Source organism: Ailuropoda melanoleuca, chromosome 13 (genome assembly GCF_002007445.2).
Source record: "Ailuropoda melanoleuca isolate Jingjing chromosome 13, ASM200744v2, whole genome shotgun sequence".
Taxonomy (NCBI): Eukaryota; Metazoa; Chordata; class Mammalia; order Carnivora; family Ursidae; genus Ailuropoda; species Ailuropoda melanoleuca.
The window spans coordinates 57,202,778-57,273,806 of NC_048230.1; the positions used below are offsets into that span (position 1 = coordinate 57,202,778).

General features: G+C 43.0%; 3 protein-coding genes across 14 annotated transcripts in view; 1 reads left to right on the forward strand and 2 right to left on the reverse strand.

The window, feature by feature from the left end:
- Positions 1-7,554, forward strand: part of STAU1 (staufen double-stranded RNA binding protein 1) — a 52,794-nt gene extending 45,240 nt beyond the window's left edge. For 6 of the 9 annotated variants that reach the window (XM_011225193.3, XM_034640910.1, XM_019799760.2 and 3 more), the window contains 6 exons: positions 1,990-2,136; positions 3,308-3,383; positions 3,579-3,898; positions 4,512-4,634; positions 5,380-5,465; positions 6,051-7,554. In XM_011225193.3, the coding sequence (XP_011223495.2) occupies positions 1,990-2,136; positions 3,308-3,383; positions 3,579-3,898; positions 4,512-4,634; positions 5,380-5,465; positions 6,051-6,066 (768 nt within the window). In that variant the 3' untranslated portion in view covers positions 6,067-7,554. Of the gene's footprint in view, positions 1-1,989; positions 2,137-3,307; positions 3,384-3,578; positions 3,899-4,511; positions 4,635-5,379; positions 5,472-6,050 lie in introns of those variants that run through there. The other 3 variants (XM_034640914.1, XM_034640915.1, XM_034640912.1) reach the window with 3 other exon arrangements.
- Positions 7,555-14,554: 7,000 nt separating this feature from the next.
- CSE1L (chromosome segregation 1 like) lies at positions 14,555-59,481 on the reverse strand. Of its 3 annotated transcripts, XM_034640909.1 has the most exons (27): positions 59,327-59,450; positions 57,309-57,372; positions 56,781-57,019; positions 47,475-47,570; positions 43,696-43,838; positions 41,235-41,336; positions 41,011-41,156; positions 39,819-39,909; positions 38,147-38,254; positions 36,635-36,727; positions 33,477-33,644; positions 33,223-33,352; positions 31,827-31,892; positions 31,214-31,416; positions 30,539-30,623; positions 29,009-29,070; positions 26,603-26,739; positions 25,384-25,487; positions 23,665-23,762; positions 22,220-22,370; positions 21,871-22,079; positions 21,253-21,350; positions 21,075-21,160; positions 20,454-20,535; positions 18,904-19,050; positions 17,936-18,167; positions 14,555-17,046 (listed from the first exon to the last, which is right to left on the reverse strand). In XM_034640909.1, exons 4-27 carry the CDS (start codon positions 47,563-47,565, stop codon positions 16,957-16,959), a joined length of 2,922 nt encoding a protein of 973 aa, XP_034496800.1. In that variant the 5' UTR covers positions 47,566-47,570; positions 56,781-57,019; positions 57,309-57,372; positions 59,327-59,450; the 3' UTR covers positions 14,555-16,956. The 3 variants fall into 3 exon arrangements, with proteins under 3 accessions (XP_034496800.1, XP_034496799.1, XP_002913035.1); XM_034640908.1 differs by lacking the exon at positions 57,309-57,372 and having other exon boundaries at positions 59,327-59,465; XM_002912989.4 differs by lacking the exons at positions 56,781-57,019; positions 57,309-57,372 and having other exon boundaries at positions 59,327-59,481.
- An 8,188-nt stretch (positions 59,482-67,669) lies between these two features.
- The window catches only part of ARFGEF2 (ADP ribosylation factor guanine nucleotide exchange factor 2), a 93,323-nt gene continuing 89,963 nt past the window's right edge, over positions 67,670-71,029 (reverse strand). For both annotated transcript variants that reach the window (XM_002912990.4, XM_019799774.2), the window contains exon 39: positions 67,670-70,997. In XM_002912990.4, the coding sequence (XP_002913036.1) occupies positions 70,821-70,997 (177 nt within the window). In that variant the 3' untranslated portion in view covers positions 67,670-70,820. The remainder of the gene's footprint in view (positions 70,998-71,029) is intronic.

The following is a 71,029-nucleotide window of genomic DNA, read 5'->3' on the forward strand; positions in this document are numbered from 1 at the left end:
CCGTGCGGTGGGCGGCCCTTCTGTGACCACGCCCCCTCGCGGCCAGACAGGGTCCGGGCGCTGCATGCTGTCCCCAGGAGGCCAGGTCCAGTGCCCTGGCCCGGTGGGCCCCGCTCCCTGCCGTCAGACATTAGCAGTATTAAGACCATATTGCTTGTAGTAATTTGATGCCTTAAAACGTGTACTTGTGTGCACATCCCCCGGGCTGCTGAATCCGCAGGTAGGAGCGCGGACACGTGCTCCAGGTCATGAGTGCTAGGGCAGTGGGGTTGCGGGTGAACATTTCTCTTCATTACATCTCCTTGAGGGTTTGTATTCTTTGCAGAAGGTAAATTTTATAAGTTCTATCAAAGGATCTGTTCCTGTTTCTCCTAATCCGTCTGTAGAATCTGGAGTCTAGGGTTGGTCCTCCGTAGATTGGGATTACACTTTGGATTAGTGCAGAATGGTTTCCCTGTATTTATGAAACAGTTACTCATATGGGCAGCCTACATTGTGATTTGAATTTGATGGTGTTTTCTGATGAAAAACCCAATACTTAACTCTCGTGTAGCAGTTTATGACTTTGGAAGCACCATTACTTAGCCCGGTGTGTTCCCCCTACCCAGTCAGAAGGCAAGAAGGGTCATGGTCCTTCCGGGCTACAAAGGAAGATGGCAGCGTGCTGAGAGTAATTTGGCCAGAATCAAAGCTGGTAGATGGCAAGGCCAGGACTCACCCGCAGAGCCCTCTTCACAGGCCGGGGAAGGGTTCCTTGAATCTCAGTTCTGTGACATGGGGCTTTTGGTCTGGTTGGAATAGGACTGTAAGCAGTGGTGTGTGCTGGAATATGTGTGACACTCAGCTCTCTGACGGGGGAGTGGCTGGTGGGAAGGGGGCGTGTGTGTGTGTGGACATGTTACGCACATAAACTACAGGTTGGGTACTGTACAACTGTCGCCGACAGGATGGGTAGCACGCAGTTGACAAATAATATATAAAATACGTAACGCTCTTTACTGTCGGCTTCCGTCTGTCACGTCAGTGTAGCTGTCGCTGACAGCGTGAGGGCCACGCGCACAAACGCCGACCGTGCAGTTCGGGCAGGGAGGCTGCGCGTGCTGTCGGGCAGAGGAGCGTGGTTTGGTCGGAGAGCCGCTTGGTGCTTTTTTTTTTTTTTTTTTTTTAAAGATTTTATTTATTTATACGACAGAGATAGAGACAGCCAGCGAGAGAGGGAACACAAGCAGGGGGAGCGGGAGAGGAAGAAGCAGGCTCATAGTGGAGGAGCATGATGTGGGGCTCGATCCCGTAACGCCAGGATTACGCCCTGAGCCGAAGGCAGACGCTTAACCGCTGTGCCACCCAGGCGCCCCCGCTTGGTGCTTTTGTTTACGTGAACGAGATGAAAGTAAAACACAAAGACACGTTAGAACGTCATTTGTGAACAGTGAGTGACTTTGTTGAATCGGATCGTCTTCAAAGATGGGACGAAGGCTCCCATTTCTGGCGCGGCTCCGGGGCCCTGCTGCGGACCTGGCGTGCTCACCGGCTTCGTTTGCAGCCACGCGTCCGCATCAGCCTTTCCTCCCTCTCATAGGTCTAGAGAGACAGCCAAAGCCCCGGAGGCGCGTGTGCCGCCGCCAGGTGCCCGCAGGTTTCCTGGGGTGACCGCTCCGCCTGTCCCGGCGGCCCCGCAGTCCCGGGATGGGCAGCGCGCGAGGAAGCTCGGTAGCACAGATGCGCGTCAGGTGGCATCCCCTTAGGAAGTGAGGAGCTTTTAGAACGCCTCACCGCGGTCTCGCGGTCTGTTGGAGTGCTTCTGAGCTTCTGTGATGTCGCGGCTGACCGCAGCACTCCAAGGTGCCGCGCATCTGTGCCAGCCCCCGCAGGCGCCCCTGGGAAGCTTCTGGCCACTGTTGGGTTCCTGTGCCCGCACGCTGCTGCCTGACTAGTCTTAATGCTAAAGGTGTGAGCGCTGCTCTGAGTCCTGACTTCGTCTTCATGCAGGTGAAGGTGGGAAACCATACCGCAGAAGGAACAGGAACCAATAAGAAGGTGGCCAAACGCAACGCCGCTGAGAACATGCTGGAGATCCTTGGTTTCAAAGTCCCACAGGCTCAGCCCACCAAACCAGCCCTCAAATCAGAGGAGAAGGTGACTGCTCGGGGCTCTGTGTCCTTGCTGTCTAATGGCAAGATGACGTCCTCGCCTCATCCTAGGGGACTCTGGCAACCTGCAGGGCCAAGCTTCAGGGCGAGGCTTCATCCTCCTGGCAGGAGAACAGCCCTGCTGAGCGGCGTCCTATCTGTTTGGAGCATTATAATGTGGTCAGAAGGGGAGTTGCATGTCCGTGGCTCCGAGCGTGGCTCTGGGTTAAGTCGTTCTTGTTTCCGTATCTTTGTGGTCGGGGACGCTTTACTGGAGGGCAGCTCGCTCCTTTCCCCTTGGAGGAGGATGGGCGACGGGGCTGCAGATGAACGTGTCTGGTACTGCCCTTGTGCTCTCACAGTGAGGCCCGCCAGCCTCAGGCGTCTGCCAGTTGGGGAGCAGGCTTTGGGTTTTCTGGGACACCGACAGAGTGTGATTTATGGAACAGAACTCGTAGTTTAGATTCAGGATTCTTTTTTTCTTTATGAATTGAACACTAGATAGAAATGTTCTGCCAAGATTGGTAAGAGTACCCTCAAGCAAGTTCTTGACTGAGCTTGTTGCCCCTGAGAGGTCCCGGGATGGAGCCCCTCCCTGTGCCAGCCGTGCCGGCCGCGGGCCGGGACAGCGGTCAGACGTCGGCACAGAGCCTGGACTTGGTTTTTAAAATCTGGTAGAGGATTCCTAACATTTACCTTCTCGGAAAGGAGACCCATGTTTGACAAAATTCTTCTCTCCTAACGTTTCCCCGTGTTTGTTATCTTTGAAAAAGTCACCTTTTCTTGAATTGGATATTAGTTCCAGAAAAGAGTCTTTTAGCTTCTAAAAGCTTCTTTCCCCACCTTGGGCTCTACCAGTCTAGCATCTCTGGCTGTCTGGTTAAGCGTTCCTGTCCTCCTGTGAGTGCTGAGCGGAGGTCAGCCCGAGGTGCAGGGGCACTGTTAGCTTCCCCTGGTCGAGGATAGGCCGTGTTGGCGGGAGTGGCTCTGGGGGAGGGCAGGGGGCTGCTGGGCGGTCCGGTGTGGGGCTAGGGCTTCTCTGCTGATGACCTCTTCATATTTCAAAAGGTTACAAAGCACAGATTAATGCTGGTTGGAGTTTGTATAGTTTCAGTAGGAACTAAATTTGCAACAGTTTGATTTACGCTCATGGCCCCTTTTTTTTTTTTTTCTTTAAGACTCCAATAAAAAAACCAGGGGATGGAAGAAAAGTAACCTTTTTTGAACCTGGCTCTGGGGATGAAAATGGGACTAGTAAGTGTGATGTTAATACTGTCTTGATCTGAATGTGATTCTGGGCTTTGCGTGGTTCCCGGAATGACGAGCAGTGCTGAGCTCTGTGTCCTCCCTGTGCCGTCGAGTGCCCAAGGGAGAGCCAGCGGGTTGGAAAATGTCTTTCCCAGCAGAACATGTGGCCTCGTGTTGATCTGTCTGCATGTCCCTCCCTAGGCAATAAAGAGGATGAGTTTAGGCTGCCTTATCTTAGTCATCAGCAGCTGCCTGCTGGGATTCTTCCCATGGTGCCCGAGGTCGCCCAGGCTGTAGGAGTCAGTCAAGGACACCACACCAAAGATTTCACCAGGGTAGCTCCGAATCCTGCCAAGGCCACGGTAACTGCCATGATAGCCCGTGAATTGTTGTATGGGGGCACCTCGCCCACAGCCGAGACCATTTTAAAGAATAACATCTCTTCAGGCCACGTACCCCATGGACCTCTTACAAGACCCTCTGAGCAGTTGGACTATCTTTCCAGAGTCCAGGGATTCCAGGTAACTATTAGTCCAGAGCTGCGCGGTCTGGACCTCAGTGCAGTCATCTTTTTTGGGTTTCTCTCAGAAAATGAGCCTTGCACCTTGTTTATTAAATCCAGGTCTTTATGTGGAGGAAGAGGGTGGAGGGCACGTGGTACCTGGTGGTCCTGAGGTGGGTGGAGGGAGTTCAGGAAGTATAGGACAAGCGTCGACAGTAACAGAATAACCTCGTCCTTCGCTAATAAACTTTTAAAAAACCCAAGCTAACCATAATAACAAAGCTTCTCATCTTAGTGATAGTTACAGTGAGAATAGATTCAGTGTTTCTGCCTAGTAGGAAAGGACACGGCTTCTTTCAGACCAGGTGCTTGGTACCCCCTCCCCCCAGACGAGGGTTTTTGGGTAGACATCTAGGTTCCTGGAAGATTTTGGAAGCTGGGGCCTGGGTCTGTTGCCTGCAGCTCTCGGCGCCCCTAGCAGCAGCCCCTCTGATGGTCTTGCTGACTGAGCAGGAGTCGGTGGGGCCGTGTCAGGCTGAGAGCAGGGAGAAAGAGAGGTCCTCTCCCTGTTTGCTGGGCCCCGTGCGTATTCGCCGCTTCCCTACCTGGCCTCAGTTTTCTTTTCCCTTCAGGTTGAATACAAAGATTTCCCCAAAAACAACAAGAACGAATTTGTATCTCTTATCAATTGCTCCTCTCAGCCACCTCTGATCAGCCACGGCATTGGAAAGGATGTGGAGTCCTGCCATGACATGGTACGTTCCCCAGTGCTCCTGGCTTCTGCCTGTTGCTGGCCTTCGGAACACAGGAAAAGGGTTCTCCCGTAGACTTTGGTTGTTTTAGAGATTTCTTATTTTTGAAGGTTTCTTCCCTAGTTTATTGGATTGGTTTTTCATTGTTTATCAGAATTCGTCAGCTTTAGACACTCCTTCCCGTCCCTGTACTGACCTGGGGGGAGGGCTTGGATCCGGGACCACCTCCACGAGCTGTGTCCACTCATGTCCTCCCAGAACAGACCATGGGCCCAAGTTCGGGCAGCTATAGAAAGCCCCTTACTTCGGTCTTTTGTTCAGGTGAAACTACCATTAACAAGAAGTACAAAAAAACTGAGAAAACTGAGAAGAGGAATTGATTAATCTAGGCGAACTGTGGGATACCCACCTGATGGGATATAATGCGTCTGCCAAATTAGCGTCTTTAAAGATAATGTATTCTAACAAGGGAGCACGACAGGTTTTTGTTTCCGTGCAGGATACAGAATGTGTAGTCTAGTACCATACAGTTAAAAATATTAGCAGAAAATAGAAAATTAACAGAAGTTGTGATTCAATGAGGTAAACATAGATAATTTATATTTCACACCGAAAGTTCAAATATTAAGGGAAAGTGTGGCTTAGTGGGACTACCTGTTTTTGTCCCTTGCCTCCTTGTTCAAACAGCGTCTTGTGCTGTGGCCCCAGGTGGCAGTCGTGCTCTGACTCTTCTTTTTTTCCCTGCCAGGCTGCACTGAACATCTTAAAGTTGCTGTCTGAGTTGGACCAGCCGAGTACAGAGATGCCAAGAACAGGAAATGGACCAATGTCTGTGTGAGTGAGCTGATTTACTGGGAAAGGCAGTTCTGTTCCTCATTTGCATTAAATTCAAACCCTCTGCTCAGCTCAGTAGAGAGATACTCCCCTCTATCACTTTTTGTCCCTTTCCCTGAAAGGTTTCCAAGTTGTGGGCGGAGCTCTACATTTTCAAAAAAAAAAAAAACTTGAATAGGTAATACATTCACAGTGTTCAAACCCCACAGTGATTTTTCAGAGATGCCCGGTGGTCAGTCTTACCCCCCACTGAGCCCTCACCCATCTCACTCTCCCTGCCCCCACCCAGAGATCACGTGTTTATTAGTTTCTTTTGTATCTTTCCTGTGTGTTTCTCTATGCAAATACAATCCCGTATTTCTTGCATTGTTCCTTTTCTCCCGGAGTTCACGTACTGCTCGCACATTCTCCTCATTGCTTTTTTCACTTGGCGGTCTGTCCGTAGAAAACCGGAACCCAGTGGTCATAAACTGGGGCCTGTGGTATTGGACTTTAGTGTCTGCTGATTTCTTCTGGTTTTTAACATGGGTTAAACTTTCTTACATTTCAAAACTGGCATCATTTTCATTTTTTTCTTCCTTGAAGGTGTGGGAGGTGCTGAACCTTTTCTGGCCATGAACCGTTGTAAAACCCCAACATATATACTGAAAAACTGCTTTGAGAATTTGGAATTTCTGATACCTCCAGTGGGCTGAGAGACGTGCTGGGTAAAGAACCAGAGGCGGCAGTGGTGACGAAGGCGGGGACACAAGGAGGCGGCAGTGGCTGCACTCGCGGGTGCTGTTTGTCCCCACACACAGGCAGCTGCTGGGGGGCACGGCGGGGCCTGCCAAGTGACCCCGGGCCCCTCGGTGCTCAGCTGTGGCCGCTGCTGTTTGGGCTGTGTGAAGGAAACTGGAAACAGAGCACGACCCTTTCTCAGAGTGGCTCACTCAAACCCTTGGGACACACCCTGGACACTCACGCCGGGGAGCAGGGGCCTTAGACCAGCCCCAGAGCAGAAAGCACCAGAGAAAATCAAATGCTTCCTACTCAGCGCCAACTAACCGTTCTAGCGTGCTATGCCCCCCCCCCGTGGCACCCACACCATCACCACTGCTTTCTCTCCCAAGAGATACATATTCTTAGTTTTATTATTTTCTTTTGATTGAAATGACACTATATAAATTTTCATCTAAGAGTTTCTCAATTGTATCTAGTTACATAGCACAGTTTAGAAACTTGTCTGAGACTGACTCTACCAGTAATCTAATCAGCAAAGATCATATCCATGTGTATGTGGTTATACGTTTGGACTTTATTGGACTAACCCAGGACCATCTTAGTGATGCAAATTGTGTGCCCTCTGGTTTAGCTGAAACAGTCCTGGACTTCTCAGAGTCCTTGATGAAGTCTCCCACGGTTGTATAAATTGGACAATTTAGGAATTTTAAACTTTAATGATCATTTGGTTCCTTTTCTATTTTATTTTTGTTAATGCAACAGGACTTAAACAAATGAACTTGGATCTTTGTTTTAAAGATTATTAAAAAAAAATTGTGTGTATATACATACAGCTCTTGAAGACACGTAGCTTTCACTACACTACAGGGTGTGTTCTCCATGTAGTACGTATAAACCCGCAGATGGATTTCCTTGAGTGCTTGGTACTGTTGATTACATCTCCATGTAGGGCTGAAAAGAATGACCCGTGTTTATCTCTGAAACCGTGTTGCTTTTGATGTTGTGTTACTGTGCACAGAAGCGTGTGCAGTTAAGGTCCTGCATATGGTGCAGATGAAAAGCAACGTAGCCTTGCGAGTTAAGTACTGCTTCGATTCATTGTTTACGCTGGAATTTTTTCTCCCCATGGAATGTAAGTAAAACTTAGTGTTTGTCACCAATAAATGGTAATACTAAATTTTTTTTTGTTAATTTATTCTCAAATGCCACTACTGCTAGGTTGATTCCCTCCCAACCTGCCTCCTACCCTTTTTTTAAGAAAGAAAGAAAAAACTTTGTAATGCTTGTGACTTCTGTTTGGGCAAAATTCTGAAGTCCTGAAATAACTTTATATCAAACCATTGATCAATAAACAGCTACTAATGAATTTTTGGTCCTTTCGAGCAGTAACTAAAGAAGTGAGGGAAGAGGTGAGTGAGGGTGTGGAAGTTCGGCGTGTGGGCGCCCAGGCGAGGGGAGGTGCCTCTCCTCCGGACCAGACACTGTCACCCAAAGAAATGAGCCCGAGGAGGAGAGATTCCCGACACTTCTGGCAGGTGCTCTTGCACTCCGAGGAGTCAAGGTGAGGCACTGCGGTCAGGCCTGGCTGAGGAGTGGGCTGGTGGCTTCTGGCGTGTATCTGTGGCAGGTGCTCATACAGATGGTTCACGCTTACAAACCGGCCTGTGGGCGGGGCCGCCAGAACGACAGCATTGTCAGGACGTTTGTCAACACTTCCCCAGTCCTGGAGTCAGCCATTTCTCCAAGGAGCTCTGGTCCCGTTTAGTGACGACAGCATCTAAACACCAAGGTGGGGGGGCTGGCTGGGCTCAGTCCATAGAGCATGTGACACTTGATCTGGGAGCTGAGAGTCTGAGCCCCACGCTGGGCATAAAAGATGACTTAAAAAAAAAGCCAAAGAAACCACCAAGGTCTGGGCACCCAGAGCACTCACTGCTACTTGGGTGTTTTCTAGGCCTTCTGAGCAGACGGCAAGCAGAGAGGTCTGTATCGGTGCGCACACGTGCGTGTCCATGTATACACATGTTCATCTGGTTAGCGTATGTGTATCTGGAAGCCCTGCGTTTACACTGATGCCAGCACCCTGGGGTTCTTCACAGCCCTCCTGGTTTTAGTACCTTCCCTCATTTTGAGATTGTAGCCAATCTCCCGGCCTCCGCAGCCACCTCCTCCGCACTTGCCCCCGCCACTCGTGCCCAGTGTCTCGCTGGCAACCTCCACGCTGCAGAAGGACGATGGAAGAGGATGGTGCAGTCTTTGAAGTAAATCATGACTTCTAGTTGGCTCTTTGGCCCTGACTGCCAAAACTCTAGCAAGGCGAAGTCTCCCCTTGATCTCAAGGATGGCCTAAGGATTTCTGGTTTCTTGGAAAGCCTGGTTTTCAAGGGTGATGCACCTTTGGCTGTTTTGGAAGGATGTCCTTGAACGTTCATAGATTGTAAACTCTCACGCCTGTCTGGCCTCTCGGAAGGCCACCCTCTTCTGCGAGGGTTCCCTGCAGCACACCGCCCCCCCGCCCCCCGCCGCCGCCCTGGTCTCAACAGGCTTGGACAGAGCTGCCCGGGAGGTCTGCGCTGTTTTATGCCGGTATGCTCTGAGTGACAGAACCTTAGAGCCATAACAAGGTGCTTCCACCCTGGGGACAATCCGTGTGGTCCTGGTTTCCACATTACAGACAGAAAAGGAGACAGGAAGGCGCCTGAGAGGCAGATCTGAAATAACCGAAGGTGCTGTGCGTCAGCCACGAGAAGACTGTGGGTCTTAGGATTTGTGGCGCTTCGATCCTCAGAGGGGAGAGGCTCTTGTGGTCCTTGGGACAGACAGGCTTGGGTCTCTCGGTCACCCACAGTGCGTGTGTGGGCATTAGGTTTTGACTTTGTATAGTGCCTCTTATCAAAGGGAGATTTCAATGAGTAAAGATGATTTCCCCAGAGCTGGCTGGTTGGTTGGTTTTGAAAGGCCTTCTTGAGCCACAGGAATGTGACCTACAGTTCTTAGAGAAAAGTGTCCCCTCTGACACTGGGTTTCCTTCCCCCACACACCGAGCTGGTGTGCATAGCTCTGCAGGGTGAATATCTAGTGACAGCCACCTTGGCCTGGATCCCAAGTCCGGTGAGAGGGAGCTGGCGACTGGTGCGGCCTGTGGGAAGGGCATCCGCAGTTCCCCAGAAGCAGCATGCTGCCGCCTGTCGCACCGGAGCTGCTGTGAGCTCAGAGCAGGACCCTGGGAAGCGAGCCCCAGGACAGGGGTGCACAGCTTGTTTGCTTGAAGGTAGTTTAACATTGGAAACTTCCATCACTACCATCTCTGGCTTAAGGGCTTAAATGTCTGTGTGCCCTTAAAAACAGACTTACTTGCCATAAATGGATTTTTTAAAGCACTTGAACATTTCCTGGATTGGCAGGGAGAAGTTAGCCAGTTTTCCTCAATAAGTTTTTAAAAGAAATGGTGGGTTCGGGGCGCCTGGGTGGCACAGCGGTTAAGCGTCTGCCTTCGGCTCAGGGCGTGATCCTGGCGTTATGGGATCGAGCCCCACATCAGGCTCCTCCGCTATGAGCCTGCTTCTTCCTCTCCCACTCCCCCTGCTTGTGTTCCCTCTCTCGCTGGCTGTCTCTATCTCTGTTGAATAAATAAATAAAATCTTTAAAAAAGAAAAAAAAGAAATGGTGGGTTCTTCTAAGAGGCAATGGCTAATTCAGAGATGGGGGCCAAGGGGGTTTCAATTCATGAAAGCAGCACAACGGTCGTCTTGGAGCTTCTTGTCCCTCTATATACTTGCAGTGCTGTGTTTATTGGATACAGAGGGGGTATATATAGAATATGTGAAACGGTAAATGTGTGAAAGCACCTTATTCTAATTAGACTTCTTTGTAATTTAAATGGCATCCATATTTTATTAGCAAAATTATATATATTTTAAGAAATTTGTAGTGCTTTGCTTAATGTGTACTTAATAGCCCAAGTTTAATTTTTTTAAAAAAGATTTATTTTAGAGTGAGTGAGCCCCATGCATGCATGCAGGGGCAGAGGGAGAATCTTCAAGCAGACTCCCTGCCGAGCGCAGAGCCTGACACGGAGCTCGATCTCATGACCCTGACATCATGACCTGAGCTGAAATCAAGAGTTGGCCACTTAACCAAATGGGCCATGCGGCCAAGTGCTGCCCCCACCCCCACGAGTTTAATTCTTAAACTATATTTCCTTTGGGGGCGCCTGGCTGGCTCAGTTGGTGGACCTTATGGCTCTTGATCTTGGGGTGGGAGTTCGAGTCCCCAGGTTGGGTGTAGAGAGCACTTAAAAATAAAATCTTTCTAGTAAAATATCTCCTTCCCAGTGTTCCCACAGATATTCATCAAAACCTACTTTGACGGACATACCCACTAGGCCTGCAATGACAATGCAGTCTTTAGTGGGTTTTTTTAATTGAAAAGTAAATTGAGGGGTGCCTGGGTACCTCAGTCATTTAAGTGTCTGCCTTTGGCTCAGGTCATGATCTCAGGGTCCTGGGATCGAGTCCCACATTGGGCTCCCTGCTCAGTAGAGGGATGAGGGTCTACTTCTCCCTCTCCTTCTGCCTTGTCCCTCTTGCTCATACTCTAATAAATAAAAATCTTTTGAAACCCTCTTATTTTTTTTCCATCCCCTTTCACACAGGGGTCCCCCCCCCAAGATTTTATTTGTCAGAGCACAAGCAGGGGGAGTGGTAGGCAGAGGGAGAAGCAGGCTCCCTACTGAGCAAGAAGCCTGATGTGGGACGTGATCCCAGGGGTCCTGGATCATGACCTGAGCCGAAGGCAGATGCTCAACCGACTGAGCCACCCATCACACCTGGTTCTTTTCCTGATCAGATGTGCAGTGCACGTGAAACGGTGCTGTTAGGAAGTTGAGCAGGGCCAGGAGGCAGGCAGGATCAGAGAGGCCAGCACCCGCCCCACAGAAGCCTTCGGGCTCTGGTCAGCGTCAGCTCATCACGGGTGTCCCCGCTTAGGCTGCAGCAGGAGCAGCAGTGAGTCTCCCTGTGACCTCGGACAATGCTGAGCGTGGATAGATTAGTGAGCAGTTGGTCCCATTCTGGAACGAGGACCTATCCAAATCCTGTCATTGTTCAGACTGTGTTCTTCTGTGGTATCTGCCTTTTTAATCATGTATTTCCTCTGGTTCCCCAAAAGGCCTCCCCAAGGAAGAGCCAGAGATTTTCTAGGGTTTGGAAGCCCCTTGGGCCTTTGTTATTCTCTGCAAATATCCACTGGAGTTCTGTGGCTGCTGTGTGTCTTGTATGCTGAACCTGTGCTGCCCGGTTTGGGAGGGCTTGCCTGAAACTTCTCTGGGCCCTAATGGGACACTCCTGTCTGGTTGGCTCCTTGGACTCAAGGACAAGAGCAATGTAAATGTGGTCGGAGGGTGAGCCAGAACCCACCTAAGGAAACCAGAACGGTACAGACCTCCCCTAGCCTAGGGCAGGACGACATGCTGGTTTTCAGCTGTGTTGAATGGCTGACTTTGGGGAGTTAGAGCCAAGAGGGTTTTGTGCCCTGAAAGCCCCAACTCTTTCTGAGATGGTGTGAAAAACTTAGTCATTGCTCACTTTGGCCAGGTAGCCAAGGGCCTGCCTGAGGGAGCAGCATGGTAGAGGGTCGACAACCATGTGGACCACGGCTTCTGGGCCATGAAGAGATCACCTCCTGAAGGTCCAGGGCGCAGTGACGTAGGTGTGCAGATATTTACATGTGGCGGAGTTGCTGGCTGGAGGCCTTCACCAGCGGGCAGGGCAGCATGCTGAACTAGACGGCTGTGCGAGCTAGTGACAAGGAGAGCTAGCGGCCAGGGTGTCAGTCCTGACCTGTCATCACCTCTCTGCTGAGACCTCAAGTGATTTCACCTCTGTGCCTCAGTTTCTTTATCTGTAAATTGGAAAATCACTTCTCTCACACCGTTAAGATAATGCATGTCAGTAGCTGCTCAGAGCACCTGGTGCCGGAAAGGCTTCGTACCCACCTCCAGTGGCTCTTACCGCCCGTCACGGAAGCCGGCCGCTCCTGGTCTGCCCTCTGGGCCCACCTACTCAAGGCAGCCGTCGGAGAGGACTTTGCCCGATTCCATGCTGGATTTGTGGAGTCCTAATCTTGCTTGTTCTGTCCTCTCCAGCTCTCACATCTTCCCCCGGGGATGTGGGCCCCAAGCCACTGCAAGTCTCTGAAGAAAAACTGTAGTGACAGATTCCATGAGAGCAATAATTTGTGTCTGTCTCTGCTGGAACTGTAGGGAGTGGATGCGTTTTGAAAGAGGTCCGTTGAGGCCCACAGCTCCTAGTGGGCCCTATCTTGCTGTCTCCCTTTGGGCAAAACCAGAGCTGTTAACTGCACGTGCGCCTTCTGAGGCCGTGAAGCTCTAGAGCGCTGCTCCCCAGCAGGGCGCACGGCTTTACCAGGTCCGTGTCTCTCTCCGATGGATTCACTTTTCCTTCGCTTTATCCTAATCACTGCCCATCAGCTTAAGCACTGAGCATCCTCTCACGTGGTGGAGGGCTGTTAAAAGGTTGCTAGGTCCCATTCCAGAGTTTCTGGTGTAGTAGGTCTGGGACTCAAAAACGCGTATTTCTAATTTCCTAGGTGACGTTGTGGTACTTTGAGAACCACCGTCCTAAGCAGTCACATCGCCAGTGGGTTTTTTCTAATCTAGAATACAGAACTACGAATGATAGCTGTTCCTTTCGAAAGCTTCACAAATGGCTTCAGATCATTTTGAGAAATGCTGCCTCGGAATTAAATGGAAGGCACCTGTGGTCCCGCTGTGGCGGACACTCTCTCCCCTCGCTCCAGAGACTGCTGTCCAAGCTCAGAGCCAGTCTGTCCCTGGGACCAAAGGGAGTTTCCTGTGCAGCCTGTTCAGGGCGCCGGGGAGGACTGTGCAGCGGAGGATCAGAGGAGTCCGGGGTGAGGGGTTCACGTGGCTGGGGGTTTGGAATGCACAGGCGGGGGCAGTCAGGTCAGGTCTGCCGCCCCCGCTGTGCTGCGGCCTCTTGACGGGCATGCTCAGCAGGCACCACCGCAGCGACTTCCTCCTCCTCCGAGCCTGAGATTGGGAGTCCTGCCAGAGGCAGCACTCTCCCTCCACTCGGGGCCTCCGCAGTGGGGCCGCCAGCCTCCTAGGACACAGCTTGCTCTGCGGAGGGGCAGGACCTGGTGGATGCTGGGCTCTGCCTCCCGTTGCCCCGTGGACTCACCTGGGACACATCAGGAGGTCTTCTCAGCTGACGTTTGCTGCAGAAACCCAGCTACCTGGGGGCAGTCATCACATCCCCTCTACACTCAGAAGGAGTGACCCTAACTTCTTGCAAGGAGATGGACCTTTTTCTGATGCAAGGTAAATATGCTGCTTTTTTCCTCAGGTCTCCCACGTCCCCATTAAATGGTCTCCTTTTTGCAGCACTGACCTACCTGTCGTGGCTCTTTCTTCACGCGGACAGTGCTTCCCTGTTGCCGCGTTTTTCTCTCACGTCGTCTAATTGAGAAGGGAGGAAACCCGGAAATAGGTAAATGACGTCATATTGTTTATGACTGCCTTCTCCAGCCACACGGGAGCATTTCAGAAACAGCCTTTACCACCTATCACGCAGCAAGCCCACAGAAGGGCAGGTGGGTGAGGGGCGCTGTCCACCCAGCGGCAGTGCGTACCTGTAGCTTTAACCAGGGCTTCTCAGCTCTTTTAGAGAATCCACTAGCAATGACCAACTTATTTTCAACGGGTCCATCCATGAAGCTCCTTTGCCCTACAAAAGAGCAGTCCCTTTGCATACCCCAGGGTGGTCCCAAAGACACATCTGGGCCAACCAGTACTCAAGTACTGTTTCTCACTTGTCCCCCTTTAAAAGAGACCTACAGATAAAGCCCAGGGGAGGAACGGAGCGCCCCCTCCTGTGATAGCATGTCAGTGAAGGGAAAGCAGGCACGTCAGAGTGACCTTATCATTGCTAGTGAGGACAAGAAACAGTGGCCAAAATTGAAGATAGAATCAAAAAATGTCATTACTGGGAGAAAACGAAACAAAAACCTAGGAGGATACAAGAAGCGTGACCTAGATTCTTACTTTTCACAGCAGAGAGGGTGATCTGCCAGTCAAACAGATGAGGAAGAAGTAAAGGCCCCGGGAGCTGAAAGCTGTTGACTCCGAGAGTAGAAGGTGGAAGGCTGCCATTCCGTTACCACAAATGCTAACAGTTGGACTAAACCCAAACTGGTTACGGCACGCGAAAGACAAAATGACCAGTGTGGGTAGGGCTGTGTTATAGAGATTGGCATGAAACTTTCCACAGCACGGCTGCTTAGTAATTCCACCATCAGGAAGCAGAGACAGACTGACGCATAAAGAATGTTCACCTCAAGATTTTATCATTTCCAACAGTAGTTGTAATTATTTAAATTTGGTGATATTTACCAAGTAAATATTGTTAAATGTTTGTTTTTCAAAAAGCATACAAAATTATAAATGATCTCAACGTTAAGGGGGGGAAACCAAAATATCTGAAGGTAGGAATATGAATTTTTAATTTTTTTCTGTATTTACCAAATTTCCAACAAAGAAAATACATTTATAATCAAATGTTATTTTTGAAAATCAAGCTGTTAAAAGGGGAGATGTGCTGGAACAAAGAATCTGTGGGCCCAGCAGGAGACTCTCATGAGGAACTTTGCAAGTTAGAAACATTTCCCCTGTGTCTAAAACTACCTTGGGGGGTGAGTGCCTTACCTGGGCTGGGACTCTTCTGGAAAGTCTTTCCACCATCCCCACCCCCCCAGAACTACAATGCTACTGGTAAGATAGAGCAGTGTTCTGCACCTCCTCCAAGACCACCCTAAACAATCAAATAGCTGCTTTTATTTGTACTTACTCTGTATATGTTCTCTGCTTAAACTATGCCTTTTTACATCTTACAACCGTCCTGAAGGTGATTACTCTCATTTTTCAGAAGAAGAAATCGAAGTGGAGAGGCTGAGTCATTTGCTCAAGGTCACACATAGCAGGTGCGGAGTAATTCAAACCCAGGTTGGCCCAATCTCAAAGTATGAACCCAACTCTTTATATCCAGAAAGAACTGGCATCACCACTGTGGAAGTCACTAAGACCTGTCAAAAACTCACTGCATACCAGCTCTTAAAATCTTTAAAAGCTAGGTAAACTTAGATGATGGAATAAGAAACCTCCATTTAAAGCATTTTTAAACATTAGCAGAATTAATGACTTGTGCCAAGTCAAGGAAAGGTACCAGTCTTCCTGTTCAGAAACTATTTTAAAAGGCGCATTTATAAAGACAAACCCTCTTCTCAATTGTTCTAGAGGGAAAAAAATTCACAACCTGCTCAGTCCTCTGAGGTTAAGATGCTGAAGCATGAGTTGTCTGCGACAGGATGTGCTGTGTATTTACTTAACTTCCCGAACAGTGCCCGACAGGTGCAGTCAGAGCTCATGTAATAAGTAGCAAGCACAAACCACCACCAACTGTTTTCCATTCTAGACTTCTTACCTGTATTAAATTATACTTCAAAAGTAGATCCCAATACTATCTCAATATCCTGCCAGTGACCACTTAAATAGTAATATGATTTAATGCTTCCATTACTATGTCAAGACAAAAAGGAGTAGACTGGTACAAGAACACTTAGATTAAGCTGGAGGGTTTCTCACGCAACGCTACAGAAACAGCATGTGAAGAAAAAACAGTCAGGTGCCTGAGTTATAGAAGAAATCACTGATGTGTGCAGAAGGAGATTGTAGTTTAATCTGCACTGAACAGACAACTCCAGCAGAAGTAAACTATGCCTCTCAATTGAGAGAGTCTGATTACTCCCTAAAAACTATCTGTTCTAGAACCTACCCAGGCATCCTTGTTTGCTAGCGTACACCCACTCCCGTGGCTCATCCTAGACCTCAGGTTCTAACACGCTGTGCTTTGGAAAGTTCCAAGTAACCGCCAATCTGCAGATAAGACAGACACTCTCAAAAAGGGCAAACATCGATGCTGTCTGACGTACTCAAGAGCCTGGTGAAGCCCGGCAGGGCATTTCTCCCCGATCCACAGAGGGAACCATCCAGCCCAGAGTTCATGCTGCTGCCTAGAAAGGGGTCCAGAAAAGTTCTAATAGATAAGCCCCATACCTGTATTAATGTTCCCTTTCCCTGGTAAGGAATGACTAACCTGTGTTTAAATTTCAATTTTTTAAGTTCTTCACTATAATAATATCAGCACCAAAAACCTGTCTTTAAGATGTTCTTAGTTCTTAGATACATATTTGAGGGCTTTTTAAGAAAATTTCTGATTAGATTTATAACTATGAAATGTGCATTTCTTGGCAAGTTACACCAGTGATTCTTTACTTATTCACATTTCCAATAAAAGCTTAAGGAAACGACAAAAATACAAAGGAGGAGAGAAACACAAATGGCGATGCCTCAAAACAATTTAGTAACAGAAAAGTCTCCACGCTCAGTGTCCGTCGAAATTAAAGTTATCCCAACAGTGCAAACGCTCAACTCATGATCACCACATACTGAACTTGCCCCTGCAAACTGGAAAGTCACCCACTTCTATTTATGATCACACAAACCACCTAATTTGCTCAAGGTTCAGCTTAAAGCAACATTTAATATTCTTTACAAGATGGAATTTGTGACAAGTTCAAAAGGAAAACTTGCTTTAATGCAGCTGTGCTCAGACGTCTGTGGGATTTCCTCAGAAACCATCCTGGGCTTAGCCAATCTGGAAAATGCAGTTCAAAGCAGTGTCACGCTGGCCGCCTGAAGGTACCCTTGGAGATACTGGAGTGCCTCCGCGTTGAGGCTGCTGCTCACCATCGATGGAACCTGCAAGAGATGGGAACCTGCTGGAGATCCCAACAATCCAGCACACACCCCATCTCCAGAACCACCCCAGCCTGGAAGGGCAGGCCGTCACCAGGGACTCCTGCAGGGATTCTCAAGGATCTCAACTGCTTTATGCCTTCAGAACTGGGTAGGTCTAAAAAGCAGATCCATAAGGAATTACTGCTGTTCAGTGTGGAGTGGCATTGTGGGGATTAAAAAAAAAATCCTTATTGGTTAGTGATGCATCATTAAGTACATACAGGTGATAGGACATGATGCCCAAGGAGAAACAAATGCAATAAGAATGGCAGAATAGTGGTAATTTTTGAAGGTCCGTATGTGAAAGTTCATTATGCTCTTTCTATGTTTGAAGTTTTCCATAATAAAATACTGAAAAATACACATTTTATCAGATAATCTGGAAGATTCTGTAAAAGGTGCTGGATAATGCAACTCTACAGCCATCATGTTTACACTCCATGATCCAATATTTGAGTATGTTGTAGTTAAAAAAAAATGCCTACACTTTAATAGAAGAATTATTTCAATCTGGGAAATAAATACATTTCTGTTCAAAGGGTTTTAGAGCACCTGGCTGGCTCAGTCGGAAGAGCATGTGACTCTTGATCTTGGGAGTCGTGAGTACAAGCCTCATGTCAGGTGTAGAGATTACTTAAATAAATAAAAAGTGTGTGGGGCAGAGGTGAGGGGCGTTTTATCCCGCTTTGTCCTTATTCCAAAAGTCACTTGCTTAAAATCTACTTACAGCTCAGCATTTTTAACAAAAAACAAAGGCCTAACTATAGGCCCCAGAGTGAAATGCTACCTTTTGCCTTCCCAGAATGGCAGCCGTGAATCAGAGATTTCTGATTTCTGACAACACACTTACCCTTCCTGGACAGGCGGTAGACAGCTTGTGAAGTGACTGCGCCAGGTGAATTTTGGGATTGTTCACCATGGGACCTACAGGATCATGCTCTTTTTTCCCAGCAAATGCCAACTGTGAGAAGGCGGTCTGATACCCTGGTGTATCTTCGATGTCAATAAAATGTTCTTCATCAGGAATGGTATCATCTTCAGGTAACTCAAAAAGGCCAATCAGAGACTGTAATAAAGGAGTCCTGGATTTGAAGCAAGCAAGCAGACAAAAAATCAAGTGAATACTTCTGAAGACTTAAACAAAAAGCAATTCCTCAGAGAGATACAGTCTCAAGAGCTGCAAGGGACCTCTGAAACGGAAGACGGACATCAGTTCTTAAACCTGTCCTCCAGAACCACTCTTCACTTCTTTTTGGCCACAGCACGCCAATTTCCCTTTTGGAAACTACTCCATCCTCAGAGCCATCCAGCTGGCTGCAAGGAGAGAAGGCCATGTGATGGAAGCTAAATCTGAGATTCACTGCTGCTAAAAGTTAGTCAGAGGAAATAGGCCTCGAATCATCAGATCCCTTTTTAGAAGAGGGTACCTGAGCGAACCCAAAATGAGGCAAGGTTCTCAGAAGAGGTCGAGAAAAGCCAGGAGCACCAGTCATCGAGGACAAGCTCTTTTAGCCTATTCAATTTCTCCACTTAAAGATTTAAGCCAGTTTAGTTGGGTGTGTGTCACGAACAATCCTAGAGGTCATGCAGACCAGCAACTTTCACCAGATTCTCAAAGAGGCACATGAACCCTCTCCAATAAAGTTAAGAATCAGGAAGCCTCTTTCTAGGCCCAGAAGGACCCACATGTCCTGTCTTGGATCTGATGGCTGCTGGTGGAGAACCTGAGATCAGAACCCAATTCTCAGACAAGCTTGTTTAATTTTGCAGTCATAAGGGAAGGAAGCTGTAATTCCCAAAATTTTATGGAGCACTTACCATAGCTTGGTATACTCTGTGTCCATCATTGGGGGACATTCTGTTAGTAATTTCGTTATGCCAACCGCACAAATCTTTTTCTCTACATTTCCAGATACTTTCTGAATTTCAGGAATTATGATTTTTTCCAAAACCATTCCAAACATTCTATTAAAATAAAATATTAGACTATCACTATAATTAAACCGTGAAATACTTCGATGTTATTTACACTCACTCCTTAGGGCTACTACTTTTGGTCAGCTGAATGGCAGAGACCTAGAGATGACAAAGCAACAATGAAACCTCAAACCTTGACCCTGTGGCCAAGTGCTGCCAACAGCTTCTGTGAAATACTAAAGTCTGTGCTCATGTGGAATCTTCACAGCCACCTTTCTGCCTCATGGTTTTGGTTTTTTTTTTTTTTAATCACTCAAGAAATCTTTGAAAAATTAGAAATTAGATAAGAGAAAGAAGAATAAGAATTACCCATCACCCCACTATCCAGTAATAACTAGTTTTAACATTACTGGATTATAAACTTCCCCACTTCCTATGCTTACGTACCTTTAAGGGTATACATTTTTTTTTTAAAAGATTTTATTTATTTATTCATTCGACAGAGATAGAGACAGCCAGCGAGAGAGAGAACACAAGCAGGGGGAGTGGGAGAGGAAGAAGCAGGCTCACAGTGGAGGAGCCTGATGTGGGGCTCGATCCCATAACGCCGGGATCACGCCCTGAGCCAAAGGCAGACGCTCAACCGCGGTGGCACCCTGGTGCCCCTAAGGGTATAAATGTTAATGACCATATTGTAAAAATTACTTAGCCAACACTTTTAATATGTTGTTGGAAACATCCTAAAAGCAAAGTTTTTCATGATACTAAATGATGTAAAATTCTGTTTCTACTTCACTAAAATTCCCTGAAGTGGAAATAGTGGGTATCAGAGATAACTGGACATTTTAATGCTCTAAGGTAAAGAATGCGTATTTTTTGCTTTTTAGAAAGATCACACCAATTTACCCACTAGCAGTTCATGAAACCGATTTCCTCACAAACCTCTACGGCTGGAAAGCGTATTTTCTGGTACTACTTTTTCAGGCTAATTCATTTTTTATATCTCAGTCTGTAATTTTTTTTGATATAATACCAATATAGGGATCTCACTTGAGTTTCTTCTCCAAATTGTTCTCTATCATTTCTTTCTATCCTTCCTTTCTCTATGAAATGGGAAATACCACCTAACTACATTCTTTGTATATACGCTAAGTGAAAAGCGATTTTTCACCTGAAAAAAATCATACTACCGGCCTTAACAAAGGCAGGCTCCTGGAGACAACCCCAACCATCCAGAATCACAGAACACTGGCTGTGTAGAAAGGGGGGTGGGAGTTAGAAAAATGTTTGCAGGGATTTTCTTCTTTGCAACTCAACAGTCCTAAGAATATTTTAAAAACCACCAAGAACTATAAAAACATCTATAAAACAGAAATACTGGTTTGTGCTAAAAGAGGTCAATTTTTTTGCTTTAAAAAACAAAATACAGTAAGTAATAAAAACAAACTTACTTTGGTTGTATGCCATCAAATATTTCTTGCAGTGCCAGCGCCCCATATTTTATGCAATACAAATTAATAAAGACTAAGAAGCCTGTTGAAAGGAGATGCAGGTCAGTACAGAGGCCTCACTACACTAAACAAGCAATTCAGCCCAAGTCTGCCATGTGAAGTAGTCATAATCATTAAAACCAATGGCTAACTTTGGCATCAATATTTGCCTTTATTATGCAATTAACATATAGTACGGACAATGTTTTGATATCTAAACTTACTTTGGAACACAATATATTTGAAACGGACTTAGTATTTGGAGAATACAAACATCTTAAAAATATTTTACAGAAAAAGCTTATAAACTGATGAAAACATTTACATATAACCATAAAGGCTAAAGGTTTTAGCTACTTTCCCTCATTATTTCTGTAAGAAGAGCCAAATGATTTTAATTTTTTTTAAGATTTTATTTATTTATTTGACAGAGAGAGTGCACAAGACAGGGGGAGAGGCAGAGAGTGGGAGAAGCAAGCTCCCCACTGAGCAGAGAGCCCGAGCAGGGCCCTGGGATCATGACCCAAGCCAAAGGCAGACACTCAACCAAATGAGCCACTCAGGCACCCCAATTTTACTTACTCTTGATAAACTTTGTTGTTTTGGAATTCTGAAGTCTTTGGAATAGCAGAATGAAGATTTGCTTCCTGTACTGATCAACTGACTCGCTGAAGAAGTAAATAAAAGCAACAAGTCAGCCTCTTCTGAGTACCCAACAGTCTCTGAGTAATCGTACGGTGAGGGTTACACGCATACTCACGGAGGCATGTGCTCTATTATACTGTTCAGAAGATAAAAACCTTGGTGGTCATTGGCTTTGGATGCAATGAGCTTCTGGAAGACACCTAATAACCCAGGCTACAACAAAGTAGATCAAATATAATGTTCAGTTAAAGAGGCAAGGATTAACTGTTCCAAAAGTTACACTTTTAAGTTTCAAAACAATTGTTACTTTCAGAATTTGAGGATATTTTACAACAAATGGTATATATAACTCTGATATAAACAAAGTTCATATGTATGTTGTTTTAATAATATATGTAAAATAAAAAAAACAAAAGTTACACTTTTAACAGGTGATGTTTTGGGAAAAGGGTGCGTGCTGTAATAATTAGCATTTTTGCTTTTGTTCCTACTTCTGAAGCATAGAGAGAAAATATCCCATCAAAATAAGCCTTATCACTGTTTTTGAAATTAACCTATTTGGCTCTATTATTTTCTACCATGGAGATAGAGGATACCTAATTGTAATAAAATATACATTAGTATTTTCTACTGACTACTTTGTTACATTTAAGAATTTTTCAAAATCTGCCATCCTCAGTTTCTCTCCACGACCTTACAAAATGACAGCTACATCAAAATAAATCCCACTCACAATTTTGTCAGCCGCAGCACTTGCTATCGTGTTTGAACCACGTTCTAAGAACGCTTGGAGAAGCCTCACTAGAGCAGGGATATTTCCTGTTCTTTCCCAAAGCACTGGCTGAAGGAGATGAGGAAATAAGGCCATATAAGAAGACGGGATATCATTTTTGTGTGTTTCCAGAAGCAAAGACATCACTTGAAAGACGTATGGAATAAATTCTGTTGATAAAAGTAAAAACAGAGCTGTCAGCTTCATTACTAACGGCTCCCACAAAAAGGCACATACTTCATAGGCACGCTCCATTTTATTAGCCACTTTATAGTTTTATTCAGTAAGAAACAAACTTCTTTTAACTTACCTTGTACGTCATTTTGTAAAATTTCAGTAAACACCAGAAACAAAGCCTCCTCAAAATTTACAACGGCAGCAGGGTTAGCTTTACAAGTTATTCTTATGGACAAACATATCGCTTCAAACATGTAGTGATTAAAGTGAGGTTTGCTTGGGTTCTGAAATGAAAAACAGAAAATTTATGACTCTCCAATAAGCCAAGTGATTATATTAAATAACTAAAAATAAAACACATACACCTATCCTTTCAAAAACACATTGAGAGGCCATCTTTTAAAAACATCAGTATTAAAAAAAAAAAAAACCAACATCAGTTACACTTGCCTGCATACATGTTTAAGTTTTATGTGGACTTTAACATTCAGAAAATAAAACAATACTAATGCCTATTTCTTTGGATTATTTTTTATGGGCAAAAGTCCACTATGAAAAATAATTCAAGTCACAGGGAGATGACTACACAAGCTTCAGTTCCCAGCGCTATAAGGAACTGGTCTTAAACCCGTGTGCTCTCCTAGAGCCATCCCTGTAAGCGGTGGTAGAAGAAACGAGCAGGGACATGTTCAGTCCTGGCTATGCCCCTAGCCTTGTGTGGGACCTTAGGCAAGCCTTAACCTCTGTGGGTCTCAATGTCTGTATCTACAGAGTGACGCTACTGTCTATCAGTGGTTTTCAGTTTTTAAAGCAACATAACCCTATTTTCCATCGAACAAAATCCTTCTTGGAAGGCTACCATATGAAGTTGACGAACTCAGAAGATTGGGGTGGGGGACAGGGGAAGACCCAATGTCTCTTCTCTCTCAATCCTCCAAGGCCCAAAGCAGTCCAACACCCTTACCAGAACTCAGTGGGAAAATGATCACTGTTCTCCAAAGTGCCTGTAACGGTTCTATAAATTTATCTCCTTTCCATAGAGTAATTAGGAACAGGCACCTCAAAAAGAATTTTGGCAGCCTTAAGCTTTTATTTTCTAAATCTTAGTATTAATAAATATGAATCAAAATATCTATAAAATTTTCGATCAAAGGAATGGACTTTACATGGGGGAAATAAGAGTAAAGGAGATCAGACACAAGGGACTACACCATTGTATAAAAGTCTGAGTAGCCTTTTTTGTGTTCATTTGGTACAAAGCCTGCTATCCTCCACCTAAGATCATTTCAGATCAATTATCTGTACTTTGTCAATTTTATTCAATGAAACATACTACTTTTAAATGAGAATAATTCAAATGAAACATTTTAAAGTTTCTGGCCCTACACTTACAAAGGCAAGTGCTGCAGTGTCTCCAATCTAATACCTCCCCGCACTTTCAAAAGGTATGTAACTGTTGGTCACGAAGAATCCAGAGAACTTTTCTTAAGCCTGACCCACTGCCAGAGAGTTCTGAGGCTCAAACAGTTTGGACCATAAATTAAAAAGCAACTGTACTTTAAAAACTGGTCTTGTTACCTTACTAACAGCTAACAGCTTCTGTGTAAGCTGAGTGATGAGGGTGGGGATATAGGGGATTATGGCTTCTTGTAGGAGGGAAAAACTTCTCATGATAGCTGTAAAATATAAAAACAGCAAGAACAAATAGTTAAAATTCAGAACAAAACAGTGATTAGGGAAAAAAAAAAAAGTCCAGACTCATCAAAATTTTAAGACCCTTAAGCAACCCCCAGATAGCTCTCTATATTTAAAAACAATCTAAATTTCCTTTCCTTTCAAAATTACGCCAAGGACGGACACCAAAATTTAGCTACTTTCAGAAGGCCTAAGGTATAAAAGAAAAAAGGGACAATAAGAAATAATAAGTGACTAAAGAGGCAAACACCGAGCAGGAGGAAGTGGTAGAATGACCGGGGAAGGGTGGGGGACAGTAGCTGAAGGGAGTACAATTTCCAGTCTCTTTCAATTAGAAACCAGTGGCAGGTAATGTTTAGCCCTCGCCAAATGGACACATCACAGCCTACCAAAAACTGAGAGAAGACCACGTGCCCATCTCCCTCCAAAAAGAGAGATCAGGAGCCCAAGAAAAATCTAAAAATACATATAAAGCTACAAAGGGTCAACACTACAAGAATACTGCTCATTAATAGATGCCTAAAAACATTTGGCATGGGAGACAGACACAGTATCAAGCTAAAACCTACGTAATTGCTTCCGCACAAGTTGAAGAGACGTTTACCAAGTACAGCAGCTACTGCAGTCGGGCACAGAGGATAGAAAGTTATCCTCTCTCGCCTCCTAAACTTTGCCATGTTTCTTCTCCCTGAGCCAGACTCCCGTTCCAGCTAGCTAACCACTGCGTATCCCTCACTCCCTAGACAAAGCGATCCCTAAGCTGGGTCAACGGGTTTGAGAATGGATCAGTGCCCCTCCTCTGGGCTGCCAGAGTCTGTTCACTCACTCATCCAACAGTACTTATTGAGAAGGTATCACATCCGGGTGCTCTCGCACACCCTAGGAACAATAACGAGACTACACACCAGTGAACCTCACAGAAATGGACATGAAACAACAGCAGTCACGCATCACCGTTGGGAGAAGTACGGTGCTGAAAACACACAAATACACACCTAGACACACTCTTATCCACACATATAAACACATGTACACACACATACACAACATACCCCAGGGGCCTGACCCGCCATCAGGGACAGTTTATTTGAAAAGCATTTCCTATGAGTCAGACACAGCTGGGCTGTTGGAATCCAACAGTGACTAACACTGCCCCTGAAGTCAGAGCTGTCACCGCGACGCTCTCCCAACGTAGCAACAGGCAGGTGCTTACAGCTGCCTGTGTTCTTGGCAGTAGCTCTACGGAGGCAGGATGCACGTGGAGCCTAGCAAGTATACCCGGCTTTCACGCCAAGACCTAGCCTAGCATGCCAGCAATAAAAGTCTGATCTGATCTCTGCCATCAAGAAAGTCAATCTAGGGAAAGAAAAAGGGAGTCTGCTATTTTTCCTTTAACAAGAGGAGCTCTATATCAAAATAGGGTAAATTTTTTTTCTGAAAACACTGTTAACAAAAGATTTTCCATTTATATCTAAACCTACCTAATGCTTAGCCAACAGTATCTGGTTCAGAGACTATGTAACCTGAAGTGCAACTCAGAGCATTCACCCCTGTAATCGGAGATGGGATTCTTACAGTCTGTACACCAGGGAAACGGCCTACCTTTCATAATATATTCATTTTCTGAAGAGCCAGGAAGTGTGAGAGCTTTGAAAAGGTTTGTTAGCAGAATCTCAACAAACGGTGCGATTTCTGCGGCTGTAAAGCTATAGATGAAAAAACAGCTTTCAGTCACTGCCAACTCTTGAGCTGATCACTCTGGAATACCCTTGGGCAACCACTAAATGACACTTCTTGGCATAAAAGCGAGCCATCTCCCACCACTGACAATCAACAGACAGCTTAGGAAAGCAACTGTTTACATGTGTTCATGTTAAGTTCCTAAAAAGGCATATCTGGGATCAAACACAAACCAAAATCCAGGCAAACCTGACATCATCTAAAGCTGTTCAGGTCACCCTTGCTTCATACCTATCAGCACTGAGAACACAGCTCAGACTCTCGGGGTCTCAGTCATCTGCTTTTCCTGGAGCAGGTGCATAAATTCTGCGTGAGTTCTGGGCCTGAAGACAGGTACTGGTTTGACTCACCTCAAAAGATGTCCTTTCAACCCTTAATTGGCTCTAAGAATATCTGCACTTCAAGTTCTTGATGAAGAAAAGAAACTAGAACTGTTTTCCGTCCCTTACCCTAAGCTCAGTTTCAAGAAATAACACTGCTGAAGGATGGCCTGAAAGACACGCAGACCATCCATTCCTCTACATTTTCTCCTTGGCTCAGGCCTGAAAAGCTACTCTGTGGGACCCTAGAGAACTGCTTTCACTCAGTTGCGTCCTATCTCCACACGGAGTAATAATGCAAAAACAGCCACGTAAAAACAACTTTGTCTCATGATGTTGCTAAGAACACTCCCTTAATGAAGGCCCATTTCTGAGCTGCCTTCTGAGTAACTGTTTAATTTTAATCTCAAGGACACTGAAAATTTTAACTCCCCAAGTTGCCCTCTATGCCTTAGTTGCAAGGAGAAAGCACATAAATTTCAGGAGTTTCTTTAACTCCTGTACAGGATCCTTGGACACCCATTTCTTTTTAGAATCTCACATTATTATCCTTTGTTCCAATTTCCTATATAACTTTTTGTCATCATGTATCTATTTTTAGTCCTTTTGGACTGAGACACAGAATAATGAGGGAAAAGTACACATTTATTTTTCAAACTACTAATGACATTATGGATATAGTCAAAGAGATCCTTGACCAGCACAGAACAGTTCCCACCCTAAGCTGAAAAAATACAAATGGCTTAGAATCAAATACTTACAGAGTGGTGTTGTTAGGCCCTCTCATGGTAAACAGCCTCTCAAGGGCATGTGCTGCATAAGTGTGAACAACAATACTTTCAGCTTGAAGGTGATTAATCAAGAGAGGAATAGAGACTAAAAGATGTTCTTTTGGTACCTGAAAAACACAGTCATATGCATGCTTTAACTCGATGCGATCTTAGAAGGGCTTGCTGATTCTGGAAAGTGTGTTTTTTCAGCTGTTACAATGGGAGACGATACGGTTGAGAAATCAGAACTTCTACTCCACATAATGGCTCAATTCACATTCACTTTTCCAATTCTCTTTCTCTGGGCATTAAACTATGGTCAGAGGAAAATCTTGTAGATAAAAACACACTGTAAAATAATAATATTATGGACAAGCAAACTAAGATTTCATTATTAAGAACCATACTTTTCACTAACAGGTATTTCTTGGCAAAGTCATTCAAGCTGTCTGTGCCTCATTTTCTCTTCTGAAAAAAGGGGTGGTGCAAAAATAAGAATACTAATCTTCACTAGAAACTTCTGGGGCGCCTGGGTAGCTCAGCCCATCGAGCGCCCGACTCTTGATCTCAGTCAGGTCTTAATCTCAGGGCGGTGAGTTCAATACCATGTTGGGCTCCATGCTGGGTGTGGAGCCTATGAAAAAGAAGGAAAGGAAGGAAAGGAAGAAAGGAAGGAAGGAAGGGAAAGGAAAGGGAGGGAAGGAAGGAAAGAAAGAAAAAATAAAAAAAGAAAAGAAAGAAGGAAAGACAAAGAAAGGCAGACAGACAAAGAAAGACAGACAGAAAGCTCTAAAAATTTAGAATTCACATTCATTACTCTTTAAAAGAGAATAGCTTCAGGGTGCCTGAGTGGTGCAGTCGGCTGAGTATCTGACTCTTGATCTTGGCGCAGGTGGTGGTCTCGGGGTCATGACATCGAGCCCCCCATCGGGCTCCATGTTTGGCACAGAGTCTGTATGACTCTCTCTCTTCCTCTCCCTCTGTGCCCCTGGCCCCTGCCGCATGCGTGCGCTCACTCACTCACTCTCTCAAACAAATCTTTAAAAATAAATAAATAAAACAAAATAAAGTTGAACAGCTTCATAAGGTTGTATGTAACCCTAGTAAATACATGCCAAAGAGATAAAAACTATAAATCACGAAATTACAGAATCACCCGCAAGAAATAAACTGTGAATATTCTAAGGATACTACACAACTATTAAAAAATGAACTACATTTACTAAAACGAGTACATCTCAAAAACAATATTAAGCACAGTAAAAAACAAAAACAAAAACACATGTAGAACAAACCTATTGCATGATATCATTTATATAAATAAAATTTTAAACCTATAGAATACTATGGGATGCCTGGGTGGCTCAGTTGGTTAAGTGTCTGCCTTCGGCTCAGGTCATGATCCCAGGGTCCTGGGATCAAGTCCCACATCGGGATCCTTGCTCAGCGGGGAGCCTTGCTTCTCCCTCTGCCTGCTCTGCCTGCCGCTCTGCCTGCCACTCCCCCGGCTTGTGCGCACTGGCAAATAAATAAAATCTTTTTTTTTTTTTTAAAGATTTTATTTATTTATTCGACAGAGATAGAGACAGCCAGGGAGAGAGGGAACACAAGCAGGGGGAGCGGGAGAGGAAGAAGCAGGCTCATAGCAGAAGAGCCTGATGTGGGGCTCGATCCCACAACGCCGGGATCACGCCCTGAGCCGAAGGCAGACGCTTAACCGCTGTGCCACCCAGGCGCCCCAAATAAATAAAATCTTAAAAACAACAACCAAAAAAACCTATGGAATACTACAGAATTTTTGTGGAAACAAGTATGTGATAAAACCATAAACACACATGAGGATGCAAGCAGCTAGAAGTACAATGTGAGAAACTCCACAAGATAAATGACCGGTTTCTCCAACAAATAATAGGCATATGAAAGGGGAAGGAGGAACTCTCTGTCATAAAATAAGACAAAAGACACAGGGGTGCCTGAGGGGTTCGGTTGGTTAAGCCTTCAGCTCAGGTCATGATCTCAGGGTCCTGGGATCAAGTCCCACATTGGGCTCCCTGCTCAGGGGGAGTCTGCTTCTTCTGCCCCTCCCCCTTGCCTGTGCACATTTTTTCTCTAATAAATAAATGAAATCTTAAAAAAAAAAAGACAAGACACATAATCAACCATAAGCAATGTGTATACCTTGTTTGGATCCCAATTTCTTATGAAAATCACCTTATAATGATTTTTGAGACAAAGGAGAAAATTAAGCATGGTCTGGAATCCCAAGTTTGTAAGAAGTTATTGTTTTGTTAGATGTGGACGGCAAATAGGACTGCACAGAAGGGAAGAGAAGCTGGTATACAATAAAACTCTTAAGAGATTAAGTGGCATACAACATATAAATCAAAAGCTACTTACTTGATTCCTAAAAATCATAATGTATTTGATACCATCAGCTTTAAGGACAGGAAATTCATTCACTATTAAAAAAATAAAGCCACAGTTATTTAAGCACTAAGGACTATTACTCCCAGATTGGTGACATTATCGGATTTTTGAAATATAGTTTGGTAACCAAAATGTCAAGTAATTGAAGCTTAATTAATTATATAAAGATCTACTCTGTAGCTATTCGTTCTGGTAAGATTATGATTAATTTTGTTTTCACCTCTTGTGAGTTTCATTACAAATGGACATGCACTTACTACTTACAGTAACTGAATAAAAATGATTCAGACCACAAGCTAATGACCATGTATCATCTTTTAGCTAGAAGTGAAGCTATTCTGAATCAAAAACATGTCTCTCAGGCTGGGATTTGCTTTAATGTATGTACTACCGAAGCAAGCACTGGCTTGGATTTCCTTTAAACTGCTCTAATGGTGGGAAAATAAATTAGTGAAGAAAGATAGAATATTGGTCAATTACTTAAAATTCTTAAAACTAAATGACAGTAAAACATGCAGGTCCATTACAACAGTCTCCCTTTTAGTGCATTTAAAATTTCCATACAGAAAGTTTTTTTTTTTTTTAATTTAAAGTAGGCCCCATGCACCACGTGGAGCCCAGCTCACATGACCCTGAGATCAAGACCTGAGCTGAGATCAAGAGTCAGACACTTAACTGACTGAGACACCCAGGTGCCCGCCATACAAAAAGTTTTTTAAAAAAGGAATATATAATGTATCTTTATCAACATACTTTCATAAACATAGGAAGTTATCCTTATCAGTTTAAAGTACTTCAAATTTACTTCAATTTTTAAGATTTCATTTTTCAAATGAGAAGGGAAAGAAAACTGAAGTATAATTCCTAGAGTAAGCAGCACCAGCAAAACAAAGCTGAGCTACAATTTCATCTTAGTTGTTCCTACTTTCCTTCTACATAAGCAACATCTTCTTTGAAGAAAGTTAATTTCAACTGGGCAAGATGTCGGGAAACCATTTGAGATTTTATTTAATAAAAGAAATAAGCGATGCCTGGGTGGCTTATTCGGTTAAGTGTCTGCCTTCAACTCAGGTCATGATCTCAGAGTCCTGGGATCGAGCCCCACGTGGGGCTCCCTGCTTAGTGGACAGCCTGCTTCTCCCTCTGCTCGTCCCCCTGCTCATGCGCTCTCTCTCTCTCTCTCAGATAAATAAAATCTTAAAAAAAAAAAGAAAAAAAAAAAAAAAGGAATAACTGCAACAAGGATAGGAGCCAATCTTTTGAGTATCATGGTGCTGCAGTGCCCCTATTATGACTTTTGCCATAATGTTACTTATTCTGTAGTATAAAATAACAATGCAGGGGTCCCTGGATGGCTCAACTGGCAGAGCATGTGAATCCTGATGTTCAGGGTCTTTGAGTGTGGCCACACGTTGGATGCAGAGATAACTTTAAAAAACAAAACAAAAAAAACCTCAAGTAAAAAGTGTAAGTGGCATAAAAATCTTTTCACAAACTCACCGTTAGCTGATTTTAAATCAGGGAGAATATGATTCACAAAGAACTCATTCAGGTTTACAAGTTCATTTGCTTGTGTAATTCCATGCTGAAAAACAAAATTTTTAACAGGGTAAATGACATGAAATACCTGTAACCATATGACACATAGAAAATTCAGGCAACTTTTAAAGAACAGATTACAGGGGCGCCTGGCTGGCTCAGTTGGTTAAGCGTCCGACTCCTCATTTCAGCCTAGGTCGTCATCTCAAGATCGTGAGGCCTGAAGCCTGCTTAAGAATCTCTCTCTCCCTCTCCACTAGCCCCTCCCCACCTCTAAAATAACAAACAGGTTACAAACTGAGATGAACACTTCAAATCACAAACTGCTTAAACACACACACACAAAAAAAGACTACTTTAATAGACAATAAAGAAATCTCCCTAAATTAAGGAACGGCTAAATTTAAATTTAGCACATTATATACACTGAGTCTCAGCTAGGGAAACAAATGGTATCTATCAGTTTTCTACCCATAAGAAAATTAAGTGCTTAATATACCAGTGTAAAGTCATCTTGGGAAACTATATGAATTCTAATCAGAATAGGTTATCTAGCAAGGAAATGTATTACTTCTGATTTCTGTGGCCACTACACGAAGTCTATTTTAGAAACAAAACTATACTGAAAAGATTCACCTTCTGTGTTTGGGCTTTTGATGCCAAAGATGTCACTAGGTAAATGGCTGCATCTTTGTGTTTCCAGTTGACAGATGGGTTTTTTGCATATTCCTGCAGCATGGAATTAACATAACCAGAGAAGATTCCTGTCACGGGTCCCTCAAAAAACTTGCACAATCCTCGTACTAGATCACAAGCAGCTCTGCGTCTAGTATCAATATCTATAAAATCAAACGGAAATCTATCATAGGAGAAAGAAACAACCACCAACCAACGGATCAAGATTATAAGGCAACAAATTGTCATCTGACCGCTCTTAGCAACGCCAACAATGAAAAAAAAAAACATTAAAAAAGAAGAAAAAGAACATTCTTTTGTTCATAAGAAACACAAAATGGGAACTAAAAAGGTTACTGTAGTAGTTACACACTAATAAGCATACAAAAAAGAGAAGGCAGACGATTCAATGCTGGACACTACGTTCACGCTCTTGAAGGTGGACAAGGTTAGAGGAGGAAAGGCAGTTGAAACAACATACTTACCCTGACTCCCGCTCCTCCCCACAGTGACCAGAAAAAGCAACATTAAAAGAGCCTTGCTATCAGACTAAGTTAAAAACCAAAATACATACCAGATCCTTCCAAATCTCTTCTTATGTACTCCTCAGAATTGTCCTCAAAGGCTTCTTCATCAGCAGCTACAAAGAGAGATGGCTTCAAATAACCCCTCAAAAACAGGACAAGTCATTGTACTTTCATAGCCAAGTATGCAGAAGACTATGTAAAACTGCCACGTTTTCCAGTAAAATGTTCCTTCCCCAAAAGGGGAATACGTGTGTGTGTGTATATATGTGTATATATATATATATATTTTTTAAGAGTTTGAGAGAGAGAGGGGAGAGTGAGAGAGAGAGCACGAGCAGGAGGAAGGGGCAGAGGGAAAGGGAGAGACAGGCTCCCTGCTGAGCAGGGAGCCCAATGCAGGGCTCGATCTCAGGACCCTGAGATCATGAGCTGAGCCAAAGGCAGACGCTTCACCAACTGCACCACCCAGGTGCCCCTACTTCATATATTCTTAGTCATTACTTAAGAGCAGTAAATGCCACCCTAAAAGGTAATAGGTAATTCACACAGCTCACTTGTTCTAATGTGACCAGTGTCCCCAGAATTGGACTTTATCACCAACTTCAAAAAGTTGAATGTTGGGGCCCAACCTAGGGATGCCAATTTTTTATTCTGCTAGATAAGGACATTAAAAAAACAAAGAGCCTAACAACTATAATCACCATTATTTCATAAAAGTCATTTCAAACCAGAAAAAATAGGATAGGCAACACCAAAATAAAGATTTGTCCTTTACAGTTTTATGAAAACATAAAAGGAAATTTAAAAAACCTCATTGTATTGTCCTTGATTCCTTTTTTAGTCCCTGATAATTTGAGAACCACTGATCTAATAATTATTTTGACATAAAACACAATTCCTTCCATATTTACTACCTGTTCTTCCCAGCTGTAAGAAGACAGTTTATATACAAATACAGAGTCTTAGGACCCTCTTAACCTTCATCAGAAACTAAGTGGGCTTCAGCTCTGCATTTAAAGGTTATCAATCACTTCCACGCTCAACTGTTTGACAACAGCTATTTGCCTCAGTGAAACACTAAATCAAAACCAAATTCTTTCCTAAACTGAGATCCTGGATGTTCTACTTTTCTTCTCAACATAACAGAATTTTTTTTAGCCTTATTCAGTATTTCTGTGAAAAACGCTCTACAGTATAAACAAAGCTCATCAAAGCAACACTCACAAATGTCTTTTGTTACCACTTTTTTTTCCTCTGTCTTGGTTTAGAAAATAGGGAATAAGTGACTGACAGAAAGTTTTCATTAGCAATAAGAAAAAATTAGACTGAATATATTATAAAAAGCAACAGGGAGCAGACTTAATAATAAATTTATACTAATATATGCTTTAAAAAACCAAGCTTTCAATCTCCTGAAAAGGCTTTAGACTTTGCTATAATTACCTCTAAATTCCATGTTAGGCACAATAACCTTCTCACAGATACTTGTCAGCGTGTTCTGGTCCTCAAATAGATTCTTATAGTGAGGTCTCTCACAAACTGAAGCTAGAAACTGAATTGCATTACTCACTAACTGGAATAAAACACAAAAATAGGCATTTTTAAAAATAGGCATATTTTTAAGAGCAAAACTGAATCATTTATTTCTTGGGGGAGGTAGGGAGGGAATGTCTTATTTGTCTGCACCATCATCTTACCAAGTCATATTTAACCTCTTGACCTGTTGTAACTAGTAAATTCCAGATGGCTGTGACAAAACGAGGCAGGTACCGTTGAAATTCTTCATCATACTTCTGTGCATAGAGTGCAGCATTATCACAAATCTGGGATTTTAAGAGCTCCAATAAGCCAGCTTCCTCTTCATCCTCACATAAGAAAAAACAGAAAACTCAAACATCAAACTTTAATGTTACCATAAATATAGAGTAGCCGTAATTCCTGAAACTAAAAATAAAACCTAGGTTTGTTGGGGCGCCTGGGTGGCACAGCGGTTAGGTGTCTGCCTTCGGCTCAGGGCGTGATCCCGGCGTTATGGGATCGAGCCCCACATCAGGCTCCTCCGCTATGAGCCTGCTTCTTTCTCTCCCACTCCCCCTGCTTGTGTTCCCTCTCTCACTGGCTGTCTCTATCTCTGTCAAATAAATAAATAAAATCTTTAAAAAAAAAACAAAAAAAAAACAAACCTAGGTTTGTAATCTACATCAATACACCCACTGCCAATGTATTCAGTCTTTCAAATAAATAACAAATGAAATGTTTATAATTTATTAATCACAGAGTGCAGCTCTCAAAGTTTTCAAATTAAATAGAGACTTTTCCTCTGGTTGCTGAATTATGAAATATTTACATATTCAATTAAAAATAACATATTCCTAGAGAAACCTGAATGATAAAAAAGCCATTATCACGGTTTCCTTTGTAACATGGTCAGCTATACTGTCTTGCTATCTCCTCCCAAAAGGTTCTCATTTCAAATACATAGAAATAAAATATTACTATAGTATGATGGGGTGCCTAGGTGGCTTAGTCAGTTAAGCGTCTGCCTTTGGCTTAGGTCATGATCCCAGGGTTCTGGGATTGAATCCCACATCGGGCTCCCTGCTCAGGGGGGAGTCTGCTTCTCCCTCTCCCTCTGCTTGTGTGCTCTCTCTCTCTCTCAAATAAATAAAATCTTTAAATAATAATAACATAATAATGCTACAGGATTCTCACCAGTAATATTCTGGTTATAAAATATTAAACAGCAATCTAATTTAGGGGTCAAACTTGTGGTCTGCAGGCCTGCTGCCTATTTTTGTAAGTAAAGTTTTACTGAAACACAGCCATGCTCATTCCTTCTTTACATTTACACAACTTACAGTATTGCCTATGGCTGCTTTCATTCAACTACAACTGCAGAGCTGAGGAGCTGGAACAGAGACTGTACAGCCCACAAAGCCAAAAATAAATTTACCACCTAAACCTTTACAGGAAAAGTTTGCCCACACCAATCTAAACCATGACTGTCATTTATATAATGATTTCTACTGTAACGACAATCCATAAACACCTTTTGAGCTGTACTATGTGCCAAAGAACTCAAATTTAGAAGAGAGAACAGGTGGCTCCTCAAGGCATAATGTAAGGGATGTTACAGAGTGAGAGGACATAAGGTAGTGCCTGGCTGAATGGGCCAACAGCTCCCTGTAAGAATCCTAGGTGGAAAACTTCCTTTAGATGTAAGTGTGAAGAAGACCTTTGTTTTCTGAGGGCATCATTTTTTCCTACTGGACTGAAATAATTATTTCATGGGAGCCATATCGTTTTTTGTTGCTTTTTAGTTGGTAAATCTCAGACAAAATTTGCTGTACACCCACAGAAAGAATTCTCTCTCTGCACCCCACTCCCAAAAACTGATTTGAATCACCTATTCTAATTTTATTTGAAATGGAAACATTCTTAGTATTTTGCTCTTTATGTTTTTTGTTTCTTGGAAAAAGAGGTAGATCATAAGTCTATCAATAAACAAGCAAATGAGAATACAAAGTGTTATGATGAAAAGTACATATTATTATAAAACCCAGACCAGAAACTGTAACACATTACAAACCTTCATAATGTCCCCATGTTCCCATGCTGCACTGACTTTTTAAGAAGAGGCTATTGGTAAAAAGGTTTAAGTTTTCTTAATATCTTCAATGATAGCATTCTATTTCATAAAATATTCACACTGTGAACACTCTGAGGCCTTACTTTCAATCCTGTAAAGAAACAGCCTTCTCTATAAATTGTGAATCTACCTATCCAGGGCCACAATAAGAGTAATTCTATGTGCTAAAAATAACCAAACATAAATTGAATTTAAATAAAAAATAATTTTAAAAAATAACCAAACACAGAATATCCCACATAATCAATTATTACTTATATTCTTGGATTCTACCTATTAACAGTGCAAGAGTAAAAAAATTTTTAGGAACCAAAATTTAAATGTTCAGTAGAACATCCAACTCGATCTCTGGTTCCTGAGTTTGAGCCCCAAGCTGGGCACATAGTTTACTTTAAAAATAAACAGGAGAGCGTGGGTGACTCAGTTGGTTAAGCATCTCCATTTGGCTCATGATCCCGGGGTCCTGGGACTGAGCCCGACATGGGGCTCCCTGCTCGGTGGGGGAGTCTGCTTCTCCTTCTCCCTCTGCCTCCTGCTCCCTGTGCTTGTACTCTCTCTCTGTGTCAAATAAATAAATAAAACATTTTAAAATTAAATAAATAAATTAAATAAATGCTCTCAGGATGCCTCGGTGGCTCAGTTGGTTAAGCATCTGCCTTTGGCTCGGGGTCACGATCCCAGGGTCCTGGAATCGCATCCCACATCAGGCTCCCTGCTCAGTGGGGAGCCTGCTTCTCCCTCTGCTTGCTGCTCCCCCTGCTTGTGCTTGCTTGCTGACAAATAAAGAAAATCTTATAAATAAATAAATAAATAAATAAATAAAATGCTCTCAAATAACTTTTCATTTTCTTTTTTTTTAAAGATTTATTTATTTATTTATTTGACAGAGATAGAGACAGCCAGCGAGAGAGGGAACACAAGCAGGGGGAGTGGGAGAGGAAGAGGCAGGCTCACAGCAGAGGAGCCTGATGTGGGGCTCAATCCCATAACGCCGGGATCACGCCCTGAGCCGAAGGCAGACGCTTAACTGCTGTGCCGCCCAGGCGCCCCAACTTTTCATTTTCTGAAGTCTAACTATATTCCAAGGTTTTCAGAGGGTACTTTTTATTTTACATTTTTAAAAACCTAGATATGATCAAAATCTAATATTTCAAACAATTCTTCATTTAAAACAGGGCTACCTGTGGAACATTTTTAAATACTTACATCAGTTTGTAGAAGCTTATTATCTAATGTTAAGAGGGTATGAAAATTGTTCATCCAAGTTTCCATATTATCTTCAAAAAATTCAGGGAGATCCTAAAGAACAAACACTGACTTGAGACTTTTGATTAAAATGAATGTTATTTTAGTAAGCTTTGCCCCCATGCCAAACATTTCCCACATGCCGACAGCCTCAAGTCCACACTCCTCAGCCTGAGCCAACCAGTAACTATTTAGACAAGAATTCTCTATTCCAGTTGAGTCTGGCAGCTGAATAAATCATTGTCTCTTTGGTTTATACACTTTCAACTACAAATGATGCCACCTAATTCCTGTCCCAATTTAAATTCACTTATTCTTTCAAAGTCCAGCTAAGGCTGAATCAAGCCTTTCCTTACAAAAACTCAAGTGCTTACCAGTATCTTCCTTTTCCTTTCTCAATTATTGCATTTATTGTAAGATGACCACCAATTCAGACTTACTGTCTTATATAGCTAAAACTGATTTCCTGTGCCACAGTACTGCCTTCTTAATGAGATAAGCCACCCCATGGATAAAGATTATGGCCCCTTTCTTTGGTTTTCCAGACTATGCCTAACAAGGTACTAAGAGCCTCATTCTATCTGACTTCTAGGAAGTAGAACTCAAAAGAAAGTATAAGCAAAAACAGTGATATCCTTTAAGTAAAAATTTTTCAAGCCGGTGTCCATCTGAACACTGATGCAGGTATACCACTTTGGGCTGTTCTTCTCCTATTCTGCCTATTCCTTTTGGAGAACGCTCTTCCTACCACTCTGAGTGCAATCATGTTACTAGGAGAAAATCCAGGTACTTGGCCCTGGATACGAACAATAAAAAGGCCACATCGTTCCTCTTGCATCTCAGCATAGTAATCTGCACCATTAAGACCCCTCTTCTCATTCCTAGAGCACTGAATCTTAAAGTAATGATTCAAGAAAAAGAACGGAGGCCACTATCTCAGTAGCAAGATGGTGGTGACCAGGCATTTTCTACTAGAAGCCTATGGCTATGTTTCCTCTGAAATGCCACTGGTTCTTATACCTTCCAAAACCTGGTTTCTTAGCATTCTGTCTCCCATGCTTCCAATAAAAGCCTTTTTCTTATAAGCTAGCCATAGACCTCTAACAAAAACACTGTTCCTCCAGTGTTAATAACCACTTAAATGAATAAAAGAGAAAGGTCTGAGAATATGATCTCTCCATGTCTTCAATAATGCAGTATACAGGGTGACTGTCCAAAACAGTGATTTAGGAAGTAGGGTCCTCTAAGTTATTAGACTATAAGAAAATGCTACCTTTCCCCATGAAATGTCCTAGAAATATCTCTAGGAATGACTATAAAATAGAATACTACTTGTAGACAAAGAGTGGGAGGGGAGTCAGAAAAAAACTGATTCTTTCAGAAAAGTCAGTGCTGCCAAAGAAGTCTTTATTAATTGAAAACCTGTATATTTGACATCAAAGAATCATAAGCAAGAAATATAACAAAACTTACCTGAAAGTTTAAACTGTAGAACAATTTTGAGATAAGGATCAGGGAAGAAAAAAGAATCCTTAGGGCAGAGGCATCATTTGCATGGGTACTGCAGAGTTCAATAGTAGCCTTAGGAAGGAATTTAGGGACATGGTTTTAGTGTACTGTAAACTTTAGTGAAACAGGCTGAGACTACTTATATCCTCTCCAAAATTTGGCTTTTAAATAGTAGTATACAATTATTGAAGAGATTCTGAAAAATACGTTACAACAGTATATATTTTTAAATCGTCCATAATAGCACTACTAAAAGTCCAATGTTAATATTTAGATTAGATCCTTCCACTCTCCTTTGTGCATATAAAAATATTACCAAACTGTCTTTATATGCTCTCATTAAATGATTCCCTTGGCATCTAAGTTGTTTCCCATTATCTGTTATTCTAACTGCAATAAACAGGCTTATGTATAAAACTATGCACACCTCTAACTTTCACAGTATGAGAGTCTAGAAATGTATTACAAAAGCAGATCAGTATGCTATGAGCACAGATTTTGCAAGCCAGACAGACCTAGATATAATTCAGACTCTGTTGCTCACAATGAGATTACTTTGAGCAAGTAAGTTATTTTACTGAGCCCCAATCTCCTCATGTATAATCTGAAAATAATGCCTGCCTCAGAAAGAGACTATGAGAATGAAGAAATATACATGAAATACCCAGTATTTTGCACACTATGTAAAAGACACTCAACAAATGGTACTTCCTATATTCTGGAGTAAAGAAATACGAATATTAAGGTTTTCCAAATGAAATGTCAAACTCCAGACAATACCATTTATAATCCAAAGGACAGGACATAAGAGTGTTCATTTCACTGCACTCTGGATAACAGTTTTAACATCTAAAAAGAAGTAAGAATCTTTACCAACCCAATAGGTGGAAAATATTGATTACATTTTGTCCAATTTTATTTTTTTAGATAAAAATATACCATCAGTAAGACATCTTAACCATGAAAAATCCTCTGCACACTCTACATCTTATAAAGTTGCAAAAATCACAACTTTCCTTTTTGAAAAAAGGAAATGAGCAGCTTTTCCAGAGTCAGCAAACCAGGCTTGAGGCTTGGCTCCATTTTTATTAGCTGTCTGATAATGAACCTTCTTAAAAAAATATATATATATAGATAGATATATATCTATCTATATATATCTATAGATATATATCTATATATATCTATCTTTCAATCTTATGGGGTTCTCACAGACGAAAAACACGTTTGAGAAAATAGCCTGTGCACTATAAGGGGATGTACAAATACATAAATTAATCCGTTCAACTACATAGTCAAATTAAAATGGGGAGCAATTCCTTTAGAGACACATACTCAGAAACTTACGTAAAATAATATACTAGCCTGGGATTTGCTTTTAAACATTCCTACAAAATGAGGGGAAGGGAATAAAAAAAAAGTAATACTGTTAAACTTGTGTAAGAGATAATGGGGGTTCACTAGATTGTCTTCTCTATTTCCGTGTAGGTTTGGAATTTTTCAAAGCAGTGTTGCTCTAAATATTACCTATCAAATAGACTTTCAAAACATTCTCTTAAACAGAATTTACACAAATAATTAAGCAATTTAAAATATTAAGTAATTTTAAAATATCACCAAGATGTTATTCCATTACCTTAAACAGATTAGTCAAAGGCAAAGCAAAGGCATCCAGAACAAGTTTAATTTCAGTCCATAACTCATTCGACTTAAATTCATGGCGATATCTAAAAAATTAAGGTAAAATAGGTAAATTTACAAGTTTCTATGTACTAACTTCAGGTCTTCAAGAACAGATTAGAGAAAAACCCATGGCTAGACAGCTTTCTGAAATTCAAATGGATTTCTTGGTTTTCTTTTTAAAGGAACCAAGCACTGTTTATTAAGACCTTATTTCACAGTAATAGAGCTACATGAAATAAACATCCCACTTAAGAAACAAACACAGGGCGCCTAGGTGGCTCAGTTGGGTATCTGCCTTTGGCTTAGGTCATGGTCCCAGAGTCCCAGGATTGAGCCCCACGTTGGGCTCCCGCTCACTGGGGAGTCTGCTTCTCCCTCTCCCTCTGCATATTCTCTCCCTCTCCCCCTCTCTCTCCCAAATAAAAAAAAAAATCTTCGAAAAAAAAAAACAACAATGAACTGAGAAGCTTATCTCTTACTCTAAGATTGCCAAATTCAAAGGAATGACAATAATCACAAAAATACAACTGTTTATATAAGAAAAAGCATTTGAAAAAAGTATTTTAAAAACATGAATTTATGAGGCGCCTGGGTGGCTCAGTCGTTAAGCGTCTGCCTTTGGCTCAGGTTGTGATCCCAGGGTCCTGGAATCGAGCCCTGCATCGGGCTCTCCGCTCAGCGGGAAGCCTGCTTCTCCCTCTCCCATTCCCCTTGCTTGTGCTCCCTCTCTCACTGTCTCTGTCAAATAAATAAATAAAATCTTTAAAAAAAATAATTACAATAAATTTAAAAAAACATGAATTTATGAGGGCACCTGGCAGTCTCAGATGATAGAGCATGTGCCGTTTGGATGTTGGAGTCATGAGTTGAGCCCCAGGTTGACTGTACAGATTACTTAAAAATAAAATCTTTAAGGAGTGCCCAGGTGGCTCAGTTAAGCATCCAACTCTTGATTTTGGCTCAGGTCATGATCTCAGGGTTGTGAGATCGACCCCCATGTCAGGCTCCCTGCGCAGTAATAAGTTGGCTTGAGATTCTCTCTCCCTCTCCTTCTGCCCCTCCCTCAACACACATGCTCTCTCTAAATAAATAAAATCTTTAAAAAAATAAAATCTTTAAAAAAGGAAGTATGAATTTATCAATACCTTTTAAATAAAGAATGTGCTGTACGAAGGACTCCATTAATAACATGGAAATCTCCACTCTGAAACCGATTCACCATTTCTGTCAACAAGTCAGGCCATTTCTGAGGAAAATCTTCTCTGCCAATAATGCTAATAGCATCACTTAACTGGAGGGAGGAAAAAGATTAATTAGATGAAAGTTCCACAAACAAGCCCCCTCCTTCAACAGTAGGACCTTACATTACCTGCTTCTGAATTTGCTCTGGGCTGCTGAGCATCAAGTGCACTATGTTGGCTTTAATGGCTACTCGGTCAGCTTCACAAATTTTGTTTGGTTCATCTTCAACCTAAAAGCAAAACATCAACAGCAAGTAACATAAAGTCCATATCCATGACCATATAGGTTTATAGAGAAAACAGAACCATTTTCTTCTTTTTTTTTCTGGTTTTCTAAGAAAAACATAAAGGCAGGGCCTTCCCTCTACATGAACAGCTCAGATTCCTTCAATAATCTGACGAAAGCATAAACTCTTCTGCAGAAAAATATACATTCCCTGATGCCAATTAAGAATCTCTGCTCTAAACGTAAACTTATCAGAACACGTGGTGAAAATCTTTATGGATCTACACTGTCTAGCCCACATTCATCCCCAGAAGCTTCGCTCTGACTCGCACCTTAGGTCAGAGTCTTTTCAATGAAAACTTCTTGACCATTACCAGTTTAAATGCATCCAGGACTACATCACTCAAAGAGGTTCTAGAAGTCTCACTAGTTTTACAAATCAAGAGAAAGGAAGAGGGCTAGCACGTCTGCAAGTAGAGGGATGGATGTTTAAACATTCTGACTCACCAGCTGTTTCTTCACTACATGAAGTTAACACCTGACTACACAAGCTTAGAAACAGTATTCACTACTACTTAAACTCTTTCATGAAATGAAGACAAAAGAATTCTAAATATTAGGCAGATTTAAGGTTTACATTTTAGAAAAACTGACCATTTTTGTCAACCTTAATACTTTCTAAATTTCATTACTGCTATCACTTCAAAACAATTCTCTTTTTTTCTTTATCCTAAGCAAGCGTTTCCTCAACCTCAGCATTACTGCATTCTGGGCCCAAATCTTTGCTGTAAGAATGGTTTTGTACACTGTAGGATGGCTGGCAGCACCCACGGTTTCTACCCACTAGATGGCAGTAACACTCGCTGCCCGTGGCCCACCAGGAACAACCAAAATGGCTCCAAAGATCTCTGTGGACAAAATCACCCCCATTAAGAACCGCTGTCCTAAGGTAGGGAAAATACCTTAATTTCTTAATTTCTAATTTTATACCAGTTATTAAACTTGTAGTACAGGGGCTCCTGGGTGGCTCAGTCAGTTAAATGGCTGCCTTTGGCTCAGGTCATGGTCCTGGGGTCCTGGGATCCAGCCCCACATTGGGCTCCTGCTCAGCGGGGAGTCTGCTTTTCCCTCTCCCTCCTACTCCCCCTGCTTGTGCTCTCTCTCTCTCAAATAAATAAGATCTTTAAAAAAAAATTAAAAAATAAACTTGCAGTACAATGGAATTCACCTTAAAATCAGAATATATTTCTATATCCCTTATCAAAAACTCCAAACCTAAATTATTTTGCATACTACAAATTCTTAATATAATTAATGTGGTTTTTCTACTGTATTTAATCTTCTTCCCATCCACAATAGAAATTGCTTCAATTATTCAGTAAGGTTGTGTGTCTTCCTACACAATGTCCCTTCAGTTGACAATGAGCTAACATTTAAATCTAACCACTCTTGGGAGCCTGGGTGGCACAGTCATTAAGCGTCTGCCTTTGGCTCAAAGCGTGATCCCGGCTTTATGGGATCAAGCCCCGCATCAGGCTCCTCCGCTGAGAGCCTGCTTGTTCCTCTCCCACTCCCCCTGCTTGTGTTCCCTCTCTTGCTGGCTGTCTCTCTGTCAAATAAATAAATAAAATCTTTAAAAAAAAAAAAAATCTAACCACTCTGGCAACCTGGGTTAGGAAATTCAAGTAATCTATATGAACTCAAATGAAACAACAGGAACTTTGGAAAAGCATCCAGTTTAATTTTTGCCAAGTATTTCAGAATTCCAATATAGACAAACACGTCATCTGTGAACAAAGATAGTTTTAGGTCTTCCTTCCCAGTCAGTAATACCCTTTACTTCCTCTTCTTATTCCAACAGCAAGGACTTCCAGTACAATGTTGAGAAGGAGTGATAAGAGGGAACACTCTTGCTTTGTACCTGATCTTAGTGGAAAAGCTTCAAGTTAATCACCATTAAGTAGGATATTCGTTCTAGGTTGTTTGTATATAGTCTTTATCAAGTTAAGAAAGTTCTCTTCTATTCCCAGTTTACTGACAGTTTTATTATGGATGGGCACAGGATCTTGTTAAATGCCTTTTCTGTATCTACTGATATGATCATGTAATTTTTCCCTTTGTCAGTTTATTAACAGGATCACATTAACTGATTTTTGAATGCTGAACCACCTTGCATTTCTGGGGTAAATTCCACTTGGTCATGGTGTGTAATTCTTTTTACATCTTTTTTGGATTTGATCTGCTAATATTTTGTTGAGGAGGGTTCTGTTTAATTTTATCTTTAGCCTGTGTCTGAATCTTTCAGGAGCACTGCATACAAATCTTATACAGGTTATTAGACTGTGTGTTCACAAAATACTTACAATTCTCCAGTTTCTTTTAATATAGTTCTTGAATGTTACTGAGGCACAAACTTTGATAACATTATCCTGGGACTTTTCCAGCAATGTTAAAAGCAACAGTGGGTAGTTCTGATTTCCTTCTACAGATTCAAGAAACTTCTCCGCTGTAAAAGAATTTCTGTGTTAGAAGACTTGATATTATGGGGCACCTGGGTGGCTCAGTCGTTAAGCGTCTGCCTTCAGCTCAGGGCATGATCCCAGAGTTCTGGGATTGAGCCCCACGTCAGGCTCTTCTGCTGGGAGCCTGCTTCTTCCTCTCCCACTCCCCCTGCTTGTGTTCCCTCTCTCACTGGCTGTCTCTCTCTCTTTCAAATAAATAAATAAAATCTTAAAAAAAAAAAAAGATTTGATATTATAACCACGTCTTTTCATTTTATATCTATGTAGATCTGATTAAATGCATCAAAAAATCAGGGCGCCTGGGTGGCTCAGTAGGTTAAGCATCTGCCTCCAGCTCAGGGCGTGATCCCAAGGTCCTGGGATCGAGCCCCAAATCGGGCTCCCTACTCATTGGGGAGCCTGCTTCTCCCTCTCCCCTGCCAGCTCCCCCTGCTTGTGCTCTGTCAAATAAATTAAATCTTTAAATAAAAGAATGAATGGGGCGCCTGGGTGGCACAGCGGTTAAGCATCTGCCTTCGGCTCAGGGCGTGATCCCGGCGTTCCGGGATCGAGCCCCACATCAAGGCTCCTCTGCTATGAGCCTGCTTCTTCCTCTCCCACTCCCCCTGCTTGTGTTCCCTCTCGCTGGCTGTCTCTATCTCTGTCAAATAAATAAATAAAATCTTTAAAATAAATAAATAAATAAATAAATAAATAAATAAATAAATAAATAAAAGAATGAATGAATGCATGAATGAATAAATAAATACAAGGCCCCTGAGTTAGGTTAACTTCAGATCGCACAGCTAGAAGATTTCATCACTGAAAAAGTTTTAGTTCAGTCCTTATTCTATCACACAAGCCCTCAGTTTTCTTCTCGAACTAAACATTCCCAGTATGAACAAAAAATTATTCAAAGATTTTACCCACGTATTTTCAACTCCTACCACACTTAATGGATAAGAAATCTCCCAAGTTTAGGGGTACCTAGGTGGCTTAGTCAGTTAAGCGTCTGACTCTTGATTTTGGCTCAGGTCATGATTTCAGGGTCATGAGATAAAGCCCTGCACCAGGCTCTGCGCTCAGTGGGGAGCCTGCTTGAGATTCTCTGCCCCGCCACCTGGCCCTTATGCACGCACCCCCTCTAAAATAAAGCCCCGCATTGGACTCCCTGCTCATTTAGAGTCTACTTCTCCCTCTCCCTCTGTGCTTGTGTGTTCTCTCTCATTAAATAAATAAAATCTTTTATTTTTTTTCAAGATTTATTTATTTGTCAGAGAGAAAGTGAGAAAGAGCACAAGCAGGGAGAGCTGCAGGTGGAGGGAGAAGCAGGCTCCCTGCTGAGCAAGGAGCCTAATGCCGGACTTGATCCCAGGACCCTGGGATCATGACCTGAGCTGAAGGCAGTCACTTCACTGACTGAGCCATTCAGACGTCCCTAAATAAAATCTTAAAAAAAAAAAAAAAAAAAAAAAGGAACTCTCCAAGGTTACTGATCGCACAAGTGAAGGTTTATAGCATTTCTTCATAAACTTCATTGAAAAGGTCTGCCATTAGCATCTATTATTTTCGACAATATTATGATTTAATACCTCTCTTCTTTCTGAACTGAGTCCCAAGAGTTTGACATCCATCCTCAAATCTTCCCTGCTTTGTGTCCATCATGTCTTTTTTAAAAGATGAGGAGTGCTGAACTGAAAAATGTTTTTTCAGGAGGGGACACGCTATGGTTTTGTAGGAGTCTGGAAGGCTTTGGTTGTTTCCTCTCAGTGGTTAACACTGCACACAGGGCAACACACTAGATCCATGATCTTGGGGGAAAGCCCATATAGATTACCAGGTCTCTTTCTTAAATTGTAATCAATATCCTGAACGAAATCTCATGAGTTAAAGTCAAATTATTTTTTTCTATGTTCATTTCCTTCAACATGCTCACAGAATATTCACAAAGACATGTTTCTACACACTCAAGGAGCCTCAAAGGGTCTTCCAGTTCATCTGGACCAGTCTCATCTCTATAACCAAGGGAGCACAGTGCTATCCGTAAGCTGGATCTACTACACATTTCAACTTCCAGATCATTTTCTAGAAACACCGAGTAGGTCTAGTACCAATCCTTTAGAAATGCTATGTTCATAATTCATTCCAGAAATATCAATTTACTCCTATACTCTGTCCTGAATTCATAAAACAGTAACACCCTCGCCTTACAAAGAGAAAATTATTAAAAATAGTTTTTAATAGACAGGGCTTGCAGAGACTTTCTGGGAAAGTCTAAGAAGATTAGAGCCATTAATTTCCCTTCCTCCAAAAACACGTTACTTTTTTAAGCACTAATGGGAAAAGCCACAATTCTCCCTCTCAGAAATCACAAATACTATTCTAGAAAAGAATGGATGCATTAACAAGTTTACAGTTCTATTTATTATATATAACTGCACACACACACACACACACACACACACACACACACACTCATTCACTTGTGTCTTTGTGGAGGCGTTCCAAAATCCTCTTTCTGAGCATGCACATTAGTAAGTTCTGAAGCAGCAGGATGATACCTAGTTAATATGGCTCACACTGAGAATCATCGACTACCTACCCACAAGAAACATCCAGCCCTCAGAAGGAGTTTGCTTGGTTTGCATGGTATTTCACATTTTTTGGAGTCAGATGCTATCATTTAAAATGAGGACACTTCACACTTCATAGAAATGTATTTTATTCAAGCAAAGCTGGCAATCTGATCTTGCAATAGTGGTTTGAATCCCCGAAAGTTAGCTTGTTTAAATGCCCTGAACAAAGGCATATAAATCACATGAAATTACCAATCCTCACTTCACCTGCCTCCCTCATTTTTACCTTCACACATTTGAGTCCTGTGGGCATCTGAGTTTATAATTCTAAACTACAACTAAGTTTCTAACAGAAACTGGTCAAACATAGGAGGGAGGAACCCTAGGTCTTAAAATGTATTAATTAAATCAAACCCAACTTGGGGATTAAAAGACAGCATCTCATTACCTGGTTTAATTCATTTAATCACTTTTTAGGCAATTAACTCTCACATCCGTGCCCTAATTATCATATCTCTAAAACAGGCAGGTGTGGGGATTTTCAGAAAGGTGAAGGGACAAAGCATTCTAGACATACTAGTACTTTTTAATCCCAGAAGGCATCAAATAAAAGCTATTTTAACTCAAAAAACCAAACCAAACCAAAAACACTCCCCATCACCATATGTTATAGCAGCTGTAAGCAGCCAACCACACACTTTACAGGTAGAGAATGAAAAAGAAACTATGCCCGAAAATTAAGTGTTAAATCTTTTTTTTTTTTTTTTAAAGATTTTATTAATTTATTTGACAGAGATAGAGACAGCCAGCGAGAGAGGGAACACAAGCAGGGGGGAATGGGAGAGGAAGAAGCAGGCTCACAGCGGAGAAGCCTGATGTGGGGCTCGATCCCATAACGCCGGGATCACGCCCTGAGCCCAAGGCAGACGCTTAACCGCTGTGCCACCCAGGCGCCCCAAAATCTTTTTTTTTTTTAACAATTTATAAATACAGATAGACTATGCAAAAGTTTTCATCACCTGTCCTTAAAGAATAAATCAAACCACAAAACAACATTCTCTTTACCTGGACGTCTGATGGCAGGATCAGGATCAAGAGTTTTCTTTAAATATTCTGTTAGTGTTTGCAAATTTGCATCGCTGAGCTCCATTGCCATAGAACCTAAAACAAAACATGAGCTTTGGTAAATTGGTCACACTGGGACACAATGATTTACATAAAAGAATACTTTTATACTATGGGTCTTCCCCTCTCTGAAAGTCATCCATTTTGTTATGTCTTAAGGTATGGGCTATAAGCCTGACTCAGCAGAGGCAAGGTTCCAGAAGATGGACTTTTCTGAGACAATGGTGAGCTAATTTTGAGATGAAGAAGAAAACACATACCAAAGTCAAAAAGAGGCACAGAAAAACAAAGGTGAAGAATTGATCAAAGTCACCATAAAGTTTATCAGATTTAATGCTAAAAAAGAAAAAAAGGGCAAACGAGGGGTTTTAAGAAAAGACTCACTAGGAACTTTAATAAGTCCCACCATGAGAAATTACAATTTTAAGCAATAAATAAAGATCCCATAGAGAGTTCTGAGATTAAAGAAACTATAAATTTCTTTGTGTACAACACGCTATCACAAGGAAAAGAAACCAGATGCTAAGAATTTGTACCTGGGGAGAGATTTCTGGGATTCAGAAGATGACAGCTATAATTATAATTAAAAAGCAAATTCCGACACCAAAACCAAAGATAAGCCAGTGGGACTACATCCAACTAAAAAGCTTCTGCACAGGGATGCCTGGGTGGCTCAGTTGGTTAAACATCTTCGGGTCAGGTCATGATCCCAGGGTCCTGTTCAGCGGGGAGTCTGCTTCTCTCTCTCCCTCTGCCACTCCCCCTGCTTGTGCTCTCTCTCTAATAAATAAATACAACCTTAAAAAAAAAAAAAAGCTTCTGCACAGCAAAGGAAACCATCAAAAAAATGAAAAATATGGCCTACCAAATGGGAGCATTTGTAAATTATATATCTGATAAGAGGTTAATATCCAAAATATATTACAAACCTACACAACTCAAAAAGCAAAAAAATAAAAATTATATATATATATAAAATTTAAAAATGGGCAGAGGATTTGAATAGACATTTTTCCGAGACATACAGATGGCCAACAGGTACATAAAAAGGTTCTCAACATCACTAACCATCAGGGAAATGCAAATCAAAACCACAATGAGACTTCACCTCATTCCTGTTAGAATGGCTTCATCAAAAAGATAAGAAATAACAAGTGTTGGCAAGAATGTGCAGAAAAGGGAATGCTTGTGCACTATTGGTGGGAACGTAAATTGGTGCAGTCACTATGGAAAACTGTATGGCGGTTCCTCAAAAAATTTAAAAAAGAACTACCACATGATCCAGAAATTCCACTTCTGGGGGTGCCTGGGTGGCTCAGGTGGTTGAGTGTCGGGACTCTTGGTTTTGACTCAGGTCCGGGTCCTGATCTCAGGGTCATGGGATCCAGCCCCGCCCTCCAGCTCTGTGCTCAGCTGGGAGTGAGCTTGTTCCTCTCCCTCCCGCCTCCCCCTCACTCTGTGGCCTCATGCAGGCTCTCTCCCTCTCAAATAAATATATAAACTCTTGGGGCACCTGGGTGGCTCAGTTGGTTAAGCATCTGCCTTCAGCTCGGGTCATGATCCCAGGGTCTTGGGCTCAAGCCCCACATCAGGCTCCCTGCTCAGTGGGGAGCCTGCTTCTCTCTCTCCCTCTGCAGCACCACCGGCTTGTGCTCTCTCGCTCGCTCTCAAATAAATAAGTAAAATCTTAAAAAACAAAATAAAATCTTAAAAAAAGAAAAAAGGGGCGCCTGGGTGGCGCAGTCATTAAGCGTCTGCCTTCGGCTCAGGGCGTGATCCCGGCGTTCTGGGATCGAGCCCCACATCAGGCTTCTCTGCTAGGAGCCTGCTTCTTCCTCTCCCACTCCCCCTGCTTGTGTTCCCTCTCTCCTGGCTGTCTCTAACTCTGTCAAATAAATAAATAAAATCTTTAAAAATAAATAATTAATTAAATTAAATTAAAACAAAAACAAAAAAACACACTGAGGGCTCACAGATACAGAGAACCAATTGGTGGGGAGTTAGAGGTGCACAAAATAGGTGAAGGGGGTCAAAAGGTACAAAATTCCAGTTATAAAATAAGTAAGCCATGAGAATATAATGTACAGTATAGTGACTATAGTTAGTAATACAAGGGACACCTGGTTAGCTCAGAGAAGCATGGAACCCTTGATCTTGGGCTTGTGAGTTTGAGCCCAAGTCTGGGTATACAGGTTACTAAAAATAAATAAATAAATAAATAAATTACACTGTATTACGGGGCACCTGGCTGGCTCAGTTGGTAGAACACCTGACTCTTGATCTCAGGGTCATGAGTCCAAACCCCATGTTGGGCGTGGAGTCTACTTAAAAAGTTCTGATGACAAAAAAAAAAATCTGTAATTACACGTAGTGATGGATGTTAACTAGATTTACTGCGATCATTTCACAATACATACGTGTATTATTATGTTGTACACCCAAACCTAATGGCAATACGTCAATTATACCTTTATATCTCAATAAAAAAGCAACTACTTTATTAAATATTCAAAGCTTAAACAACACCAAACATAAATCACAAAATATACCGCCACTCACCAAAAAAATTCACATCTATTACAAATTATAAGCTAAATATTTGGCTTACATACACATAAGTGATAACACAAAGCTAAGAAACACACAGAAGAAATCACACATATATATAAATTACAAGAGTGCGTGCACACATCATTCCCCACAAACAAAAAAGCTTGAGAACTCTATAAAATAGGACTTTGTGATCTCCGAGTTCTTGGTGAGTAGATAAAATTAAATGCAAAACAACAGAATTTTCTGCGGCAATAAAAATGTTCTAAAACCGTGATGTATGGTGATGGATGTGCAACTATGTAAAATTAATGACACTCACCAAAAAGTACACAGTAAGTCATACTTCAATATAGCTCTTTTTAAACTGCACTTTTTTTTTTTTTAAGAGAAAGAAAGGGTAGGGGAGTGAGAGAATCTTAAGCATGCACCATGCCCAGCACTGAGCCAAAACAGGGCTTGATCTCATGACCCCCAAGATCATGACCTGAACCAAAATCAAGAGTCAGATGCTTAACTGACTGAACCACCCAGGTGCCCTTAAAACTGCACTAGCTCCCAGAGAACCAAGCCTTCTCAGGGCAACCATGCACCCAAACTTAATTTGGGGCTTCTATGACAAAGAAGGAAAAAAATTAAGTATGTAATAATTTTTGGAAAATGTAATAAAGCTAAGTGGAACCAGGTCAAATACACAATTCAAATTATGTGAAAAAAATTTAGGGGCACCAGGCTGGTTCAGTCGGTAGAGCATGCAACTCTTGATCTTGGGAGCTTTAAGTTCAAGCCCCACATTGGGTATAGAGGTTACTTAAAAATAAAATCTTAAAAAAATTTTACACAGAAAAACTAAAAATACACTCCAAAATGTAAACAGCAGTAATGTCTATGTGATGAACTTTGGACATTTTTGTTCTTTTCATATTCTTCTAGATTCTCCTAATATCCTATAACCACCTATATGTATCACATTCGCAATCAGAAAGTTATTAATATTTTATTGTTTTATTTTTTTAAAGATTTTATTCATTTATTTGAGAGAGAGAGAGAGAGAGAGAGCAAGCACAAGCTGGAGGGGAGAGGCAGAGGGAGAGGCAGACTACCCGCTGAGCAGGGAGCCCGATGTGGGGCTCAATCCCAGAACCCTGGGATCATGACCCGAGCCGAAGGCAGATGCTTAACCGACTGAGCCACCCAGGCACCCCTTTTACTGTATTTTTTAAATGACTCTGTCAAAGGTAAATCCAGGCTCTCAAAGGAGCTTACATACTAGTTGGAAGACAAGACAAAACTGCTATGCCAGGGGCGCCTGGGTGGCACAGCGGTTAAGCGTCTGCCTTCGGCTCAGGGCGTGATTCTGGTGTTATGGGATCGAGCCCCACATCAGGCTCTTCTGCTATGAGCCTGCTTCTTCCTCTCCCACTCCCCCTGCTTGTGTTCTCTCTCTCGCTGGCTGTCTCTATCTCTGTCAAATAAATAAATAAAAGCTTTTAAAAAAAAAACTGCTATGCCAACTACAGACCTATAAGCCCTTTCCTGCAGTTTTGAAATCTAAAAGTCTAAAACTGGAAGTCTTTTTTTTTTTTTTTTTTCCTAACTAGGCTCCACGCTCAGCATGAAGCTCAATGCTGGGCTCCAACTCACAACCCTGAGCTGAAATCAAGACTCAACCGAACCACCCAGGTGTCCCTGAAAGGTTTTTTTGTTGTTTTCTAAAGTTTGTGACAAACTCATTTGGCAGCAAAACCTGGCCATAAGGCTATAAATAAAGTATCTCAAAAATTTGTTTTACTTAAGAAATACTAATGTGTTTGATTGCAGAGTGCTATCCCACACCCCACAGGAATGTTGCATAATCCACAGCATGTACATCCAAAAAGAAACCCTGAAACACATTTGTCCTCTGGAGTAGCGGTGCCAAATGAATCACAGACAGTAACTTAACTGCTAGGAAGTTAGTAAGAGAGTCACTTGGCCTACATTTGCATGTGGGCCAAGATTTCCAAGAGGCTGTCTTTAGCTAAACTTGAAGGATGCAGAGAACTGGAAAGGCAAAGTAGAATGAAGACCCATCTCATACAAGAAGCAGTGTGAGCAAAGAGACAGGAAGAGTACATAGTTCTTTGGAGAACAGAGGAACTGGAGGCTGAGATCAGATCACATAGGTTCCTCAAAACTGAGCTGAAGAGTTTCAGTATTTAATGTACAACAGGAAGTCACTGAAGGCTTTTTTTTTTTTTAAAGATTTTTTATTTATTTGACAGAGACAGAGACAGCCAGCGAGAGAGAGAACACAAGCAGGGGGAGTGGGAGAGGAAGAAGCAGGCTCATAGCAGAAGAACCTGATGTGGGGCTCGATCCCAGAACGCTGGGATCACGCCCTGAGCCGAAGGCAGACGCTTAACCGCTGTGCCACCCAGGCGTCCCACTGAAGGTTTTTTGAAAGGAGTCAAAACTTAATGAAAGTGGAATATATGAACTTTGGGCTGGCAATGGTTTCCAGAATGGAGTTGAGAAGAATAACTGAAGATGTGTTAGGACACTTTTTTTTTTTTAATGGGGGACCGGCACAAGGTCAGATGTTTTGTATGGTTTATATCATTTCATATAATAACCATTTTACATACAAGGGGACTCAAAGAGATTAACTAACTTGCCTCAAGTCACACATAGTTAATAAAAATCAGATTCAAATCAGCCTGACTCTGTAAGGTCTACTCTCTTCCTACTAACCAAGGCTATCTCTCGGGGGAAATAATGACAGGGGACTGAACTAGAGTAGAAATACTAGGAATAGTAATAGAAAGGACATCTTGGGGGGGTGGTGTCACCTAATGCTATCAACAGGGCTATAGGTAATGCTACACTTGTGCAGGATATCCCTCCACAGCCAGAAACTACAAGCTGGCTGGAGAATGATTTGTTTGAAACTATCTGTATTCTCCTTATAAGTCTTTTCCTTTAACTGGAAAACTTTTTTATCATAAAGGAAGCCAATATTCTTATTTAAGTAGACTCCACCACCTGTCTATTCACTTCCTTTGACCCAGTGCAAACCACTCAATGGCATGAATATCAAGTACCACCCAACCATACACATGATTTATTGAGAGGCTAGCCTTTCTGGGTTTTATATCAAAACTTAGGAAAATGCAGGGGCGCCTGCCTGGCTCAGTCAGTAGAGCATGTGATTCTTGATCTTATGGTTGTGAGTTCAAGCCTCATGCTAGATGTAGAGATTTCTTAAAAACAAAAATTTTTTTTAAGATTTTAAGATTTTTAAAAGATATTTAAGATGTTATTTTTAAGTAATCTCCAAACCCAATGTGGGGCTCAAACTCACAACCCTGAGATCAAAAGTTGTGTGCTCCTCTGACTGAGCCAGCCAAATGCCCCTTAAATATAAAATCTTAAAAAGAAAAAAAAAAAGTTTGGAAAATGCTACACATTATATTCTCCCTCTTTTGGAGATTCATTTTAAAGGCTTCAGGAACTCACACAGTAAATTATCAGTTTAATGTTACTTAATCCAGAGTTCCCCCCATTACTTTGCCACAGAACTACTTTATTATATAAAACTTTGGAAAGGGGCACCTGGGTGGCTCAGTTGGTTAAGCGTCTGCCTTTGGTTCAGGTCACGATCCCAGCTGGGGTCCTGGGATCAAGCCCTGCGTTGGGCTCCCTGCTCAGCGGGGGAGTCTGCTTCTCCGTCTCCCGCTGCGCCAGCTCATGTGCTCTCTCTCTCTTGCTCATTCTCTCCCCAAAAAATAAAATACTAAAAAATAAATACTAAATACTAAAAAATAAAACCAACTTTGGAAAGCAGTGATTTAATCAATTCATTTCCCATTCTCTTTTTGTGCTGAAATGCTCAATCTGTTATGAAATCACGAAAGTTTGCTGTTGCCAAGAAAAATCATTTACATCAGTGTATGTGAGCTAACAAACAACAACAAACTTATCTTTTTTTTGCCACACAAATTTGTTCTACCTTTTGAGATTTATGCAAGGCAGCATGTTAGAAACTGTGTATGTGTGTTGGGAGAATTACAGAGATTAACTGGATCTATTCCGTTGAGTTTTTTTTTTTTAATAATATCCTTTATTTATTTATTTTTTTAAGTAGGCTCCATGCCCAGCACAAGCCGAAGCAGGACTTGATCTCACAAGCCTGAGATCAAGATCTGATCCAAGATCAAGAGTCTGACGCTTAACTGAGCCATGCAGCAACCCCTATTCTACTGAGTTTAATACACTCCACAATAATTCTGCATTTCTCAAACTTTTTTTTTTTTAAAGATTTATTTATTCTAGGGAGAGAAAGAGCGCATGCACGCCTGAGAGCAGGGGATAGGGCAGAGGGAGAGGAAGAGAAAGAATCTTTAAGCAAGATTCCTCACTGAGCTCGGAGCCCCACATGGGCTCCATCCCAGGACCCTGAGATCATATAGAGAAGGAATCAAAAGCCAACCATTCAACCAACTGAGCCACCCCAGGCACCCAACTAACTTTCTTCATTATGTTCTTAAAGCATTATATATAATCTCAGCCGAAATCTCTTATGTTTCACATAATTATCTATATTAAAAATTCGAACTCTTGGGGTGCCTGGGTGGCTCAGTCGGTTAAGTGATCAACTTGTGATATCGTCTCAGGTCATGATTTCATGGGTTGTAAGATTGAGCCCCAAGTTGGGCTCCACAGCGGGGAGTTTGCTTGAGATTTTCTCCCTCTGCCCCTCTCCCCACATGTGTTAAATCTCTCTCATGCGTGCACTCTCTTTCTTTAAAAAAAAAAAATCCTAAAAAAAAAAGAATTCCAGACTCTTTACCATGGCAGAGTCCCCTGCAATCTGATACCTGTCAACCTCATTTACTTTCTTTTGGCTTCTTTTTGGCTCTAAGTTCAAGCCACAAAAGCCTTCCCTCTGTTGCGTGAACCAGCCAAGACAGTTCTCCATGCTGTAATAATGCTCTTCCTTCTCATCTGATATTGGGTACTGTTCAGCTGTCAGTCCACTGTCAACTCCCCAAAAGGGCCTTCCACCATTATCATCTACCTTATTCCCATTACGCTATTAACAGGAGTAACCATCATCTGAAATATCTTTGATATACTTGTTATCCTTCCTGTAAGCTCCTTAGGGCAGGGACTTTGTATGTCTTGTCTCTGTAAGCCCAGGACTTTACCATTGTCTGGCACACAGGAGATACTGAGTAAGCATTTGCTGAATGAACTAAAGGATGAGTCAATACGTCAGTCAACTAGCTAAACAGGAGTTCCCAAGGTGTATTAGAGACTATTCTTTGAGGATCTGTTATGAGGAGCCCCAACTTAACAGGGGAACTATTACATCTGTAAGATAAACAAATGACAACTTATCCACCATAATTAATTTCTGTTCATTCAAAAGTTTTTCAAGAAAGAAGTGAATCTGAAATCTGTCCTATATTACCGTCCATATATGCCAGCACTTATACTTTTGTTTCAGGGCTTTGCACTACTATTCTACCTGCCTGAACAGCTCTGCCTCTGGAGAGCTGAGTGGCTCACTGCCCACTTCATTCAGGTCTCTTTCCAAGGTCATCTCTTTTCAGAGATGCCTTCCTGGGCCACCCTATCTAAAAGAGCACCCATCTCAGTCACTCTTCATTCCCTTACTTGATTTTTCCAAGTTCCAAATTTCCAAATTTTACAAGGCATACTACTTTGCTTTCTTGTAGGGGCTTTGTGTTTTGTTCACTTCAATCTCCCTAGAGCTTTACAATAGTGATAGGTATCTACTACATATCTCTTGTGCTATTTTCAAATGTTGCACACCTTTGATTGATTTTTTTCCATCAAAAACATTCCATCATTTTACATGTCTGTTCTGGTCAATTGACTGTGAATACAGGAAGAGGTGGAGACAACTGATTCTAAGACCACATGATAGAATGATCCTAAAATGACAAAGTACTGAGACCCTAAAATGACCCTAAAATTCAGGTACTAAGCAGGACTGTTAAAAAAAAAAAAAAAAAAAAGTGGGGGCGCACAGGGATATATAAATATGCATGCAACAATCCCTGAAAGTCAAAATACTACACAGATCCTTGAGTTTAGTACTAATTAAGGAACTAAGTATTTGTTAACAAACCCTTTTTGTATCTCCTTAGTGATAATGTCTAAAAAACGAAATGGTAGGGGAGCCTGGGGTGACCAGTCGTTTAAGCGTTTACCTTTGACTCAGGTCATGATCTCAGGGTCCTGGGATCCAGCCCTGGGTAAGTCTCCCTGGTCAGGCTCCCTGCTCAGTGGGGGGGTCTGCTTCTCCCTCTCCCTCTGCCCCTCCCCCCACGTGCGTGTGATGCTCTCCCTCTCTTTTAAATAAATAAAATCTTTAAAAAAACATTGTAAGCTTAGCCCTGATTTGGGAAAGCATGACAAATCAGGTAATTTAGAGAATATTCCACAGGTATTCCCAATATATCGGCAAGATCAAGGTCTAATTAAGCGATCTAATTTGGCCGCAGGTGAAAGTACTATGACTCCTTAAAATATTAGCAATATGTAAATGTAAAACTGTTATTCATTTTAAAATATTCAAACTAGAAATGGGAAATTCACTATTTTGCCTTTATACGAGATACGTTACTATTTCCACAGATCTTTAGAAATCCCTACCAATTCAGTTAAAAAAGAAAACGCATGTACCACAATAAATCAGTGATGAGAGACTTATCTAAATTCCAAGTTCTTCTTGTTGAATGAACGGCTGGACCTAAGTCTAGCCTCTTCCCCCAGGCCCTCAGTTATGGATGAAGACTTTTGGAATAAAAACTTTGCTTTCCAAGGCCATCTCACAGACATCTGTGACATAAGCTGATCCAAGATCTGTGCCTTTTCCTTAGATATTTCCTCCACATTAGAGAACCATTCCTGAGTCCTTACATCTGGGGAAAGGGAAAGAGATCCAATGAATGAAAACTATCTGGCACACACATATCAAGAACATACCCCAACACCTCGATCCCCCCCCGCCCCACTTTCTGGAACAGACCACCATCATATCCAAACTGTACATTGTCTACAAAGCCCTGTATGATCTGTTCCCTGAATACCTCTTCTTTCTTCATACACTACTGTAGCAAGTTGGATTTTCCTCCAATATTCTAAATTTGTTCCCATCTTCAAGCCTTTGTACTTTCTATTCCCTCTGCCTGGAATGCTCTGTCCCCTTACCTTTCCATGCCTGATCTTAGCTCATATGTCCCCTCTCCAGAGAAGCCGCCTTCTTCTTCTTCTTCTTTTTTTTTAACAGATGGGGAGAGAGGGAGGGCGGGAGAGGGACAGACAGAGAGAGAAGGTGGGGAGGGACAAAGAGAGAATCCTAAACAAACTGTACACCCAGCACAGAGCACAACACGGGACTTGATCTCACAACCTTGAGATCATGACCTGAGCCGAAATCAAGGTGGACCCTTAACTGACTGAGCCACTCAGGTGCCCCCAGAGAGGCCTTCATCTGTCACATCGCTGTCACTTGTCACTATCTGAAATTATCTAATTCATTTATGTGTATTACTGTTTCTTTCTCCCATTAGCATATAAGCTCCCCAAGGGAAAGGACCTTGTCCATTTTTATTTCTTCACTGTATTCCCAGAGATTAAGTGGATGTTCTATAGTTATTAAATGAATGAATGAACAAATTAATTCCAAAGTTAAAGCACTGCTCTCAAACACATCCCATCCTGTATAGGAAACCTTCTGTCCCAGCCCCCAAGCAGCAGAAATCAAAGTAACCAGATGTGAAGAGAAAACTCCCTTGCATTGAAAGAAAGAAGTCGAAGTGTCTTGGAGGGATCAGGTGAATCAAGAGTCCCAGGAATTATGCAGAAAGTGGAAACACACACAGGTAAGAAAATTCAACTAAGGGGAGGGGGTTTAGGGGGAGGAGAAAAGAACACAGGTGGGATCCAGGAGTAAAAAGTCCCCCTTCTATGCCTCCAAGGAGTAACAACACTTGTGCATCTACCATGTAGTAAGCACTCATCACCAGAATATAGCAGTAAACAAGACAGGCAAGGTCCTTGCTCTTGAAGTTTACAACCCAGCAGCTGAGAAAGACAATTAACAACTCTAAGTAATTCTAGTTAATGATAAATGCTATTAAGTAAAAAGTTGAAAGAAGTCCTCAGAGAAGTTGATCAAAGAAGGTGTAAGGGGCATGAAACTTAAAGGACAGGGAGCCAGCCTTGCAAAGCTCTGATGCTGATAATTTCCAAGCAAACGAAAGGCACATCCAAACGCTCCACGGTGGGCACGAGCTTGGAACATTTAAGAAAACACAAAGTCAGCAGTATGGCTACAGTGGCTAAGAAGAGATGGGGAAGAGGCAGACAATAGTCACTTCGGGTGGGACTTTGTAAACCACGGTAATAACTCCCTGGATCCTCAACCCCACTTTGCGAATAAGGAAATGGGGAGACTCCGAGGGATGAAGCGACTAGCCCTAAAAAGCACTCCCATGGAGGCCAACTCTGGAGCGAACCCAGGCCTTCTAATTCCAAAGCTCATGCTCCGAACTACCACACTCTCGCGTCTCCCCCAAGAGCGGGACCCTACACTCCTGGGCAGGTGCATGGACTAGAACGTAATCCTCAAGCAACTCGGCAAAGGGATGCCCATTTACAGTTGGGGAAACTGAAGCACAGGGAGATTAAAGGTCCCCCTTCCAATGAGAACGTGAGTCCCGGGGACCGGGAAAGAGGCCACCTATGGACGGCGGCCGGCTCGGACCCCGCATCCCAGCCGGACAGGCCTCGCCGCGGCACTCCGCTCACGTTGCGGGTGGCCGGGCGCGACGAGGACGGACGCGCGGGCGCGACCAATGAGAGGCGGCCTTACCCAGCGGCCCGGCGGCGGCGCGACCAATCCGCGCGGCGCTGGGGGGGGGGGAAGGGGCGGGCACTCGGGCTACTCGCGTTAGGCCGCGCCTCGGGGGCCCTCGCCCCACACAGGCCCGAGGACCGCTGAGCTTGGGCCTGAGCCCCGGAACGCCGCGAGGTGAGGCGAGACCCGTCTGTGCAGGCAAAACCTCTCCCGAAGGCGCCGCCCGAAGCAGAGGCCCACATTCCGTTCTCGCCCAGAGGCGCGGTCCTTGCTTCCCAGCGCTCGGAAGTGTGAGGAGCGCCGCATCCCTCCCCCAGCGGGGTCCCAAGAGGCCACCCTGCCAGGCCGTGCACGCCCCGCGCCTCACCTCTTGGGGATACGGGAACGGAGAAGGGAATCTCAACGGCGAACTGTAGCCGGCACTACCCACCACTGCTGCCGCTCCGCCTCACATTCAAACCCCGGCAAAATGGCGCGGCGGCGAGGCTGCGGCCCGGGCGCATGCGTGAGCGGGGCAGAGGCGGGGGGCGGGGCCAGGAGCGCTCAGGCCCCACCCAAGCTCGAATGGCCAATCGCGACCGGCTCTGTGTTTGCGCTGACGTCACAAGCGACAAGGCCCTTTGGCTCAGACAGCGGCTTGGGGCGTCACAATCCCTCTATTCCTGAGAACCAACAGGAGTTCAGCGAGTGGCCGCTGGAGTGCGACCTAGCCTGATCTACGGCTGCAGTGAGGCATGTAGTAGGTCTTCTGTAACTGGAACGAGCTGCTCAAAGCCATGTCCATAGCCTTTCAGACCGAGGAGACCTTTCTGCCCCTCGCAGAGCGCAGGTTTTAGAGGGAGACGTGGTATACACGAAATCATTTGAGGTCTTGATAAGCGCTACAACAAGAAAATTTAAAACGGTGATATGACAGGTAGTGACTTGGAAGGTCATTGGTTGGTCAGAGAAAACCTCTGAACAAGTGACACTTGACCTGAATTTCAACAAGGAGACAACTGTGTCAAGATCCTCCTGGAGAGCATTCCAACAGCCTGAGCTCTGAGGCAGGAGCCAGCTGGGCTGGGGCTTAATGAAGTGAAGAGAGGCAAGAGGTGAAGTTAGAGAGGCCAGCATGGGCCCGATGATGTAGACCTCATAAGCCCTGTTTAGACTAGGTCTCACTTGCATCCATTAAGGGATAGCCACCAAATCTACACTTTAAAAGGCCCACCGGTTTCTGTGTGGGAATGGACTGTATGGGGATGGGGGTGAAGAGCTTGAAGCAGGGAGCCTGGAGGCATCCAGGAGAGAGATGTGATGGGCCGGACTCAAGTGAGTAACAGTGCATATGGAGACGAGTGGACAGCTTCAGGGTCTCCTGTAGGGGCAGAGCCTGTAGGATCTGGTGATCTGTAGAGTGTGACAACGACAGGAAACAATGGGGACATAGGGAAATCCCAGCCCTCACTTTCAGCCACCAGCAGTCCCAGGCCCAGCTGTTTCAGAGCCCATCCCTTGCAATTGCTAGCTCACGGACTCGGGGGACTGAAAGGCATGTATTTAGTTATCACTCAAGGAAACAAGTATAAGAACACAGAATTATATAGGCACTGAGAACTGCAGAACTCTCAGCAGATAATGACTCTGTCCAAACCTCTGCAGTAAGAGATGACCAAACTTGAACCTTAGGATGACCCCAGTGTCCCCCTCCGTCACCACCCCCACCACACACACACACACACGCACACGCACGCACGCATGCACACACACCACATGACTGCTTGAGAAAGCTCAATGCTGCCAGGAGAATTTACCATCTGTTCTAGCCAACACCTGAGCATAGGCCCCAACCTCCCTTTCTTAGAGCATTTGCTTAAAAGGACTTAAAATTGTGAATCCTTCTTCTGTCCCTTCGAGATGTGTATGTATCTCCTGCAATTCAGGAGTGTCTTTCTCAATGACCTGAAAGCCATTACTTTGAAATATAATCATCAGGAAGGCGAGGCCTATTTCTCATTCTCTGTGGGCAGATGGGAGCCTAACCTTGATAATTGCCAGCTAGCAGACATAGCTAGCCTGATGACATTTACATTGACCAATGCTTTAAGTTTAAGGGATGCCTGGGTGGCTCAGTCAGTTAAGCGGCAGCCTTTGGCTCAGGTCATGATCCCAGGGTCCTGGAATCAAGTCCTGCATCTGGCTCCTTGCTGAGCAGGGAGCCTGCTTCTCTTCTCTGCCTCTGCCTGCCGCTCCCCCTCCCCGCTTGTGTGCTCTCTCTGACAAATAAAAAAATTAAATGTTTTTTAAAAATAAATAAAAAAATAAAATGTCCAGGGGCGCCTGGGTGGCACAGTCGTTAAGTGTCGTTAGGTGTCTGCCTTCGGCTCAGGGCGCGATCCCGGCATTCTGGGATCCAGCCCCACTTCAGGCTCCTCCACTGGGAGCCTGCTTCTTCCTCTCCCACTCCCCCTGCTTGTGTTCCCTCTCTCGCTGGCTGTGTCTCTCTCTGTCGAATGAATAAATTAAAAAATCTTAAAAATAAAATAAAATGTCCAATCAGGGGTGCCTGGGTGGCCCAGTCAGTTATCCAACTCTTGGTTTCAGCTCAGGTCGTGATCTCAGGGTTGTGCCTGGCTCCATGCCAGGAGTCTGCTTGAGATTCTCTCTCTCTCTCTCTCTCTCTCTCTCAAAATAAATAAATAAAATCTTAAAAAATTAAATGCACAGGTGGAATCAACTCTCTCCCCCACTGTGAGTAGTTTCTGAATAAAATCGTTTTTACTGCTTTAACGATGTCTGACTTTATCTTTGGCAGCACTCGGGCTATGAATCTGTAAAAGCAATTCCTGAGATAAAATGCAAAAATTGCTCTGAGTGAAAGGGTCACAGATGTAACTTTTTTGTAAAATTATTCAACATCTCTTATCACAATCCACAAACCCTGCAAGTTCTGGCCCCTGCCAACCTGTCTGACCTCATCACCTTTCTCCCTCCTCCTCTCCACCCTCACTCAACTTAGCCACCTCGCCTTCCTTTCTGTTCTTCCAAGCTCCCAGCTTATTTCCACCTCAGAGTGTTCATACTTGTTCATACTTGCCCCTCCCTGTGCCTGGAATGCTCTTCTAGACCCCTGAATAACAGGCTCCCTCTGTACATCCAGATTCCCACTCAAATGTCACCTCCTCAGAGAGGCCTTCCACACTATCTGAAATTGCCCACTCTCTACACCCGGTAACTCGACATTTAGGTTTGCCAGATTTATTTTTTTTAATATTTTATTTATTTGACAGAGAGAGATATCACAAGCAGGTGGGAGGGGTAGAGGGAGCCCGACTCGGGACTCGATCCCAGCACCCTGGGATCATGACTTGAGCAGAAGGCAGATGCTTAACCAACTGAGTCACTCAGGTGCCCAGGTTTGCCAGATTTAGCAAGTAAAATACAGGACACCCAGTTCAGTGTGAATCTCAGAAAAACAATGCATGATCTTTTAGTATAAATATTGCATGGGACATACTTCTACTAAAAGATCATACCTTGTTTATCTGAAATTCACATCGTCTCAGGTGTCCTGTACTTTATCTGGCAACCTTAGCCTCAATAGACCATTGTTTTCCTCATAGTGTTTATCATTCTTTGCAATTGTCTTTGTTAATTGCTCCCCTCACCATCAGCTTAAGGACTCTATTAGAAAGGACATTATTTATCTTATTTACAGCTGCCCCCCCAGCACCTAGCGCATAGTACCTGCTCAGTAAGTATTTATTGAATGTTGAATGAAATGCCCTATATAAATAAAGTCCATTGAGAAAGGTATAAGTTATTAAGACGCTGGTGGAAAAGATGTATTTTTACCATTGCAGCAATAGCACGAGTAATCAATCATACTAATCTGCTTTCCTGGACAAAGATTTTCCACCAGTCCTGGTGAGAACAATCCTGATGATTTAACAGTTTTTCATCCCTGAGAGCTAATCACGAAGGAGGCTGGCTGGCGTCTCGTGTAGGTCTAGCTTCTCTTCCAGTTTCTGCAGGAAGCCCTGAGGTGTGCCAAGGTTATCATGTCTGCAGACACAGCTCTAGTGGTGCCCACTCCCCTTGCCCTTTGCAGCCGCAAGGAAATCCATGCAGGTGAGGGGCACAGGAAGGTTGGTGTGTCCTCCTCCAATCCCCGTGGGTGATACCTGAAGGCTCCCTTGGGAATCTCTACCCCCCCCACTCTCCCCCAGCCCATCACATACACACAGTCCCAGGTTTGCTACAACTGCTAACGTACACATGGTGAAAAATTCACACAGTAAGAACATGAGAGGATTTGGTCTTTAGCTAATTAGGACATTCACTGTGGGTAATATTTTATGTTCTCCATGTCCTTATTTTAATTTTGCTTTATCAGATGTTCTCTGAGAGCCATGTTGGTCTCCCACCATGATTCTGGCTTTGTCATTGTTAAAGTGTACTCAGTTGTCTTTCGTTGTATGTTTTGAAGCTATTAGGCAGATAAGCTGCCTGCCATTTCTTCCCGATGAAGTCTACCATCTGACGATGTGAAATATTCTTCTTTGGTCCTTTCAGACTTCTCCTCTTCCAATTCTATTTGTCTGACATCAGTATTATTAGACCTGCTTTCTTTTGGTTAACAATTTCTCAGCATATTTTTATCCCCCCTGCTTTATTGAGATAGAAGTGACATAGCTTGACACATCTTTTACCAGACCTGTACTGTCACTCATCTTTGATCCTGTTGTATCATACTAGTTAAACGCATGGGGCCGCCTGGGTTTGTCTGCCTTCAGCTCAGGTCATGAGCCCAGGGTCCTGGGATCGAGCCCTGCATCGGGCTCCCTGCTCAGCAGGAAACCTGCTTCTTCCTCTCCCTCTGCCTTCCACTCCCTATGCTTGTGCTCTGTGTCAAATAAATACAACCTTAAAAAAAAGAGAGAGAGAGAGAGCATGGACTTGACTACCCAGGTTAAGACCTTCACGCCGTCTGTATAACACCGGGCAAGTTACTTAGAATTGAGCTGTCTGATCTCTATAGTAGTGATAGTAATAATTTGCCTCCCGGGGGGCTGAGAGTATGTCAGACCCAGGAAAGATGAGGCCTGTGGAAGAGCGCCTGAAAAATGGTAACTGTCCGAAGCAGTGTTAACTCTTATCTCCATCCCAAGACCGGGTGACAACGCACTTTTGACGTCCTCCCGTTGTCCCCAGTCCTTCGTTTTCCCAGGTGGCAGGTACTGCTGGAGACCTGGACAGGCCTTTGGACCCTTGCCTTGGCCCCTGTCCTTTAGAGGGTGTGGTGCTGGTCCCGCTCCAGCTGCCCACAGGTGAGGGGTCCATGCACCGAGAGGGCGTGCTCACCCAGAACCCTTATCACCGCCTTTCAGACCATTCTGGGGACCCTGGAATTCCCCACTGAGAGGCCCCAAGCCCTCTTCCAGTGTCTGTGGAAATCTCTTGGCTGGGTCACTCCTGAGAGCAGATACACAACAGCTGTGAACACCCACACACTCGCAGTGTGACCTGGGGACAGATGTGTTTTCGGGGGGGGTTTGGATGGAGCTGCATATCCACGCACACACATTCAAAGCCTTGTGGTACAGGTTGAGGCTCGGAGTAGGGAGAGAAAGGGGGCAGTAAGGGCTTATTTCTTTCCATGCTGCTGTGTTCTGACCTGGAACTCTGAGAATTCAGTCTTTAACTTCCAGGTATTGCAAAGGTTTTATTTGTCAAGGAAGGAGGATGGAATGTGTTTTCAAACACTATTTTGACATGTAACTTTTTTTTTTTAAAGGTTTATTTATTTATTAGAGAGAGACAGCAGGGGGAGTGGGAGAGGAAGAAGCAGGCTCCCAGTGGAGAAGCCTGACGTGGGGCTCGATCCCGGAACGCCGACATCACGCCCTGAGCCGAAGGCAGACGCTTAACGACTGCACCACTCAGGCGCCCCGACATATAACTTTTATTTACGTATTTATGTATTTATTTTGGCAATTTATTTTGTGTGTGTGTTTTTAAAGATTTTATTAACCTATTTGAGAGAGAGAGAGAGACAGAGAGCGGGAGCAGGGGGAGGGGCAGAGGGAGAGGGAGAAGCCGACTCCCGCTGATCAGGGAGCCTGATGACACAGGGCTAGATCCCAGGACCCTGAGTCATAACCTCAGCCGAAGGTGACGCTTAACCAACTAAGCCACTCAGGCGCCCATACATATTTATTTTACAGAGAGAGCACAAAAGGGAGGGGCAAAGGGAGAGGGAGAGAATCCCAAGCAGACTCCACAGCTGAGTGTCGAGTCCGATGTGGGGCTTGATCTCACGACCTGGAGATCACAACCTGAGCCAAAATCAAAAAGTCGGACACTTGGGGTGGCTCAGTCGGTGGAGCATGTGACTTGATCTTGGTCATAGGTTTGAGCCCCATGTAGGCTGTAGAGATTATTAAAATGGATAAGTAAATAAATACACTTTAAAAAATGGATGTCTAATGCTATCTATTTCATACGGTTGCTGTGAAGTATAAAGGATTTCCTGTATGCAAAGCACTTGGTACAGTGTCTGCAGTGCCGTAAGCCATCAGTAAATGTTAGTTCTTTAAAAAGTGACATTAATAGCCTGCTTATTGCTGATGCCCCAAAAGGGGGAGAAAGTTAGCACAAATCCTTCTGTACAAAGAGTTCTTCATTCCAGCTTCCGTGATCTGTCCACTGGCCTCTCCTATAGAATGGTGCTTGGTTTTTGCTTGCCATTATTTAAGGTCAAATTCACTCAAGCTAAGAAGTTTACCAGAACACAAGGTGCTTCTTGAACATAAATCAAGATCCGTTCTTTAAGCAGATCTAAATTAGGTCAGTGAAGAAGCTATAGAAGCTTTATGCCAAGACGGGGAGTCTCTGGGGACGACGAAAACTGACTTACATACAAATGATCTGCAAAGGTTCGATCTTCAGTTGGGCACCAGATCAGGTTGGCTTGTGTCTGGAAACAGACATGTTTAAAAATACTGAAGTCACTTCTGCCAGAATCCTGGGGGAGTCCTCACCCCTTCTTCTTTTGCTGTGGGTATGTCGTTGCATTTACTAAGCTGGCCACACCCAAGATGTGACACAACTCACTCATTCAAGGACAATTTAGCAGGTTTCTTGAACTGGACAACTGGTGTGGTACACAGCCTTGCAAAAAAATCCAGGGACCACTCTGGTCCATTGAAAAAGAAAATGTACTTTTGTCTAAAATGTGCTCCAGTCTGTGGGCAGGGAGGATACAGGCATAATGCTGAAACTACCTTGCAAAATGCTTAAATAATAGCACTTTAAATAAATGATGTGGAACTGGTCCTTCCTCAACCAGTGACCTCAGCATGCCCTTTCTAAAATGGGTAAGCAGAAATGCCTTTTTTTTTTTTTTTTGTAACAGGAAGGCCAGAGAAAGCTGACAGTATCTGCCGCAGACAGACTCTTGGGTCCTACAGCACCACACCAGAGAAACCTTCTTAGACTTCGAGTCAATTCAGTTCAGGGTTTTTCAACCTCAGCACCAGTCAGACCTTGAGGCTGGGTAATTCCTTCCGGTGGGGGCTGTTTAGCAGCATCCTACCCAACCCTCCTGCTGTGACAACCCAAAATGTCTCCAGACGCTGCCAAGTGTCCCAAGTGCCCCCTGGGGACAGAATTGGAAACTCCTGGTTGGCAGCAGGTTGAAAACCACTGCCCTAGGTAAAACCCAGGCACTACCTGCTATGGTGAGATAAAGACTCTTTAGAAACCTTTTCCTTTTGTTGTTCACTGGAAGCACCTGATATGTGGGGCCATACAGAGTCGCCATTTTATTCCAATAAATTAATAAAGATGAGTATTAGTCAATTTCAGCAGGGGAGTATTTTAAGCACAATGGTGATTTACAATTTTAGGATATTTCAGAAAAAATGGAATTTGAATTCAGAGGCAGTAAAGCCAAGCCATGCCTTCCTACGTTGGCACCCTTTGTGAACCTTAGAATTGCCTTCCACTCAGTGTCCAAGTCGGCTACCCTGTGAGTCATCCTTTGCAAATCTGCCCTCAACACCCGCAAGAGGAGATTTTTGTCTTCTTTAGGGAACTCACCCACTGGTCAAACTAATTAATGAGTTAAAGTGAATTCAAGAGATAAATAAGAATCTTCTCGTGACTGGATTTTTTCCCCTTTCATTGGGAGGGAGGGGGAAGAAGAGAACCTTACTTAAAATAATTAAAACCCACAATTAATATTCTCCTATTAGAAATTATTTTTGTTAACTATTGAGGCCACATTTTACTACCAGTTGAGAACCATAAGCTTATAGCTGCCATAAGAACAAATGTACCCAAAATTATAGCTTGATTTTATACACACACATACAAATTACTATATTAAAAACAGCTTTACTTTTTAAAACTTTATTGATTTACCACCTGATTAAAGCATGGGATTTTAACAGTATTATACATAATATTTTTACATAGAAAACTTTACATAGCATTTCATATTATATAATTCAGCTTATTCTTTCAAAAATGTATACATCCATTGGGCAGGGAATGCTTTTCATTAAATTACCAATATTAAATGCACTTAATCATTGTGTATAGATTAAACAATAGTAGCTATTAACTAACTTTTAGGCATTTTAAGGAGGTAAAACATACATTTTGCACATAAAGAAATATTTGATGCAAATATGAAGATAAAATTTTTTAAAAATTAGAACACTGAGAAAAACTACACCTTTGATGAGTGTCTTTTTTTGAGAGCAAGGATTTCCAGATAGATTCATTCTTCTAAATAATCAGCTTTGGTTTCTTTGTTTCTCCAACTGCAAAGCTGCTGATAATAAAACTCCAGGATTTTACATGAGTTCAGGTTATGTCTACTTTAACACAAATGTTAAAACAGAACCCAGGGAATGCAGTAGTAAGGATCTAGCTTCTGTCTCAACCAATATCCATTTGCATCGTAACAACAAACGTTTGAATGGGACGATCGTAATTGCCTCTGTCTGCAGGTTCCTTCGAGAACTATAAAGACTGTGAAATGGAAAGCCATAATCACAAAAGAACAACAAAAAGGTCTATGGGTTTTTTTTTTTTCTGCATTTTGTACAAAAGTCACCTGTCAGAGGAAAATGCTGTGTTTCCAGATATGATACAATTTCCATAATGTAGCTCTTTGGTTGTACATGAGGAGTAAGAGGAAAAAGGTGTATTTGACTCTAAAGATGCATATTAGAAATCAAATTTCCCATCCACCGTTTGTTGTTAAGATGCCAGAGCTGGTGATTTCCCTAAAGGACAGTGCAGAAAAACAAAATTGCTCCAAGTAGCAGTGTTGGAACAAAAACTTCTCTAGAGACCCAGCACATATAATCAACACTTAAAGCATCCTGACAAAGAAATAAGGCCTTGGAAATGCTCCATCTTTTCTAACTTTGTTAGTGAATGGCGTCCTGGCCTGGGGCTGCAGTCACACACACTCTTCTCACTAGTGTTTGAGTGGCACAAGCCACATTTACCATGAGATAGAACAGATTTATTCACAAAGTAGAATTTAGGCTGAATGGCTTATTAGTAGAGGTAAGGAATTCCTCTGTACGTCACGGGCCACCGGCAAGAACAATTACCCCAAATGGTTTGACATCCCGGTTTTTAAAAGGTCCATGCTGGTACGATTCAAATGCCTCATTCAGAAAATCCAATCTTTTAAAAGACAAAGTTAAAAAAAAAAATTCAAAGCTGAATATTTGGGCATGGAACAAAATGTGGTCACACACTTCCCGCTCTGCAAGAGGTGGCAAGAATGAAAGAGAAGGCAGGAAGACACTGGTGGTGGGGTCACCGCTGAAGAAAATGGCACATGAGAACCTCAGGAGGAAAGGAGAAGTCTCCAGTCAGGGATGCAGTGGCACGTTCCTGGGCATGCCTTCAGGACAAATGTGGATGGAGAGCACGGACTTGTTGAGGCTGTGACCGACCACAGTACCGGGGAGGGAGTCTTGGCGGCAGCGTAAAGACGTAATACATCCCAGGACAAGGTCAGTCAAAGGTGCTGACATTTTCCATTCACAGTAAAATACTCGCCCACGGTCCCTTCCTCCTAAATGATACAGCTCCTCTTCTCTAATGTATGTAAGTAACATAAAAACTTAAACCTGCTCTTTTTTTCTTTGGTAGATAAATTAAAATACTTTGGGGGAAAGAAAAAAAAATAAGAGTACTACCGGCCCAAACCAAACATTTCTCAAAGCTGTTAAAAACAAACAAATTTAAGAAATCAGTTTCTTAGGAAACAAAAGCACCAGAAATCCTTCTCTATAAAGAAAAAAAAAACAGCCGATTTTAGATAGGTTCCCAACTTGCTAACTTCTAAGGCACCAGAGTTGACATCAATACAACCCAATTTCCAGGACTGAAGGGCAGGGAGAAGACTGAATGTGGTAATGACTCCGTGTAACACTGGTTCTCCTGCTGAGTGCAGCTCTCGGGGAGCCCTGGGTGAGGGGGCGGAGTGAAGCGTGTGTTCTCTTTCTCACCGACTCAGAATAAATCAAGCTTCCAAACAGACTGCTTGCAGGCGGCAGGCCTGTTTGCTGCAAACTTTTACATAAGCTGCCGTATCAGGATTCAGTTCTAATTGCCGTTAAGACTATACTGCACCTTTAGTAACACAATAAGGGCCCCCAGAATCCAACCCTTCCAAAGAATGCAGCTCCGAGGCTTGAGTTCATGGCAGTAGCTGGGCACAGGCCATCTCCTGCCACGGTCACAGTTCAGCCGTGCTGGTCCCACCATAGCACAGGCCGACTCTGGGTCAAGGATTCATGACACGTGGCTGAGGAGTTTTGCAGACGGCCCTTCTCCCGCACAGCCGCCATGCCTCTCTGGAGGGCCCTTGAAAGGGGACTGTGCAAAGGAGGGACACTACACTCACTATTCTGAGGTAAAAATAAAGGGTTTGCTCAAATATCAATTAACTCTGTTAAGTCATTACTTCATTTTTGTTACTACTTCATATATTAGATTTCAGAGGGTGTGAGATGGACAATGTATTCTGGAAATTTTCATACCCATCCACAAATACTTACTTCCAAGGAAGGCTAATCGTCTTCAATACATTTTTTACTTTTCCCTATAGACTTTTTCTCCCCAGGTTACTAAAACAGGGAGAGCCAGGAGGCACTACCTTTTTAAAATTTTTAACCTTGCAAGCTCTTAATTCTAACATAATTACTAAACTCTGCTTTCAATGAAATCTTCAATAATAGCTTTTCATAAAGTACTGTAAAAATCACTCAGGCATTAACAAAACAAAAACAACCCTTTTCCCCAAACTTTCTCCAAACTAATCTAACTACAGCTGACTCACAACTGACAAAAACACTCAAAATTCTCCAACACACTCAAATGACAACAAAAAATCCAGCATAATTAAGGCGGCATTTAGCCGTTACAAGAAATTTTATTAACATACTCTCTAATAATCACGAACCTCTACAGCTATGTTCAGTATTTTCAAGGACAACAACTTCCTCCGACAGAACGCGTACAGCCAATCATGGGACTCTGCTAGGAAATGGCGCATGTGCGGTGACAGGCTTGACAGGTGAGTCAGGAAGACGGAATGACAGAGATGAAACAGACTCCCCACCTACCGCGTTAACTGGGTATGCAACACTTTAATGAAACAGCACAACGGCTCAGCCAGGGACTGATGGGACCCGCGTCGAGGCCAGCTTCCACCAGGCCGTTCTGAGCTCCCAGATGCCGACTCCCTGTGCCTATGATCTGACCCTCCACGAGATGTGCCAGGCAGAGGTGGCGTGGTGAACGTTCTGCAAAGCTGCAGTGGTGGCCCGCAGGGGCCAGGGCTACCACACTGGGGACAGTGTTCCTGGTACCTGTGATGGCTCTTCCGGAATCCATATCTTATAGACAACACCTATCCGCAGGAAGAACTTGCGGAGAACTGCTCGGAGCTCAGGAATCAGGTCAAACTGCATAATTTCACACAAGTAGGGGTAGTACATAGAAGCGTGTGCTTTAAACTTGAGGTGGGAGAGAAGAAGAGAGGTCAGAT

Coding starts and splice junctions, on each gene's coding strand:
- CSE1L (XM_002912989.4), bottom strand. CDS start 47,565: ATGGCAATGGAGCTCAGCGATGCAAATTTGCAAACACTAACAGAATAT. Junction 25,488..26,602: donor GGGCCTAACAACACCACTCT/GTAAGTATTTGA, acceptor TTTCATCTATAG/CTTTACAGCCGCAGAAATCG. Junction 18,168..18,903: donor ACAGAGTATACCAAGCTATG/GTAAGTGCTCCA, acceptor CTTCAAATCCAG/GACTCCTTTATTACAGTCTC.